Raw genomic sequence first — 72089 nt, forward strand, 5'->3', positions numbered from 1 at the left:
AAGATTTGTGATATAAATCACACAGAGTCACTTTATTCCCCTTTCTCTCCTTGTGTGAGTGTGTGTGCGTGATTGTATTTCACTTATTCCTACAAGGAGTAACCCTATAAATAATACATTTACATATGTAGCCCATGCTTGAAAGCGTCTTGAGCATTTCAAAGGTCATATGGTATATACTAGTGTTGAGACCCCGTCGTCTGAAAATCCTAGAACGGTCTAAGATCGACTTGATTTTCAGTGGAGCGAACTAATTCAGAAGTGTTGATCCATCATTATGTGAGGAAAATATGGATGGTATGTACTTTAAGGTATAATACGCCACACTCGTATACACATACAGGGGCACCCGAACAATTATATTTTGGGGCTTAATTTTTTGATTTTGGAAAATTATTTTTTTTGGAAAAAAATTACAAAAATTAAATTTTATATATTAAATTTTTTGGAAAATTTTTCAAAAATTAAATTTTAGATATATAATTTTTTGATTATTTTTTTTTCAAATATTCAATTGTTCAAAAAAAACTCTTCAAAATTACACATTTAATCACAAAAAAATACATTTTTTCCCATAAAAAATTTAAAATTCCACGGCTACTGACAAAAAAATTAATTTTTGATTTCTTTTCCCAAAAAAATTCCAAAACCAAGTCCCCCATATGATTTTTGGGTAGCCATAATAAAAAAAAAAATTATATATATAATATCCTACGGACACCCTTGTACATAAACATATGAATCGGATTATGATTACATTATTACTGATGCTGAAACAATGAATAACCGAATGCTCTTACCATTAGAATATCATTATTAGTTATTATAGGAATAATTGTAGTAATAACATTGGACACGTCGTTAACTTTTGTGCATCTCGCAACCTTTCTTCTGAAAAGAAAACAGAAAAAAGGTCCTAAATCTGCTGTTAATTATCGAATTATTCTAACTTTGGAGTTATTATTCGATAATTGTTGGGAATAGTTTCGAGCTTCATAGGAACTAACTCGTGTACAACTCATCAATCTTAGGAGCACAGATTAAAATGAAAGAAGAAGAATCATCAACAGTGGACAACCAAATACATGTGTATTTTAAAAGCATAGAAGGCATTACGACTAAAAATCTTTTTGAAACTAGTTATTCCGCGATTCTTTGTTACTTTATACATAAAACATTGATTTACACACTTTTTCTTTATTCAATTTCATTGAGTTTTGATAGATTTAGAGTGAAAGTATAATACATTGAACGTATTCTTAAAGATCACATCATCTTCCATCAAGTTAATAAACTTCGTATGTTATTCGTCATTATTATTCTGTTTTCCAATTCTTGTACAGGATATGTTGGGTATTTTTCGACTTGAGCCTCGCTGGTTGATGTGAGGAATCTTTGAATATATATATATAGAGGTGAATTTTAGTCTTTTATCTATTCAATGCCTAAATTCTATAATGTGGCAATAGTCCTCATTTCATGTCCAATATAAATTGTTTAGTATTAATGAGTACGTGTTGTTATATTTGTTTTGACGACGTTTTCATATTTGATACGCCATCTACTCTTCAAATAAACTAAAAAACAAATACCCATGACAAGTTTGACGATGGCTGTTGATAAAAAGCTTTAATTTTTTACCAAGAAAAATTGCAATTACTCCATTTATATCCAACAAGTTAAGGTAAGTTTGCCATCAATGCATTTGTCATCTAAAATTAAATGATAGTTATGATATATAAATACAAAATTATGCTTATAAAATATGGCGAACTTCTTTCCTGCCTCCATATGGACCTCCTACATCCCTGACCGCAAACCTTTTGACTTTGTGGGCTTAGGCATCTTGAAGAAGAATGTCTACTACACCTCTCATCCAAATTTGGATTTGCTCCAAGCTACCATCATGACAGTGGTGTGCAGTATGTATGCAGTATTCATCATCAGAGAGCTGCCGGACTCCCTATAACATCAGCAAGTCCAGTAAGGATTGCAATGGTCTAGTAAGGTGTTTAAAGCCAAGAAAAATACTCTATCAAATAAATGGCCGACTTTTGGACTCCTCAGTCAAAAATAATATTTTTAAATAATTATGGAAAACATGTCATTTAAAAACAGTTTATATAATTACCAAACCTTTTACGACCCAAAAAGGTGTGGTTCTCTTGTCTATGCCTCAGGTCTGGCTTATAGTAAACCCAATCATGAACTAATACGTATGATTAGTTCATAGTGCATCATTTGTTGATGAGGATTAAATTCTGTTTGCTACTACGGATTGCGGAACAAAAAACTTGCAATAGTATTTAATGTCAATTTTAATACTGTGATTTCATTACACAACCAAACGACACCTGAAATAAAAAGCTGCAGGTTTTTTTTATCTCATTTATCCCAGCTGACTTTTTTCTTGCTTCCATATGTCGCTCCTCCAGCTCTGATCTCGACCCTCTGGACTTTGCAGTTTGAAGTGTATTGGAGAAGAAAGCCTGTCACAATTCAAAAAAATCGAGGCACGATTTAAAAATGATTAAATTTCAATCTATGTACAGTCTAAGATCCCAGTCTGGACCAAAATAACGCTCTATAAAAATACTTTAAGACTGAATTGTGGGTAAAATTTGGTCGTGGACCGACACACACCCCTAGTAGGTAGCATAAATAAGAATTGATTCTCTCTCAGCTCTTTGGAAGAGGAAGAAAAAAGTATACATTGTCGCTTTGCTGCATGGCCTGTTATTATTATTTTAAATACCATGTACATATTTATGAAGAAAAAAATAGAATTTCTCACATTTATAACCCTAATTGCCAGACGAAAAATGTATATATATAGTACACCAATTACTTATCCAATTACATAAACACTCAACTACCATTAAAACATAATTTAATTTTCATAATTTAGCATATGTTACATTTTATGCTGCGTTCTATTAATTTTTTTCCTTTTATTCATCATATAATATGTTTAAATGTAATATACAGCTCACGATTTTTATTTAACTATCGTAGGTAGTATACAAGGTGGGGCAGGTAAACGTGGACTCAAGAGGTTCTGTGCCTTCATAACCTCTGTCAGAAGATGTTGTGGGATCTTTGTGTATTAAAAGAGTCCTTATTCGCTCTTCCCGGGCCTCTTTATGGTCCTAGGAGACACTGAATAGTCGTAGGTAAGGGGATTCATGGATTTAGTGAGCTTCTCCTTGATCTTCTTCTCCAAGTTGGGCAAGAACTCCGATCCCTTCTTCTCTAACCCACTTATTGCCTTCCTGGAGAGGTCTTCTTCATCATTTTTCATCTTGGTCACCTAAAAAATAGGCTCTTGGAGCGTATCAAAATATCCATAATCCTCGCCGCCTCAACTTCAACAAAGCGTTGCCTTTGGGCTCTTTTCTCACTCAACCTGATAAGGTCACATAATATTAATAATAGTTTCTTTATGCACAAAGGATGGCTGAACCAGAATTTCAAAGAATAATCACTAAACATTCCTATTTAAAGGTCAAATTAACATTAATTAACGGTCCATATTTTGCTACCCATTATTAGGGAAGACCGGGGGAGAATATATTTTTGTATATCGAAAAAGTAATAGCTACAAAATTCCCATTACCGGGTGTTGCATGGAAATTAGAACACTTTAAAAAATAAATTTTAATAACATATTTTTTATTACAAATAGAAAGTGCTATAATTACTTTTTTTTTAAACATTCTCTTTAATTTATTGATTCACCTATATTTTTGCCATTAAGTTGGACTTGGAGTCCTTTATTTTAGAATCCATAGGCTGTGATTAATTTAAAATAAATTAATTTAAGTTTATTTGAAGACTTGTTTGATTATTATAATACTTAAGGTTGCCCGGAGTAATTAGGCCTCTGCTAATAGACAATTTTTTTATTATAATAATATAGAATATACCTCCCCAAGAAATCCTCAGTGCAACACTCCGTTTTTTATAAGCATACTCACACCTGGTGACAGGAAGTTACTCCCTGTACAGTTTAGTACTGGGAAGGTCTGCCCTGTGGATGGTACTCCCTCAAATATATATTAAAGCATATTTCATATTATATTATAGCATATAGTTCCTTTACTTGAAGTCCTTTGTAATTAATTATGAAAATATGGCATTTTATATGTAGCAATTCATATGAAATAAATGTTGTTCCTTATTACAATGAATTACAACGCCTTATAAAGGAGTAGATTCGAACTCATTATAACAAGGTGCAACTTTCATGTTTGATATTTTATATTTTAAAATAGATTAAAATTGAAGTAAATGCTCTTATTTTACACTAATGAATGCAAAAATGCATTAACAAATGACTTCAAGGCGGGAGAGACTCATTTTGAGCCCTAAAATTATAAGTGGAACATACATTTATCCAACAATATATGTATAAAGGCGTAACTTCCGCAGGGCAGAACTTCCCAGGGCTAAACCGCCTAAGGCGTAACAACCTTGAACCCTCCCATCTAACTACTCAATACAATAATATTTATATCAATTCATATGTCGTGTTCCCTTCTCAAGAATGAAACAATAGATATGAATTATAATGGTTTTATATATATTTTTTTATATATCGGGATGACTAATGAAACATGTGGTCTCTAGAGCGCTCACCAACAAAAGCAAACAAAATCAATTTTAACGTAGCCACGTTTATATGTAGCTCAAATCTTAACATTTACACACGTGAACTATCATAAACATAAGAGATCAATAACAAAAAACAAACAACAAACTCCTGCAATATTTCGTTTATACGACTCCATTACTATGCAATTATTTTATTAAGGATATCAATATGACATACATCAGGGATCAGTATATAGAGTGCACCCTGATATACACGTTATATTGTGTGTGGAAATACGTGGAATTGTTCATTAATACGGCCACATTGTTATTTCGTAAATCAATATATATTTTCGATTTACATCACAAGGTATGTATGCATACGTAACACAAAATGTAACTTGCTCTCATATATTCCGACATTCATACAGACAAACCGTGGCTTATAAATTAGGTCATTAAATATTATTCAGAGTGATGTCTTTGTTTTTTTTAAATTTACCAACTATGCATACATTGGTACTTGTACATAACCATGGACGTCCACGGAATATATATATATATATTTTTTTTTTTTGGGGGGCTTGGTTTTGCCCCCTCCCCCAAAAAAGGGACATTAAATAGAGAAATAACGCAAATGACAGAAAGTGATTCAATGACGAAAGTTGAAGCTTATTGTTTTAAGTTTTTCTGGAGTAGGCATCGGAAAAAAAATGTTTAATGTGCGATACCGATTTTTTTAAATAATTATTCTAAGCTATAAAAAAAATAGCTCCACGAAATTAAGTAATCTTTGCTCATTACTAAAAAAATTAATATTAGAAATGATTGTCACAAAATTTAATATTTGAAATTTTTTTTCCAAAAAATTTAATTTTTTCTCTGAATAACTAAGTATTTTTGGATATTTTTTTTGGAATAGTTTAATATTGGATTGATTTTTCTACAAAGTTTTATATTGGATATTTAATTTTTGAATGTTTTTTCAAAAAAGAGCTGGAATTTTTTGAATTTTTCCTACAAAAATTAAATTTTTCAATTTTTTTATAAATAAATTATTATTTAATATTTTTTTCACATAATATGAAAAATATATATATAGATAATCATGTGATCTCCCAAATGGCCGGAATTTTTACTAAAATTTCATCGGCATCGGGTCCTTTTGGGAGTTCTCCCATTACTAGTTTTAAGTCTGCCCAATTCCGACTGATTGAGCCTTGAAACTGTCCTCGCTCTTAAACGCAAAATATATGTATAATTAACCAATGTGTTTGTATTAAAGAAGATGCTGGAAGAAGGGGGGAGCTTTGAAAGGGTATATGATATGTTGCAACATGTTTTGATTGAGTTATATGCTATAAAATACACTTTTATTAGAAGGATTGTAATCCCATTTCATTCAACTAGTAATTAGATATGATTATTCCCTTATCCATACTAATCCATATAAATAAAACGTCATTTATGACTAAGATTTGATATGTACAATCATATGAATGAGGCCAAGGAGCAAATCCATCTTCATTATAGGAAAATCAATTGGTACTAGTATATATATATGAGGGTTTATGTAACGTAGGAGGGATGTAGCAGGGTTCAACTCTCAAGCTGATCGTGTTTTATGTTTATTTTGAGTCTTTCTTTAAATCTGTATAGTAGATCCATGGATATGCCACAGGGGCGTACGCAGAGGGGAGTATGGAGGGCCCCCACCCCCAAAATAAAAATATAAAAGTAATTTTTCCTTCATACTAGAAAATTTATTTGATTAATTTTTCAATTTTGTTTTTCGAAGCAATTTAATTTTCTATATATTTATGAAATTATTCTCCAAAAAATTAATATTCAATTTTTTTTCTTTTTAAATTATATTTGAAATTTCATTTTTGAAATTTAAATATTTTTTTTAGTTTTTTCCTACAAAAATTTTTTGTCAAAAAAAAAAATTAATTTTCTGAAAATAACTATGAAATTTTTCTCCATAAATGTAATATTTGAAAATTTTTTCAAAAAAATTTATAATAGAAATATAATTTTTAATTTTTTTTTTTTAGAAAACTAAAATTTAAATTTTCTTCAAAAAATTTAATTTTTTGTTCACAGCTCTGAATAGTTTTTTTTTTTTAAGACATGCGGATTTTAGAATTATTTTTTCAAAAAGTTTAATTTTTGAAATTTTTTACGAATAAAATTTCCCAAATATGGACACCCCTGATATAGAGCCTAGGAAATAATCCTAGACAACGTTTTACATCGTCAAGAAGTTTCAGAATGGCATTAAGTCCGAGTTAACGGTCATTTATGAGAGGTTTAGAGTCTCAACAAGCCTTTGGTTCCAACTGTATAGCAAAAATATTAACAAAAACTATGGAAGGGATGCGAAGATCAACTATTGGGGAATGAGCTGGAGCAGGAAACGGCACCAGGGCTATCATTGACTCTACCGGATGCTTCAAGACAATTCTTGCGTCTGACAAGGTTACTGGACACAAACTACCAAGGGATCCTTCTACTCCGACACTAAAATTCCTCTCAGGGTATTTATAGTGAGAAAATCCTAATAATCAGATATGCTTCTCACACCCAAGTCACTAAACACAGGAGGGTTGAGTATTTTAAGCCGAGTCATCAGCGGGTCAAACAAGATTCAACAGTGTAGTTTTTGAATAAATCGAGAGTATGCTGTCAACCACCCATCGAATTCGCCCACTTTCCCTCTATATTTCTTTTTTTAGGAGCGACTGGGATTTGAACTCCCACAATCTGATTTAAAAAGACTTAAAACTTTTGCAGAGAACGTTGTCCACTAATCATTGCGTCTCTTCCCGTAACAAACAAAAAAAAACTTCGTTTTTTTTTTTTGATACAAATTACAGTTATAAACAGCTCTTATTAACCGATTTTTCCAATAGCCATCTGGCCGCATTGGACTTCCTCATTCCATACCTTTGACATGATAGATTACCTAGATTGTTCAGGCAGTTGTTTCGTATTCCATAAACCTATATAAAAATACACATATTTTTTTTAGCAATAGGGTAAAATACGCTCAAATAATAACATAGTAAATAGGTATAAAAACATACGGAAATTCGCAATCATCCATGGTTGGACAACAGCAAGAACCTAACAAAAAAACAAGAGAATTTATGTACGACCATGATAGTATAATAATATCTTCGCATCCTTCAATTACTCGATCATTTTTATAAATTATAGAGTGGGGGGGAAAAACATTTTCGTGGTCACTTTCATGTATTTCACTAATATGCCTAAGACTACATAATTTTTATTATCGTTATTTATTTATTATTATGAAGCAACATGTGTCATAATAGTGTTAGATGGAGTTTGAGCAATTAAATACTGCACATTGAGTTCAGTCGAGTTCAAGTAAAGGGCGGCTTTGGTCTCATTTCTTCAATTTACTTTTTTTATAATGTGTATGATGCTTCGAAATATTTTTTGGGGTTACAGGGGTTCCTTGGATGTATTGGGTAAAGTGGCGGTGGTATTTAGGAATCCCACACTACCGCTGGACGAATCCAAGGTCGAGGATATTCAACCACATTTTATGAGCCCCTAAGATAGTTATTTTTCCCCTCCTTATCAATCCTCTCGATCAATTTCTTAGAAGATTGTATTGAATTTAAAAAATTGCAAGGAAATTGTAATGCAATAATATTACTCACACTTGAAGGTACTCCCTATGGGGAATGGAACAAACAAGTATAGTTAGATATTTGTTATTAATAATGTTAAGTGAATATATAATATGGTCTTATTCATCATAAAGTTTGAACAAAATACAGGCAATTTTCCTCCATGGCAATTTATTCTGGAGCAGTTTTCCTAGTACCCCTACAAGTCAATCAAAACAATGACTAAAGTACATAAATTGAATTTCCAACTATTTCCGCTTCCTTCTTAATTTCCAGATTTGTCTCCCAGGTACTATTGACTTTTTGTAGACATTAAAAAATACTTGGAGATAAGATATCGCTGAAACTGAGGACCATTTTGAGGCAAAATAATAAGAGTCTTATAAAATATGGCATTGAAAGGTTAGAGCGGTACTGAAATGATTGTGTTGCTCTTGATGGTAAGTATATTGATGAATAAATCCAATTTCTTGGTTAGACCATGGACTTTTCATGCCCATGAGTTATATTTCATATATAACCCATTTCTCCTTAGACTCTTCTTAAATAAAAAACAAAAACGTTTTATACTATTTTAAGTTTATTAATTTAACTAAAAAAAGGTAATTAAATAAAAAAATATGTCTGCATTTACATGGTGAATAATGAGAGAAGAAAGGGACACTCTCAAAAAAATATAGTAAATTTTTTCAACATGAGAGGCCTGGAACCAAATTTATGAGCTTTTCCCACACGAAAAACAAATACTTGTTTAACGAAATTGTTGAAGATATTGTAGTGGGAAAAGTATAATGACGTCCCTACTCAGTACACATACTTCTTGAAGGTTGTAACAACGCTAATGACTAATAATCCAAGACGGAAAAGGATTTGCCATTTGCAAATATATATATGTATTGTACATACAATGAATTTCCATAAGGATCTTATTAAAAAATATCATTAATAGAGTAGATGTTACCGAGTGGTCCATTCAAATATGAAGACTTTGAATTTTAAGATTCAACAAGATGTACTTTATTCATTGTTACTATAAATATATGTTTGTAAAAACTCTCTCAATCATAAAAATAGCTGCTCTTAGCGGCAATGATGATTTCTAGCTTTGGCCTTGTCTAGAGAGCATTTCTTCCTCTCCAACGTTTCGGACTTACTAGCGGCGTAGGCGATAGTTCTGAGGACCCCCAACTGCTTGGATTGTGTGAATGGAAATTTGCTGAATACGTTGAATTGAGTTTTTCTGGACTTGTAGGTAAGCTATTGAGCACAAGTTGTTCCTGATTTACTCCTAAGGGTGTATGCTTTAATACATCGAAATATGAATTAATTTCAATATCACTCAACTTTAATCAATTATTGAATTAGTCAGTCTTCAGATTTCAATGAACCACCCGATATATGTAATTGTGACATAGGCAGAGGTGTAATATTCCATTCAAACAGCTCTGTTCATTTGGTATTGTTCCATATAAATGGTTTTGAAATTCAAATGAGTATATATATTTATTTTTTTTTTTGCCAAATTTGAATGCCTACGTAGCAATGCCATTGATAGTCTCTATCTCATAAAGAATATCAAATGAAGATTATTGTTATTATTGTTAAATTTTAATATGAATACAAAGTAATTAGATATTATATGAAAGGTAATGATGGAATTGTATGTATCTATACAATCACATATTATGGCCAGTAGGGTGAGGCGAATATCCCGACTATATCCAAAAAAACTTCGTTTTTGAATGAGCCTAACCATTTTTTTTTTTAAATTAGTGATCATAAGCTGATAGAAATGGTTCTATAAGTGGAACTCGACCTACACGCTAACCGTGGCTATTAAAAAAACCAGTGGGGGTAGTAAAAATTAGCCTGCATCCAGCCCGTTGACCTACGTAATACCCTACCTTAAATATTCAAATCATGTGTATTATGCTGTGACAACGTCTCAACCGTCGAATAGACATTCAAAACAAATACAGGCTTGCTTTCATCCAGTGGCACTCTTAATTTAAATTTTAATTAATCATGCATTTATTCCTCGATTGTCTTCAAACTCGGTGAAAGATAGGTTTCGTGACTCAAGATTCCTTATTTAAAGTTTCGACTGAATTAAAAGCAAAACCAACGAGAACGAGTAAAATAGAGTAACAAAGGAGTGAAATTTTGAGGCATCTCTTACGCGGCATCTCCCCCATAGTTATATCAAAGGAGCTTCGGGTTTTGGAGTGCCAATGTTTATCGTACCAGGGACTTATATTACAGTCTTCGCCATGGTCTTGAGGAGTGCCTCACACTTCTGTATAAGAAGTGGTGCCTTGGGCCAGGGAAAAGTTCGGGGACAACTTTATTTCATCTCAAGATAGAGCTCTGTTTCAGAGTGCTCCTAAGACCGAAGCCTTCCTCAGAGACAACTTTACAGACTTTTGAGACCTCAACATGTGACCACCCTCCTCTGTAGATGCGAACCCCTTGGACTACTCTATCTAAGAGCATCTGGAGAAGAGAGTGTCGGCAATTTCTCACAGGAGTTTCCAGGATCTAGTACCAAAAAAAGGAACGGCCATTTTGTTCAAAAATGAATAATTTTGTTAACCCAAGCCTCACCCTAAGGTACATATATGGGGGGGGAGGTTGTCTTCATGGTCTCCCCTGCTATTGAATTCCTTATTCTTTTGAAGAAGAAGGAATCATCATAAACAGAGCCAATCATAAGAAATTTCAAACTTGTTTCTCTTTCACTTCAAAATGACAAATATTTGTGGGTGGTTGTTTGTAACCAATAATATTCTTGTACTTTAATAGATGCGATGACTCATTGTATCAATACATTATAAAGTATTCCTGCCATTGTTATTAGTACAACATCAACAAATTGATGTAGGAAGAGACCAGAATTCACGTTCATTCTAATTAGTGTACTGCAAAACTTGTTGATAAAGTTATATTCTGTTTGCTACGACAGAGTGTAGACCCAAAACTTGCAGAGGCATTTAATCAATATTTTATTGCCGTTATTTTCAATATCTAGGTTTTATTGCACAACAAAACAAAGGCTGAAACTTATCAAACAAGTATTGTTTTTATGCCATGTCTGTAAATATAAAAATGTCGTCGTAACCCAATCTCTTCCGTGTTGGTGTCAGAACTGAGAAGGCTTGAAAGACCGTTAGAATCTCCATCCAGACTGCCTACAACATCAAGAAGTACATTAAAGCCCCCTTACAGGTAGGAAGAATAAAAAATTATGCAGCAAAAATATGGTTGACTTCTGGCCTGCCTCTATGTGGCCCTCCTCCACTCCTGACCTCAATCCTCTGGACTTTGCAGTTTGGGCTCTCTTGGAGAAGAATATCTACTGCACTTTCTACCCAAATTTTGATTCACTCTGAGCTGCCCTCATGACAGCGGGGTACACCATGGAAAATGCCTTCATCATCGAGAGTTGTCATTCTGATTGCCGGCGTGTCGAGCCTGTTATTCTTTGTGAAGGTGGACATATTGAATAAAAAATATAGCTAAATATTTATTGAAAAGTATCACCAATTGAGTTTGAGTTGTATTTTCTTGATTCCATACGTTTTTTTGAAAGGTAGTGGAGCTACTCCAAGTTTTTTAGTACCCGCTCTATAGCATAGTTGATAATTATTAGTGATGTAAGTAGAACGTATTTTTTAGCAGGCCCGTTTTATGGAATTGGTAATCTGATTTTGATATTATTGAACTGCTGACTTTCTACTACATTCAATTGTATTCAAAATCCGATTGAACATTCATGTGGGATCATAAAAGACGGAGATTAACCTTGAAGGATTTGTAGTAGAGTGATAATTGTATGTCATTGATGTACTCAGAATATAATTGTGGATTGATATCGGATCAATTCTAGCCAATGTCTTTTTATTTTCTTCCCCCTTGTTACAGCTGATTGACTTTGATCCAATGAAAATTCATGAAAGTTAAGCTGCTCTCCACCCAAACACTCTTCACATTGTCGTCAAGGTTATCATTTTGGTTTTTGGTATATTTTGTTAATATACCCAAAATACAAATGATTTTCAGCACTAATAATTACCTTGGACCTGGTAATAATTTTTACAATTCAGAATTAAGTTCTCATATAATTTTATAAGTCAACGAACAATTCCCTAACACGAATGTGGCTCCTAATATAATGATAATTATATGTCAATATTAGAAAAGTGAGTGAGGTTCCTTCTTCATGAAAACAAAATAATGATTCTAGACACTCTTTGAAAGAGGAAATTCATACTTATGAGGAAAGATTTTGCATGTTTACGTGTCTAGTTGATGTATTTATATATGGTGGAGAATTGGAGCACCCAAATACAGTAGAGTTGGTGTGCAAAGATACCTAATTATAGGTTTATTCTGAAAGGTTTAATTTGATTAAAAAAGATCTTACACTTTTTTATTAATAAGTTCCCTTCTCATTTCCTAAATAACTATTTGTTCTTTGCAAGGTCATAAGTTCGAAAAGGATTCCTTAGTTTAATAAAGGACGCTGAATTCACATCCTCGTATCAAGGGTGTCTGCAAGGGGTGGGCTGGAGGTGATGTAGCCCGCTAAATTAAGGAATGTTTCCTTTTTACTAGGAAATTTATTAATTGAATTTTTTTCCAGGAAAATTTACTATTTAAAATATTTTTCCAGAATACTTAATATTTTAAATTTTTTGCGAATAGCTGTGGGTTTTTGAAACTTTTTGTCAAAAAAATTTAATATTCGTAATTTAATGACTTAAATTTTTTGTGAAAACCTGGGGATTTGGATTTGTACTATTTCACTGAACACTCGTTCTATGGAAGGCCGTTCAACTTTGCGTTTCGTTCACAACCCTCCTTAAATGTTTCAACAATCATTTGACGAAATATAGTAAAACTGAAATAAACCTTCAATGTGAAATTGTACATCGAGAAATTGATGTAGAATTAAAATAGTGAGAAAATTAAGATCTCATTTCTATCGGAAAATTCAAATTACTCCAACGCTGTCGAACAAATGTAGGAAATATTGGCGTCACTCAAATAAGAAAAAAAGGATACATCATATAACGTTTCTTATTGCTTTCAAATCTATTTTTTGCAGTCCTTTAAAATACCTATGTACATATATAAGTACTTCAAAACATTCAAATTAGGCATAGTATTTTATTCGATACTGGTTAATAATATTGCTTAGTAATATATTTTATGAATATCATAGCTATACTTTAAGTATTTCTGTTAGATTTGCAAAATTTATTAATAGTTATAAAATAATGACCAAAATATATATCATATATACAACCAGGGATCTACAAGGAATTGTATTCCCATGCTTTAGGGGAAACAAAGCTGAAGTATAGCACAACAAACGTCATGTGACAAAGTAAGGCATTTGGCGGATCATAGCCTAAAAAAATACAAATTATATGTGAAAAAAAGAAGTTAAAAAGTCTAATTTAAAGTTTAAAAAAAACAGTTGTCTGATACAATAAAAATAATGATGTGATGAACGGGAGTGGTCTGAAAATATTCTGATCTAAACGTGAAGATGGCAACTCTCATAAATAAAATTTAGTCACATCTATCCAGCATCTATTGAGAGTTATTTAAAAAACTTTTTGGGGATTTTGGGGTCGCAGTTGTTATCTAACAGTCGTTAGCGGGAGTTAATGGCTGTGTTTTTGGGAAATTGAACAAAAAATGGAGTATCGAGCTGTTGATAAATATTTTTTTGTGAATGTGTAATCTTTTAATAGATTCAAACAACATCAGATATATAAAAGCTAGTTGAGTTCAAATTTGACACAACTGAGTCAATCCAACTCGGATTAATTGAGCCAAAAAACAAAATAAGTGTCTCGTGAACAATTACACCGATTAATATTTGTACGGGTTACAGAGATTGGGCCATCGCTGGGAGAAGTGTATAGAGTCCTAAGGAAGCTAAGATGACAAATAATAAAAAGAATATATACCTTCTATCTTTATAAGTTCGGAAAACTTTCAGAGCAGTCTCTACTGCTACTCTTCATTTGTTCAGGACTTATGTTTGTAGACTTTATATCCCTGTGAGAGACGTCCTAATATTGATGGCATTACGTAAAATCTCATATCGAATTCATTTTAAAACATGCGTTACCTATATACCGGATGATCCATTGAAATTTGAACACTGACTAATTCAATAATTAATTAATATTGAGTAAGTTAAAGTATAAGCAATTATTTAAAAAGAACAAAACAATTCTCAGATCTCTAGCTACCGTAGAAGTCGAGAAAATTGCATTTGAATCTGATGGACAAATTTCCATTCGCTTACTCCTAGCATTTGGGATTCTCTAGGTACACGGCCTTCGCTGTCAGCAAGACCAAAAACATTGAAAAGGAAGAAGGGATCTCTCAAAAAAGGCCAAACTGGATCTGGAAGAGTTAAGGAAAACAGACCAGGCCCATCCCCCAATCCCATGAGAACCCATGCAAGAGACATTGACGTTTAAAAACCAGACAGTCCAGAGAACTATCAAAAAAGTGGGTAGAAAGAGCCTTGAAATAGTTCAATCTCTTTTTGGAGGACTCTTATACGTTACTTTTAACTCTTTTTTTGACACTATTGCCCACCTACAACACTTATGCCAACATCCTCGACTACATCTTTTGTGCGCATTTCGAGTGAAAAGCCTGCAGTGCCCCTTCATCCCAAAACTGAGATCCTCAAAGCTACTGGTAACCAGCACTGGATCTCTATAACAGAGAACTGCCTCCGTAGTGGGTATTAGGCCTTCCGCCGCGTCCTGGAAGGCATTATTGACCCTTAGTACGGTACAAAAATGATTCAAAGGCCTCAGACACACATTAATAAATTATATCTTGTTGAAGTTTGCAATTCAAAGTATTCATATTTTAATGGATCACTCCGTAGTGTAACAATTTATCATAGACAATCCTCTTAATATTTTGGCACTGATTCCATATAATCCCCTACGTAGGGTTTTGCTACTAAGGAACAAACAGATACATCACTTTGAAATTAGGGAGTAGCATGTTGTGATACTATCAAGACAATAATTTTTAGAGACAGTTTGATTGAAATGTGAAAAAAAAAAATTATAATAATTGTTGTTTTTTCTTTCAAATGAATGTATTTACAAATTATATATGTGTATAAATATATCAGCAGTTGCGTGGAAATCAACTGAATATTCATGGTAAATAACTCTATGAGAAAATAATGAATGAATGATGATGATGATAGTACAACCTACCAAACAACCAACCAACGATAACAACAATAAATAAACAAATACCATCGAAGGAGAGAGAGAAAGAAGCATGATTATATCATATAAACATATTCAGAAGGAGATTTCATGTGGAGTATATTATAATTTGATAATGAGCCTTGCACAGAGTATTACTTTCTATTATAGTAAAATAGTTTGCTATATGTAAATTATAGTAGATTAAAACTAGTGATAGGAATCTTAATTTTTCTTGAGAACAGCTTGGGATTTTGAATTTTTTTTGACAAAAAAAAGTTATTTCTTGTGAATTGCTGTAGATTTTTGAAATTTAAAAAAATAAATTAATTTTTGTGAACAATTGTGGATTTTGGACATTTTTCTCATAAACAATATTTTTTTATGAATAACTGGAGATTGAAATTTTTTTCATCACCTGAGTATTTTGGAAATTTTTTAATACTAAATTGTATATTTGGATTTTTTTTCAGAAATTTAATAATTGACATTTTGTAATTTAAAATATTAATAAATCAAAATTGGCATTAGGAATTTTTACTAGAATCGACATTGGGATTTGTTTTGGAATTGTCCCATCATTAATTGAAATTATGACATGTCGGACTCTATTTGTACAATGGAGCATTTTCATTAATGTCATAAAAGGCATCATAAGGAAAGGAGTCGCCATTTTGGGGACTTTAAGTTGATATTTTTACTGCATAATATGGACAAATTCACAATGAATCCTATACTTAACTCCATCAAAAGGCTCTTTGAATAAAAAGAGACTTACTGACTGGCTTGAATACTACTTGATGTTGTTGATAAGCACGGATATTGAAAATAAATCAAAGTTCCATTTATTGGAAATCCCTAAAAAGCTCTAGAATTGTACAGCTTTTTACAATTTTGATCGATTAGTACATTTAGAGTAAAATACGACCTCAACGTGAGTATGGTAGCACTCGTAAATAATAGCTAGTCACATCTATCGAGTATCTGTTTGGCAGTTATTTATAAAAACTTTTCAGGCATTTTGGATGTGCAATTGTTATGTAACAGTTCATTGAGTGAGCTGATGTCAAGTGTTTATGTAAAAACGAAGAAAATCAAGTATCAATCTATTAAAAAATATATATATTTTTTTAAATGGTATCCCTTAAATAGATTCAAACAAATGCAGACATATATATTATCAAGTCTTGTTGTGTTAAAATTGTGTTCAAAGACGTGTAACAACGTGTAAGACATTCTCACATATATTTGTGACGTCTTTAATGTTGGATCAGTTCTAGATCTACACCACCACGACCCCCCTTTTCAGTCTTTCTTTTTATCAGTCCAATCTTTTTTACCATCAACAGTCCTCAGGACTGATACATTGGTCTTTCAGTCCTAGTATCCCAACTATCTTTTTTATTTTCTTCACTCCTAGCTGGAATGGAAGAATATAGGAACTAGGAAAATAATGAATCATGGCTAAAGTGTATAATAATAGGCTCTAGTCACACATCTTCTACAGGGATCTTGTCTCTTTGAAATAGATTATGGACCATAATGAAATCTGAGCCACACAAATGACGAAATTAGTAGTAATTACGTCATTTTAGTTGTTGTAGTTTCTACAAATATTGATAAGGACCGGTCCTAAGACTAACAAAGAAAAACTACAGTTTTTTAAGGTTTTTTGGATTGATCCAACACTAAAAGTCATGCAATCGAATCACGCAACCCTTTCCCATCTCAAATTAAACATATAATATACAAATAAAATTAAACTGTTTCTAGGAATTACATAGTTCTCCTCCAGATGTTTCACCCTTTTTCTTACGATCTTACATATAAATTGGTATGTAATACTAAATCTATTTCTTCATATTTCCCCTTCCTTATTTCCTCCTCTCTCTCTATCTTTCACTCCAAAGAAGGTGTGTACATTCTTAATAATATATACATTACACATTATATATGTATATATAGATGTTTATATATAACTATACATGGGTGTATAGAAAATACATAATCAATATTGTATCTCACGTATAAAACATAGACATTTAAAGGAAATTGAAAGCCTATAAATAATTTGTTGACCATTAAAAAGGAACATCTACAGCGTAGTTAGGTACTGAGCTCCTTTTGAGACTGGTTCTTACTCCATCTTTTCATTTTTTGTAAAAGATTTGGATTTTTTTCTAAAAATATAATCTTTGAAATGTTTTTCCAAAAAATTTTTTTTTTTTTTTTTTCAAAAAATGGATTTTTATTGTGTAAATAACTGTGGATTTTTGAAATATTTTTCCAAAATGTTTAATATTTGAAATATATTCATCGAAAAATTTTAATTTATGCAATTAAAACTTTTGAAATGTTTTTTAAAAAAGTCCTAAAGTCAAGCTGCTATGGTTTTTTTAATTTTTTTTCCAAAAAAATATTAATATTTGCAATTTCTTTGTAAATAACTATAGATTTTTGGTAATTTTTTTCCAAAAAAAAATTATATTGGAATTTTTTTTTTTCAAAATATTTTATATAAAAAAAAAATATTTTAAATTCCATTTTTGAATTTTTTTTTCCTTAAAAATTAATTTTACAATATTTTTGTACATAGCTTCCAAAAACTATACCTCCTCCTCCCCATTATAATCCTGTGGACGCCCTTACCTTCAAATACTTTCAATGTCTTTTATTTCTTTAAAAAAAAGGCAAATGTGTTTTTGATTTATATATAATAACAAGAGTTATAAATTAAAATGAATCATCTTGAATAATTATATAGTTGATAGGAACATTTTGTCACTAATTTTTTCTTCCTCTAAATTTCCCCTATCCCTCCATGTGTCTCCCCCCCCCAACATAAATCCTAGAATCAGAATGGAATGAGTCGTGTAAGTTATAATATTATCATTATTACAGAGTAATATAACATTGTATAATATAAACTAAATATCTCTCTAGCAGCATAATAATGCATCAAGTTTATGGAGTGAAAAATTAGATAAGTTGTTCACTTTTTCCATCTTGTATTTCTACCCCTCAGAATAGAAGAGAAAAAAAGAGGGGTAAAACGGAGAAGCTAAAAAGGACTCTTCTCTAGTGTACATATGATAGAATTTACATTAGACTGTTCCGTTTTTAGACTAATATTTATCTCTACATATCCACGTAACACTTTTCTGCTGAAGAGAATCAAAAAACTGACTTCTGACGTCAGAGGTGTTTACAAGGTGTGGGATAGAGGGGCTCTATTACCATCCCCCCCACACAAATTAAGGAATTTTTCCTTTCTACTAGAAAATTTAATATTTGAAATTTTATTTTTCGAATTTTGTACCAAAAAAATTTAATTTTTTGTTAAAAGCTATGGATTTTTTAAAAATTTTCTACCAAAAATATCAGAAGGTTTTTGAAATTTTTTTCCAAAAAATTAATATTTGAAGAATAATTTGTATAAATTTTTTCCAAAAAAATTATTTTGTCGTGAAAAGCTGTGGATTTTTGAAGTTCTTTTCAAAAAAGTGTAATGTTTTTTTTTTTTCCAAAAAAAATATAATTTTTTTGAATGCCTTAAGATTTTTGAAATTTTTTTGCAAGAAAATTAATTTTTTAAATTAAACTTTTTAATTTTTCCGATCAAAATTGTACTATATCCTATAAATAACCGTCTTTATCAAAGTTAAAGGGCTCTCAGACAATTTTAATTTGGAAAAATTGCACTTTCTTAGGCCTCATGTACCATTTTAAATATTATATGTCATATAAAAGGGGGAAAAAAACCCCCACTCAAGTTAAAGCATTCTCATACCCTTTTCCGCAAGTATGCGGGCATTTTAATTGGTTAAAATCGTATTGTTGAAAAAAATGAAATGAAATTTTAAATATTAATTTTCTAAGTAAAAATCCTTAATTTTGGGGAAGGGTAATTTTTTTCATTACTTAAAAAAGTAATAAATAGTTCAATACCAGTAATAAGTAATAATAATAAATTAAACATTATTTTCGTTATGCCGATCCCGATTAATCCTCCTCCTACTACTAAGAATCCAATTTTTCAAACTAAAATCGTCTGTACTACGTCAAAAATAGTCTGAGAGGCTTGTAAGCTTGCCAGAGTCAGTTTTTCGATTGTCCATCTCAGAAAAGATCCTTGTGCAGGATAAAAACATTATTAGCTCGAAAACGGGACAGTCTAATTTCTTGTACATTCTACAATATCCTGCTCTTTCTCCACCAAATAAAGTATATTGAGAAATAAATTGGGATTTAAAACGAGGGGAATTTTATTCTCATTGAGTGAATCAATGACTTTATATATATGTGTGTATGTGTAGAACGAGGCGGAGAGAATTTGTTTCTCTCTAATTACAAACAGCAAAGACTTTCTCCTTCTTGTTCGGTTATAAAAGTCTCCCTGCCCCTTGAAAATAAAACACGTGGAGTAGAAGAAAGAGACACATAGAGAAGGGACCTTTATAAAAAAGGAAGGCTACTCTTTTATAATAGACCAATAGCAGGTTATATAATAATCCAGGCTGTACAATCCTCCTTTTTTTTGTTCCGGACATGTGTTCTTTTTATATCCTGTACAAGGAGACCGGGATTAAATTAATTTTATCAAGATAGAACAATTATTTTCTATAAAAAAATACAGGAATAAACCCTTCAAAAGTATTATTTTTCCATGAGAGGCGTTCTGTTTTGTCAAAGTTACCAACATGACAGCGTGGTACGCCAATGATACTGTCTTCCTCGTGAAGAGCTTCCCATATGTTCGCCGGCATGTCCAGGTTGTTATTGCTCGTGAATGAGGACGTATTGAAAAAAATACATTATTCTAACTTATCCAAATTGGTTTGGAGTTGAAACTTATTTCATAGATGACCTTCTTGTACATTCCCATGACCTTTAAAATCTTACGCTTCACCATTTGGGTTTGAACAAGATGGATCACCCTTTTGTCTTTTAGACACTTTTATTGCAAAGTTACTTGTTATGATTTTGCAGCATGTATAAAAGTTTTGAAACGAAACCTTCTCTATCAGATTTCGAATCCAGAATAAGGACACCTTCAGTTAGCTTATAACCAAGGGTAAAGATTTTGGGTAGGCACACTTAACGCTCATGTTATAGATCTCTTTTTGAAGGAAGGATTACACGATACAAAAGTTAAAGATGACATCCCTGTTCCCATCCAATAAAAGTTCCTTTGGCTATAAGCCAACCAACCAGTGATATATCAAATATCTACATTCGCCTCCATGGATCAAGCTGATGTCTGCACTCTGCATTATCTAATCGTTTACAAAGACTTTTGTACCACCGCCATGTGTCTAGGAACCAAGGATTCCTATCTAATATACTATAATACACCCCTGCCCATGGGTTGTACAGGTAAACTGCTCGGCTGGAGGCAAGTTGAATTTCTCCACCGATGCTTACTTGAGGATCAAAAAAGTATCCCAACATTTCAAAATACATATTTGCTCACAGGTTGTACAGGTTAAGTTCTGGGACAAAATACAGTTTAATTTCTCCCGCTGTTGTGTTTCTAGGCACCAAGGAAATCTGACAATATTCTATAGTACATCTCAGTCCACGGTTAGTGTAAATTAAGTTAAATTTATCCACTGCCCTTCCTCAGCAACAAGGAACCTACTAGTATAGTAAAATACATTCCACTACGTCTCTCAGGTTGTGCAGATGAATTACTGGGCCACAAGGCAGTTTAAACTGCCCCGCCACATCATTTCTAAACACCAAATATCCCGGTTCTAATATACTAGAATACACCCATCACCCATGGGTTGTGGCTTCTGGTCCCTGAGGGAGGTTAAATTCTACCACTGTCACTTCTCTGAGCATCAAAGAACCCTTTTTATATCCAAAATATATTCCGGTCCTCAGGTTGTACTGGTCAAGTGTTAGAAAATAATATTTAAAGGTAGCCATGGCCTTGAAGACCAAAAAAGTGTTAACAGAAGGGTTTCTGGATACTTAAGAACTAAAATAAAAATATCAGGATGATCCATTGATTGGTTCGACTGTAATGATTAAAAAAACAATCATAGACCTGCACAGAGACATTCACATTTAATATACAAATATATTATAAGGATAAGATGAACAATATGACCGAAAACGAAGGAATGAGAAAATATGCACATCCATAATATATTCAAATTTCAAAATTATTAGCATAATAAAAAATTTATGTACCTATAATATGATAATTTAATTCAAATGAAATTTGAGATAATATACAGATACATGATAACTTCATAATAGATAGAAGCAACAGGATATCATGGAGTATCCCAGTAAAATATGAATATTTTTCTCTCGCTATGATTCGTTTCATATCCTATTATCTACTCATATCAATACCCTACACTCAATCAAGTATATCGCAGTCAGAAGTTCTTGAGCCCGCCTGCCATTCAACATCCTGGAATACAAGACCGGATGGGTAAATATTCGCATTGTATTGATCAAGTAACAAAACATACACAAACGAAATTTCAGAGCCCATAATAAAACCAAGATCCCGTGTTTCTGCACCAACTATTGTCTCACTACAGAAAAACTAGCTGGATTGAAGAAATGTCCACACCCCTTACAATTCGTTTTCAAGCAATCCCTGGAGCAGGGTGTAATGATTTGTCCATTCTGTGCCGAAATGGATAACAGTGTACGACTATGCTCCGAAAATGCTCCCTGCTTCCAAGAAGAGATCTGTGTATTTTCGCCAGATTTGAGTAAATCCGGAAGAATGGTTCTGGGCCAATGCTTTCCCAAATTCAACTCTGAGAAAATCATATGTTGGGAACAGAGCTCAGAGTACCCACTCCTTCGATCCACTCTTAATCAAAGAAACTGCATTACAGGGATTCATCAAACTCCAGCACGGATGTTGAGTCTGAGCTATGATGATCTATTCAATTACTGCAAGAGTTTTGAAGTAACAGCCGTATCTAATGATGCCCAAGCCAGAAAGAGTGATCCGACCACTTCTAACTGTGCTATCCATAGCCTAATAAATGTCAGCTCAGGAAGTGAATCCGTATGTCTGGCGAATGGGATTCAGTGTAAGGATAATCCTTGTTGTAAATTAGACGAAAATGAAAGAAGTTATACATGTGGGAATGTATGAGGGACGATTAACAAGAGAAATAGGAGGACTTTATATCTTTCTGTTAAAAAATATAGAAGGAATTATTGCTAAATAAAAATATAGCATCATTGCAACACAATCATTTTTTGACTCGACTTTGTTTGTACCTCTAAACTTCACTCAATGTTAGGGTCGTCTTGTCCCTAAGGGATTTTCTAATCAATCAAAATCTTAACTATTTATAGGCACAAATTATATCTTATATATTTTTCACAAGGAATTATATGACATTTTCTAGCAATTTTTAGGATTCCCATTAGGCCTATCACGATGCTAATATCTTTCCACTTGTTTGTTACCAATATGAAGGGTCGCTTGTGTAAATCCGGACCAATTTAAACTGAATCCTGATCAATAAGGGAGGCATGTAGAGATTTAATATTAAATTTACTAGTTCTAATAGTACAAAATAATAAATTCATTCAATTTGTTCGGCATCTTTCCAATCATTGGCTTGATACGAGGCCTAAAGTATATGCAGACCTTTGCCACGTCCCCGATGTCTACTTTTTTTCTTCAGTACTCGTGGATAGAGGCCTTCAAGTAGTAGATACTTTTGGTTGAATTGTCAGAGAATTTCCTCTCTAACTCCTCCTAAAAGAAGTAACACATGAGATTTATATAGGTGGAGCTAAAGATCAAGGTCTGGGAATCCCAAAATGGCATACGTCTTGTTGAAAGAGGAACTCGATATCATTGGCCTCAGCTTTCATCCAAGGTATCACTGGGTCAGATAGGAGTTTACTGTACCTGTAGGCAACTACCAGTATAATTTTGGCTCAAATAAGATGTGGGGTTGGGGCATGAAACTACCGTTTCTACCAATAACCTCAAGGATCATGATGCTGTAAGGAAACTTGGTTTTAAATACGTGGAGGGCATTGACAACCTCTGAGACAAACCATCCGTCGTTCTGGATGTAGCAGAATCTATCGCCTGTCCTTTGTTTCTACCCCGTATAAATGATGATTTGGTTACCATGGGACTTCCAATCGTTCAGCAATTTTCTTTCATGGGCGGCCTGGGTTACCTTTATTTTGTATGCAAGTATATGTCTTTTGTAGAGGAGGTATGACTTCATCATCAAGTCAGTGATTATTGTCCTGGAGATTTTGGATATCTGAGCATCTTCTTGATGTAGGGTTAGCTGTCTCCCATGCAAGCCAACTGGATGATGGGCGTTCCTCCGGGTCTATAAATATAAATAAATACATGTTTTTGATTAAAAGGTGTGTAACAAACTTAAAGCTAACACTCAACTTCTCATTTCAAAATTGAAAAAACGAGTGCAATGCTTTTCTTATTGTTCAAGATGTAGTTAAAGATGGTCCAGATTTACCTGAACGACCCTGTATTTTGGTACTTTTTTGACAAAAAATTAATAAATAAAAAATATTAAATAGCTATGGACATAGGCGTACGCATAATTTGGGTTTGGGGTGTGAGATGATGATTTTTTTTTCGTCAGTAATTTGTTTATTCTAGTTTTTGGTTTACGTGATTGGCGTGTTAATTTTTTTAACATCACAGTGAATTTAAAAGTACCTGCGTCAATATCAGTTTAGTATAGTACCCATTTAAATGCGTGAGTTATTATAGTACCAGGCTACCGAACAGCACCAATTCTAACTGATAGAAGTGGAAGCTACAGGGAGTTATGATCAAATCAGTGCTTGCGTGTGCCGGCAATTTTGTTATAATTAATCTGTCAGATGGAGTCTTTTTTTTTTTTTTTTTTTTTTTTTTGCCAGATACATTCCTACATCAAAACCAATTAATGAACTTTTGGGCATCATGGCAACAGCTGCTCCAGATATAAAGAAGATTGAACTTACAGAGGATGAACGGCGTTGACCCGTGACGATAATTTTTTCCACAACAAAATTGGGAGGTCTCAAATGTGATGCTGGAGACCGAACTAGGGTCTGGCAACAAAGCCTCATCAATATAACGGTTTTATTTTCAACTTTTTTTTTTAATTTCGTTTACGGTAGTCTGGAAAAGTTTGACCTATGGAATAAAATGATAAGGAACTTTGGTCTGGCAACAAAGTCTCAGCATTAAAGCAGTTTGATTTTCCACTTTTTTAGAATTTCGATTACGGGTAGGGCGGCAAAGTTGTCCTATAGTATGAAAATTACCTATGCAAAGTTCCTTTTTCTTCGAGGTAATTTTTAGGTAGACCAACTTGTTTAAAATTTGAAGGGAGATGATATTTTCTCTTTTTCTCTAATAAGGATTCAAATATAGCATTAATCATTTTTTTGCATTTATTAATTATGATAAACATTATTCTTTCTAACCTATAAGTTACACATACAAAGTTTTTTCTAAAGCTACCCTATGGAGCAAAAAAGATAACAAAATAAAAGTATGCGCACTATACGGGAATCTTCCAATTTTTCTAAATTGAAAATCTAACCACTCTACTGTGCACCTTGTAAAGTATAAGATAGGTCGATCAAGTGCCTGAGTAAGCACTGCTTTAACTTCATTGAGAAGGAAATATGGACCCCCCAGTAGTCCGGATCTTAATCTGATTGATTATTTTATTTAGGGCCATGTTCAATCCTAAAAAAAATTGGGCATCTTATACCATCAAGGACTGTCTAATTGCATATATCAAGAAGACAATCCCCAACATGCCAAGGAACTACATTGTCACCGCCTGTTCCTCCTTCCAGGCCTGGATCCATAATATGATTGATGCTAGAAGCGGACACATCAAATGACCTCTTTCTCAACATTCATATCTACAATTCCAGCCATGTTTTAAAGTGAATCCACCAAAAAATGTAGCCTCAGTGACAATGGTAGATTTTAAAAAAATGCCTGATTTGATCTTAACACCCTTTATTATAAGATGCTTAAAAATTTTCGTGATTCCATCACTCTTTAAAACATGCTTAATCATTGAGCACTGTTATTTATCATTCAACTTTTTCTCTGAAACAAAAAACAACAGAAAAAAGGGGCCAAATTAGTAAGCAGTTAGCTAAATTCTACCCCACTGTGGAAATATTATTCTCTAATATTTTGGAGGCTTTTTCAATTAAAAGCTAATTCTAATGGAACCAATCGGCGTCCAGAACACTGATGAGAGGAAATAAAGTGGACACATCGACAGGCTTAAACAGTAATTCAAGATGGGACAGTGAGTGTTAGTTGCTACGAGTGTTGAGACTAGCTCTCGGACTAATTTTTCCCGGTTTAGTCTTGACCAAATTTCTGGACAATTATTTTAGTCCAGTCCGATATCTAAGAACGTTTTGTCAAATTTAATAGTTTTCAAATGATGAACCGATTTATTAATTCTCAATCTATGTACTGATTTTATAACAGCCCCTGCCTCCTGATTTATGATTTGTACAAATATGATTTATGAAGCGCATTTAAATTCATATGACGTCATTTTATGTTGATGTGTATGGATTTAATCAACACAAGTATTGAGATTCGGTCCAACAGCGAGTTTTTTTTTTCAATTCGGTCTTAAATGATTTATTTTAGACCGAGATGGACCGATATTTCGGTCCGACCGTAAACAGAAATTTAATCGTTTTCAAATAAATGAGTGATTATTTCCGTTGCATGTACCGATTTTCACTCCCAACTGATTTATGGCCTGTACAAATTAAGAATAGGAGGGAGTATCTACTTTTCTCGGATTCAAGTTGGGTCAGATTTTTAGACGTAAATATACGAGTAAACTTCGGGCACCCAAACTTTCAGATCTGGATTCACAAAGTTTATGAGCATCTACGCCAAAGTTAATAAAATTGGACATGTTTCTTGTATCTTGCAACCTATCATTCTAAAAGAAAACGAAAAAAAAGCCCAAAATCAGTTGGTAGTTAGCCAATTCTTTCAAATATGGAATTATTGTTCAAAAATATAGTTGATAATAGTTCAAAAACTTAAAAATAACTAATTATAATCAACTAATCAACGTTCAGAACGCTAAGTAAGAGAAAAGAAGAAAAAAATTCACAATTGACTACTAAATACACGATATAGTTTTGTGTTAGTTAGGTAACACCATGTGAAATAACCACGGGCTGCAACTGTTAATGTCGACGTAACTTCAAGCACTACTCAAGATAAATAGAGATGCTTAAATTCGATATAGATCATATTAAATATCTATTTTTTAACTAAGATTTAGTATTTAGAAATACTATCAGTTTTTAAGATCCGGAAAATCCCTCCGGGATGTTTTTTATGAACCGGTATTGTATAATACAAGTTAACTTATACAGTGGTCGGATACATACTTTGGATTCAGATGCAAGACTCGTTCTATCTCTAGTAAAAATATAATCTATACAACACTTTTGGGTATCCTGTACAAAGTTGAAATTCAATCCTCGCAGCCTTTTAATAGCAAGGAAACTACTTGGGCACGTCAAGCAAAGGGACGTAAAGTCAAGCAAAGAATATATTTAACCAAGGAAGATGAGAAGGATCTGGAATTTTTCTAGTTATTCGGTTAATTAGCAATTCGAAGGATCACAAAAGTAGATGAACGGTTTCATTGTGTGGAAGGATATAATAAAAGAAAGGAAAAAATGTTTTTTAAAATAAATTAAAAACATTTAATAAGTAACAAATTGAACAGTTAACAAAAAATATAGGAATTATAAAAATTAAGTAATATTTAAAAATGCTACAACATGTAACGAAATAAAATTAGAAATGAATAAATAAGACTAAAATTTATAAAAAACAATAGATAAAATCATATATAAAGCAGTCCAAATTTTCAATTAATTGGCTCAATTTGCAATCCTTCCAAAAGATAATATTTTGATCTAAATCTATCCAACATTTTAATTTAGGAATGATATTTCAGATATACTTCTTATTCTTTTTCTTGGATGAAAGTAATTTTGAGGAGCATCCAAATCCACTGAGTCATGAAACCGAAGAAAGAAAATTGATTTCCGTTTTGTAAAACGAACTTCTAGGATTCCAAGACCACGATTTCAATGTCATTCCATGACCGTATCCTTGTCGTAAACAATGTTATTCTCCAACGTACACGATGTACCTGTAGATGCAAGCTATTATGAAGCTAAACATGGGGAAATTTATTTAAATTCTCCTATTAATATATCATTGGGGATTTCGTCAACTGTGTTGCATTTTATCATTTTGTTAGTTATTTTTCTATTTTCTTTGACTCAGATTCGCAGGTATCATATTTAAGGTGCAATAAATACTTATGTCGCAAAATATGTTTGATTTGTTTTAAAATAATAACCCGCACCATTGCTCCAGTTTATTTAGATTTGTATGTTACGTGTAATTATACAACAAATTAAGAATTGATAAATTAATCTTAAAATATCAAAATGTTTAATATAGATCACCGAGGGTAAAAAAGTACCAAACCGCGGTGCAACACCGTACCGTATCAGTTCTAGTCTTTATTCATTGACATATATGATCAACTTACATTTAAAAAAAACCAAAAAATCAGCTATATAATCGGCCTAGACCGAATTATCCATTAAAATTTTTTTTAACAGCCCAGTTTCGAACAAACTTCTTTATAGGATCGAATTAGTTCAGTCCACTAAAATCATTAATATCAAATCTGTTTAGGATTGGATTTTGAGACTATATCTTTTTCCCTTTTTTGTAATTTATCCGTTCGACCCGATTCGACAAAACCCTAATCGAAATTCCCAAGATAGGTAATATTTCACTCAGACGTCATCAAATCATTTTTGTAATTCCTGTTTTTTATGTATACATTCCACAAACTCTTTTTGTCCCTATATCAAAATAGACAATAATTGTGATTGACAGCCCTAAGGATTATTATTATACTATAATTTATTAGACACCCTCCTAGCTCCGGTTTTTTATGCGTTTAAGAATAATCAATCAAACATCTTTCAAAATTCTTCTTTTTAAGGGGATTATATCAATTAAAATATAGGGAAGTCAAATATCAAATATATATATTTATAATAATCGTAAAGGAACTTGAAAATGTAATAGTGGTTGTTTTTAGGGATATTTCTTCAATTGTCTAAGGAAAATTATATATATTATATGTGACAAGTCAACATAAAAACAATATTTAAGAAAAATGAAGATAAAGAGACGGGAAAATACAGAAAATAAAAGTGGCCACCCTGATAATTTGAATAATGTTTTGGAGGAGACCAGCTCAGCTGCCATAATGTTTTACTACATTCAAGCAACTCTTAGAGAAAGACAATGAACACAAAACTTTCAAAAATCAGCAGCACGGAGGCGAAATGGGAAAGGGTGTCTGTCTGTTTTTCTCCACATCCAAGCGAGCCCTGAAGAGATCATGAAGGACGTAGGGTGCTCTTAAAGTATTGTTTACAAGATTAAAAGCATGGTGTCTTCAGTAGAAGTCTTGTGAGGTCCCCTGGCAGCGGTAAACGTCTGTAAATCGGAATAATGGTGGACGTGGACACCGTGATTACCAGAGGTTCGACCAAGTAAATGAGGCAACATACCAAGGCTATTAATGCCAGTAATTAGACTGTGAGTAGTTATGTGAAGGATTTGGAGAAGGCATCTTATTTTTGGGGATATCGGCTACTGCTTTCAACAGCTACCAAGGTCAACGAGGTCAAGAGAAGCCATAAATTGTTGACTTCGTTAAATCATATTGGGTAAACAGGCAACCCTCTTCCCCAACTGTTCCCCTTTCGACTAAGCCAATTGGGCGTAGTTGAAAAGAGAACATTTGCTACTCCTAAACCAAATTTGGATGACCTTAATGCAACCGTTGAGCAATTGTGGGTGGCCATATACAAGGCTTTTATCAAGAACTACTGCAGCGCCTTAAGGGTGAGATTAGAATCCATGGTAGCACCCAAAGGAAATCATTTTGAAAAATAGAAAGAGGTTAAGTAAAAAGTTCTCAGGGTTTTTCTGCATAATTTTGACACTAAAATTAACATAGTTAGGATTATTTTATTAAAATGGTTTGAAACAGTTTCCAACTAATCTTCAGTTCCTGGCCAATAGAATAAGTGATCACATGACGGTCCGACTCGACGATTTCCATTGTTTTACGGACATTTTCGGCGTCCATATTAACAGAACGGAATCGTTGGGCCCATCGCTTTGCTATTGCATTCCTTACTGTATTCTGTCCGTAAAAAGCACAGTTTGTTTTGGTCGCCTGATCTGCCTTTTCACCTTGGTCGTAGTGATACTGAAGAATGCATCGATTCTTCACTTTTTTCACTTTCATTTTGGAACGCTGTAACACACAACTGTCTTCCCCTAACACCCAAATTGTAAATGGCTATACAGCATAATTTAAGCTTCTTTTTTTTTTAAATGCAATTCAGCAATCGTGAGAAAAGGCATCTAACGGAAAACCTTCAGAACTTTTTAATCAATCTAATATCAGTAAAGAAGTATGTGTAAGGCCTTAATGTTGTACTCATAATCATTCTTGCAAAAGTTGTCCTATTTGTTAGTTATCAAAAAGCCCACGATGGTTACCTCACACACTCTATATATTTTTACTTAAATTGAGTTTAAGATGTACTTTGAATAGGAGTAACATTCTTGTTGAAACCAAGGTTATTCAAATTTGATTATTTATACATTATTCCATAGAGTTCCGCTCTATTTTGACAAGAATCATTTTTCGGTTGTATAGAAGGAGTCAATCCACAAGTAGTGAAGCTGCCCCACCTATCTACTCTCCCCTCCTCCCCTTTGCGTCTCAGATCATCATCTCCTTTATTCAATTTCACAACTGATGTGTACATAATCCGATTAACAATTGTCAACTCTCTACCTGATCGGTGGCGGCGGTGATGTCTTGTGTGGTGTTAGTCATGATGTATTTGAGTCTAGCTCCAAAGTGTCAATCAAAATATTTATGGTTATGAATAATGACAGTAAGGGGCTTTTGATATCAACTTCTGAAAAAGAAATGGAAAAGAGGAGACACCGATCCAATCCTCACCCGTTTGACAAATTCTTCATCATCAACACGTCGTTACCTTTATTCTATCTACCAAAAACCTTTCTTCCAAAAAGGGACAGGGGGAAAAGAGACCAAATCAGTTGATATATACATAGTTTGTAGTCTTAGGTTTCGGTCCGGATATCCTAGACCAATCTGAGAGCGTTGTGATTTCTGTTGGACCGTTTAAAATACTTGTGAATTTTCTTGCAATACCAACGCAGTGCATCTGCGTCTGGGTCGTGCTAGACACTCAACAGTCCCTTTTAATTAGATGTACAGGGTGAGGATTCAAAAATTAGAAAACTTTAAACGTCGTTTAGACTTTTATGGCATACTTTTTTGGCCAAAGTTGGAAATTCAACAGTTTACTACATTTTTTATTCAATCTGTCCCCCTCCATTATCAAATATGACCTCAATATGGGGAGGAAAAGAAGCACAGTTGGCCTTGAAGAAGTCCAAAAACAAGTTATTTAACTCCTCTGTCATCACGGCCTTCTTGGCATAGACATTCGCGTGAGAAGTCTTCTTCGTTTTGACCTCCAAGAGGCACCGAAGAGCAAAGTCCAGGGGTTCATGTCAGGTGAGGACAAAGTCAAGTAGTCTACCGGACAAACAGCAGCCATGTTGGAACAAATACGTCACCTTTTTTGGACGTGTGTGCCAGACCACCGTCTTGGATAAACACATAGTTGCCCCTGGAGAACGTGATCTTTAACCATTTCAAAACATGGTAACTGAGGACCTTGTAGTAGACGTCAGTGTTGTCTTTATAGTTGGCCTTCATGAAGTAGGGAGGCATCTTGAGGCTGTTGGACGCCACGATGCCGAGTACATGACTTGAGCTGGATATTTGTCCTGAAGGTTCCCTTTATCTGAACTCTTGATTCAGCCAAGAAGCTATCATTTCTCCTGTTCAGAACAAATCTTTAGGATCGACTTGGGCGCAGAGGAGATCGCACATCCTCAGCCATTTTGCTTGCTCCTCAAAATTTGATCGCACAAAAACAAAGAAACATCAAATTGTGCCTTTTTATCAGTGCTTTTTACATTGGTGCAAAGTCAACATTTGGCCTACTGTTAGAACTAAGGCTACACGGCCTCGAAGAGAATTCTAACTTGTGAGTCCTCATCCTTTAGTCATGGAGGTTGTGTAGTTATTCTATTTACATAGATCTTCAAACGAGAGTTGCTGATGGCGTATCCCACACTATGTAGTGTGTGTGTTCTTTAGCTATTTAGAACTACATCAAATGAGTTGGATCTTTATGACGTGATTACCTATATGACAACAACTTGTTGTTGTTGTTGTTGAATCTACCTATTAATACTCTTCAACAACATATAGTTAGCCTGATCCATCTCGTCCCTTTTTAAAAAAAAAAAAGCTTTACAACCCAAGTGATTTCAACAGTCGCTTTTTCAGATATGCTTGTTGTTTTTACAAGCTCACTTACATCGTCATAAATGTGAGGGCTTTGTTGTAATGATCAACTTGTCATAAAGATATCGTGTTGTATTTTTTGTTTTTTTTGGAAAAGACTAAAAATGAGTTGAAAAAATATAAGATTTCGGCGTGTTCCTTTAAGTCATTCAACAACATAAAACAATACCTTTACTACTAATAAGAATGAATGTATTATGTATTAAAATAATATTTTGCTTTCCTCTTAAAATGGTTTGAATATACTGGGTGCAAACTAGGAATTACTCACACGTACAATTAAAAGTTCTGAGGTTGTAAGTGACTGATTGATTTTTTTTTTTTTTTTTTTTTTGGTATTACAATGTAGTATCTATGATTTATTAGATGCCACACCCCTACTTTTAAAAACTATGGTGAAGATACTGATTTTCTTGATTATTCTTTCTAGTTGCATATTGAAATGAAGGCAAATACAAGAGTTGTTTTAAACGAGGTTATGTTTAGTTAGTAGCATCTCTTTCAGTCAGATAGGTATATTTATTTCCGTTCGGCATTGGCTTGAATCGATAAATCGGTGAGAGAGATTATGGCGACCGTCTTTTGGATTCGCAAGGAATAATCCGTACTGAATATCTGGAAAAGGCTACAGGCGCATATTATTTATCGTTATTGGACTGTTTGAAACCCGAACTGCAAGAAAAACGCACACAATTGGACCACAAACAAAGTCCTTCTCCATCACGCTCAGGTGTACCAGCTCACCACCAGCATAACAAGGATTGTATCAATGATTTCTGATGTAGTAACTTCAACAGAGCGTCCAGTTCGAATGCACTTGTGCCTATATAGCCACTCCGAAATTTTTTGAAACCACATATAAACTATTCTAATCGAAGGCACAGAGTCCCCATAATGTTTATCAAGCTTATTTTTTGTCTATTGAGGCGTTTTGTCTTTCATAAAGTAATATTTAATTAACACCCAAAATTATTTTTCGCCAATTTTTTGAAAATCACTCCACTTTCCAGATTCAAACGATTTCCAAGCAGAAAGAACTATACCAATCTTGCGGAAAGTTGATAATTGTCCTTCCAAGAATAATACAACACAAAAATATCAAAGGAATGGTTGAGCTACAACATTCTCATCCGGTTCAAATATATTTGGTCCCATACCTCTCTGATGACAACCCCTCCTTGACTACACCTTTTGGTACATGTTGAGGAGAATTCCTCAAGTGCTCGTCATCTAAACACCCAAAAACTCAAAGCCACTGTTAACCGGCACTTGGACACCACTACAGAGGACTACATTTGCAGTGGGTGCCAGACCTTCCACCGTCTCCTGGAAGCCATCATTGCCACTAAGACCGGCTTCATTAATGATTAAGGGTGCTTAAACACACATCTGTTTATGGTATTAATTTTGTTGAAATTATAATGTTATATTTAAAATTCAAAGTGTTCAGATTTCAATGGAACACTTGGTTTATGAAAGCACATCGAATTGGATGGTTCTTTCTTTCTTTTTTCCTTTTAACTACGAGTTTCAACAATCATATAATTTACAAGAATAAGAAATGTATATATATTTTTTGTTTAAAATACACCTTACTCATTAGGAAATTAAATTTCTTTGTATCTTACATAGACGGTGGTCGGCAACTGTTAAATAGTTGTAAAACTAATGACCAAAACACAAGATACGAATTAGATAAGGATCACATTTACAATTCAAAACGCTCATAATCCTTCTTAAACACTTAACGATAAACATTGACACTGAATGCAAATATGACCACGACTAGGGGTGCAGGAGAAGCGGAGATTTTCCCCTCCAGGTTGTATGAAATCACAATATATCCACCCTCCCACAAAAAAATATGTCTAGGTGGAAGGATCAGGAAGCTTGGGCCTCTTTTAAGTCCAGATTTAACTTTTCAAATAAGTAATATAAGTAATATTTAACTTTTCAAGGCCAGAGAATAGAGATGATGTTTTCAAGATATTTGTAACATTTTTAGTAGATATTAAAGTTTGAAATGGAGTACCAATACAAATCAAAGTCAAGTCATCTGAATAACATAAGGATTTTAAACAAGAAGTTGAAGAATTAAAACCAATATTTGTTTTATTTTGGTGGAAATCTTGTATTAAAAGGTTGATGCATAAAATTAAAAGTATTGCAGAAGCAGGGTCTCCTTGGTGCACGCCTCTTTTGTTGTGAAAGATGTGTTTTTTTGTTCCATATAGGATAATGCCAACCAATCGAATAGTATAGTCTCCAAAAAACCCTTCCTGTAAAGGCTCTGGGTTATATATTTGTGAGATAGATTATCAAAAGCTTTAGCGAAATAAATCATATTCTAATAGAGTTGGTATGGTAGAAGGCACATTGTCCATTATTTTGCCTTTAACGAATCCAAACTGGGAGGTAAGCACTATTTTTATTTAAATTATACAAAACCTATTAGCAAAAACTTAGGAGAAGATTTTAAATATTGCATTTTGCATAGCTAAAGGACGCAGATTGTCTAAATATCAAGATTTTTTCTAGGGCTTTGGAGTTAGAAAAATATATCCGTCAGATGCAAAACTTGGAAAATATCCAGTTGACATAACCTTTTCATAAAAAGAAAAAGAAAAATTGGAGACAATTGGTTTGAATATTTTGTATAGAATACAAAAGTAAATTCAGAGTGGTCATGTGCTTTATTTAACTTGGCGTTATTGGCAATACCTGTTTTTATTTCTTCAACACACATATGACGTTCAATGACATTGTTGTCCTTTTCAAACACATTGAGTGAGCTAATCATTTCACTAATATGGCCATAGCAAAAGTCTGCATATTTAACTTCACATTTAGAACATTTACCCATTTTTCCACATTCAAACCAACCATATAGTATCATGGGATATAATTTTCGGATTATCAGAAGTTTCACAATCCATTTTGAATATCGATATTTTTTTAGGAGTTTTTTTATTTTGTTGTTGAACAACTTGGTATTTTGAGTGTGACAAGTCCTCAATGCTCTTCAGTTTTAGCCTTACTATGTATAATAAATCCAAAATAATTTGGGCTGATACTCTAGGGGCGTTCACAGGTTTATATTAAAGGGTAGGGATTTTTCTAAAAAAAATCCAAAAATTAAAATTGGAAAAAATTTGAAAAAAGAAATTTTTGAAAAACATTTCAAAAACGAAACTTCAACACATAAAATTTTTGAATTTTTTTGAAAAATCCACAGTTGTTGACAAAAAAAATTTAAAAGTTGATTTTTTTGGAAAAAAAATTCGAATACTAAATTTTTCGATAAAATTTTCAAAAATCTATAGCTATTCACAGAAAATTTCATTTGTCGGAAAAAAATTTGAAAAATTAAATTTTTTGGGAAAAAATTTTGAAAATTAAAATTTTTAGGAAAAAATTTGAAAATTAAATTTTTAGGAAAAAATTTGAAAAATTAAATTTTTTGGAAAAAATTTGAAAAATTAAAATTTTATTTCAAGAAATAAAATTTCCCAGTAATAAGAAAAAAATCCTTAACATGGAGAGGGACTATAGTCAATCCAGCTCACCCCCTGCGGACGTCCCTGGACCACCAGGTTTGGAACCAATGCTCCAAAGATTACCAAGTACCGCTATATAGAAATGAGCAAAGAAGGAAACTCCCATTAAAAACACAACATACTTTTAAGAACTCCTCCTCCCGTCAACCCCATCACACAAATCTAGGTTACTCAAATCCTCATAATATTGACAAGTTGTCTATTCAAAAATAATAACAATTTAAATAATAGGTATTCATCATAAATTCGGCTCCTACTGAAATCCGAGGATAAAAAGTTGAATTTATTTATTTATAATAAGACAAATGATATAAGGAGCGTTCCGCCCTTTTTCTTCAAAAATCCTCACCTCTCTTTTTTGTAAGAAATGAGGACTCTTGTTGTGACATACGTCACGAGATTTGTCACAAAAATAAATATACGTTTTATAATTCTTATTATTTACCAGAACTAATATCTTTTCTCCCCATCTTCCTCTTATGTTGAGAAGGCAGAAGAGACTCCAGTCAATGGGATTATCCATCCACTTTGACTCGTAAAAATAACCATAATTACACATCTTATATTCATACAAAAGTAATAACCAAAAAAAAGTTTTGAGTTGTTTTGCCAAGTAAAATACAACTTTTTACAATGGAAGGTTAAATGAATGAAGAAGGAAAAGTAAAAAGACACGCATTCGGGGGAGATTAAAAGTTAAGAGAGAGGAAAAGCAAGAAATTAGTGTGTGAGTTGTGGTAGGGAGGACTGGGAACATTTGTAAGAATCTTGAAGGGGCGTTCACAGTATTATATTTTGAAAAGGGGCTTGGTTTTTCAAATTGCTTTTATTTTTATTTTAAAAAGCCAGTGCTATTCTCAAAAAATGTAATTTTTTGGAAAAAGTAAGTCAAATTTCAAAAAAGAACAACCGTTAAGTAACAATGAAATTTCTTTTTCCAACTTCAATAAATGTATTTTTCTCTACACAAATCCCTCTAGAGACAAAAGACGACCAATATGTTATGAGAAAAACGATAGCTGACAAAAATACAGGATAGTAGTTGTTGATGATTTGTGGGATATCATTTGTGTTTTTGTCATATTATATTTTAATTTATAGAGAATCTTTCCGGTAAATAATCCGTACCACATTTAACTGAATCCTGATCATCAATAAGGGAAGCAAACTCAGAGGTTTGAAGTTTTATTTACAAGTTCTAATGATACAAAAGGAAAAAGTCATTCAATGTGTCCGCCATCTTCGCCAATCATTCGCTCCATACGAGGGCTGAAGGATTTTCTAACCTCGATCATATCCTCGGGGGAGACTTTATTCCAATACTTGATGAGGGAGGCCTTCAAGAAGTCGATGTTGTGCTGTGAATTACCAGAGATTTTCCTTTCAAACTCCCCCTGAAAGGAGTAATCCAATGGACTCATATCGGAGGAGTTAGAGGGGGGGTCTGGGGGTCTCAAAATGGCACTTTTTCTTCTTCCAACTAGTTTTGTGTCTTGTGGACCTTTTGAGAGGGGCCCGAGTCTTGTTGACACAAGAGCTCGACTTTATTGGCCTCAGCTTTCATCGAAGATATCACTTAGTTAGACAGGAGTTCACAGTACCTCTCCGCAAACACCCTCTCTTTTGGCTAAATATATGCCATCAAAACAGAAGCTAGAAAGATTTATTTATCACAATTGAATGTGGATTACTTTTGTATTCTTGTACAACGAATTATCGTTCATCATATCTGCCGAGAATTTATTCTTATTAAGCCTTTGAATGTGCTTCAAATTGCACTTGGAGTTACCAAAATTGTTTGTTAAAATAAAAGAATGAGAAATTGATAGATTGTACCAGATAGGGGCCTTATCGAGACCAATATAAGACTTAAATCAAATTTAGATTATATACAATAGCTAAAACTCTTTGATATCTCTACTCTTCCCTGAAAATTCCGAATACAGAGCCTAGAATTCACTCAAATATGGCTATGCAATATTGGCCAGTATATTTATATGGTACATATATGAAGTAAAACAGCGGTACTAGCATATTGGTCTCGTAACATCACTATATAGATTGGTTTTAAGACAATTTGCCGTATTACCAGTTTGCGAAAGGACCACTTTGCAGGGAAAAATAAAAAATATATGTTGGAATATACTGCTATACTATGTTGAATAGACGATGAAGAGTGTCGATTACCACCAGCTACTGCTCCCTCATTCAATCCATATTAATTATCTTCTAGACTATTCCAATGACAAACACCATTTTTAATCATTAATTGGGCTTTTGTCAGGATTTTTGTGTCAACTGTTTTAGATAGAAAACCTCATTATAATGGAATACTTCTCCCCAAAAAGTACTAGAATGCTCCCTAAAACACAATTTTCGCATTCATCCATTAAAATTTATTTGATCATTGTAATCTCCATTGTGCCTCTATCCAACGTGATTTTTCTAGACTGACAATTAATTTTTTTTTTGAAATTTTTGGCTCCTTCCCTTGTGTAATTTAATCATTAATTGGGCTTTTGTTGTAGAGCTAAATTTTTGTGATCATGGTATTTATTACTGTTTTATTGCCAACTGTTAAAACCTCATTATAATGGAATACATTCTGTCAAAAATGACGTAATCTAGTTTCGAATTGTAAAATAAAACACCATTTTCGCATTAATCCTTAAAACTTTATTTGATCAAAAGGGATTCAAAAAAGTAATCTCCATTGGAATGCAATACAACATATGGCAAAGGGATTTTGTTCATTGTAAAAATGGTGGAGCACTAGTGAGGTAAACTGACTTATCCAGCTGTTGCAAGCAAACTGGTCTATAGATACAGCTCAAACATGGCATTGTAATAAAAGATAGTGCTTCCAAACTTTATAAAAAAATGTTTTTAAATCCCTTCAGTGCTAGCAATTTAAATTAATAATTCCTGATACTTTTTTGACAAAGTGTAAATCAATTATTAATGTACCAACACTTAATCGTTGGTTGCAATTTGTGGACAATAACCAAGCATTTTGTCATTTAAAAAATGGAGTGACATGTATGGCAATCATAACAACATAGTGGCTTTGGGTTACTAAGGTTTTCTGCAAAGTGTTTGCGCATAATATACGTTACATAATGGATTAGTAATATTAATGTAGTTTTTTTATGCTCAAGAACAATGGGCCATTTCCACATTCTGTATCAAGATTGTACTTAGTCTTCCCTACTAGAGATATAAGAAGGTACATACATGGATTGAAATGAGGTAGGTAGGTTTTAAATGGGTATAGAAAGATTTAGTTCTTTTTTTCCCTCCTAAAAAAGGTAATTACTTTGTTTGAATAAAACTTGACTTTTAAATACATAGATTAATCCATATTTAGTGGCTTCACAGATTATATTACGTTTTAAATATACAATATTATACATACATGGATTGCGTGGATTGACTATAAATTAAGGAAATGGAAATTGCAGTCCATCTAAAACAGACTTGATGTACATATTTAAATATATTATAGTGCTGAACGAACAGCGCCACCTTATGCGTTTACCTTCTCTCATAACAGTGAGAAGAACACAATAATGGCGTTTTAATGTAACACTACATCCCATTTAAGATATGATAATCTCATAATGGAAAGTATATAAAGGAATATCTAATTACACCTTTTTTCCCCCCCCATTAGTCTTGTCACGCATGTATTGTCCTCAATATAAGGGCTTAAAAATGATACCTTCCTTGTTAACAGTCTTGGAAAATGAACCAAATTTAAAGGAGTACTCAATAGCGTAGTCCAATGCCAAAATTGTTATTAGTATTTCAATATTTTTTCTTACTTTTTCTACTTATAATATTTCTAAAAAGAATGTCCTGTAGGTAAATTTCATATTAATCTTCATAGGATATTTTTAATATATATTTGATCACTTTAAAAAAAACACAATATATTTGTAGGGTGTTATGTTATCGATGGTCCAACATTTTAATGATAAAATACCACCAAAAGTACTGGATCCAATACTAATTTAGTATACTGTAGCGATTTAAATGGTTAGTACAAGAGCTGTGAAATTTCAGGACTCAGAATCCCTGAAATTTCCATAAGCTTGTTCCGATTGAAAAAATTTGTCCAACCTATTATCTATTAAAACTAAACTTTTTTGGAAAAAAAATTGCTTACGAGTAATAAAAATTTACAAATACTATATAAGGGAAAACAATATATCTGAGTTTACTCTCACTGGATTTTATGGAGTATGATTTCAAAGTCTTGAAAAAATTCAAAGAAACCACAAATGATATCATTGGGAAGGGTTTCATTCTTCAAAACTAAACATTTTTACTTCGCCCTTACAAATACTGAAAAACAATCAGTTTACTTAAAATGAACATTTTCATTCAGCAAAAAATGAACATCAAACATCACAATCTTTTGATACTCATTTGTGACAATAGCATTGACATGAATGTGTACACAAGGGCACGAACGTGCTTTGTCATAGGTTTTTTTTTTCGAAGTCGAGGTGGTCAATTCTCGTAAGGTTAAGAATCACTGTTTTAGAATAAAGTTCTTTGTAAATATTGTACATACAAAGTACAATATGATAACTTTGTTTTTCTTAAAGTTGTATTTTGGTATAAAGACGACAGTTCACATTAAAAGTTTTGGTTTACGCAGTTTTATAGATCATATCAGATAGTCCATTTTCTAATCACTGAATAAACCGAAATTCGGTATTTTAATACTCGATTATTTTTTCACTTCTCATTAAATAACTTTTCATTAAGATATTTTAGAGGTATTCTTATTTTATTCTAAAAAAAAAATGCAAAATGTGTTATTTTATAGTTGTGGATGACTAATTGATAATGTGCAACTTTTAGCTCTTTTATCTGTGAAGTTACCTACGTTCAAAGAATTTTGCAAATTTCAAACTACGAAAATGAATTGAAAAAATAGTTTTTTGTATTATCAAAATTGAAAGAATGAACTAATACTACCCTTAATAAAAAAATTAAAAGCGAAATTGCAATTAGTTTAATTTTACCAAACATTCTATCAAACCATTTTTTTGCCAATATTTCTTTTGGACTACAAATCACCGTTCCTCAGTACTCCCAGTAGTGCACCGCGGTCCTGCATAGTCAATTCCCATAAAGTCCGGTCCAGTCACACTGGCTCTAGGTCCTTAAATAATGTAAAATCGATCCCAAGTGACGTCATTGGGGGTATTTTTCCTGTTTTTCAATTTTTCCATTATATAAGATAAGAAATTATATAACTAAGAAACAATATCTGCAATAATATTCATACTAATCCTATACATCTTATTTGCAGTAATAAACCATTGATATTTTTATTAAAAATGCCAAGGACCGACAGTTAAGAACTGGTTGCAAAGACCGGTCACAAGGACCGGTCCCAATGATTGAAAGTCATTGGGGCCGATAGGACCGGTCGTAAGAATGAACTGGACTGACTAAATAAGCACCAACACAACACTTGATAGCCACTGACTGTATTTCCAAGAAAACTTTAGAATCTCGCTCATAGAAGGAAACTCCGCCCACTCTGCTACTATGCCTACAGCCTGTTTGCGCCGCATTAGAAAAAAGGAACTTATGCTGTTGCACCCTGTATTAAATGACAAGCAACAATCCCGTGTGATAACATTTTTTTCTTTGCTAGACGTATTATTTATATCGTTACACTTTACAATAAAAAATTCCCTCAACTGGTTGACGGAAAAACGGTTCTTATTATTACATTATGTTATATGATTATAATATCCCTATTTGATTTGCTTTCCCAAATTGAAAGGACTGATTGAGAGGAAGTGTCCTCCAATCCATCAATGTCTTTTCCCTCCCTTATAAATACCATATTGTCAACCTCCTTCCCCCACCCCACCTCTCAAAGGATCCATCCATCCATTCAATGAGTAGAGAATCAGTGGTGGTAACCCATTCAAACAGTGATTTGCTTACACAATGCAATTTCCTACCAGTTTTTGTTTAAAGAAGTGAGGAAGGGAAGGGGAGGTTTGTTTATTATGTAAAAATTACATTCGAATCTCCCGTTTGGGGCGTCAAATCCGCCCCCCCTTGCTTGTACAAAAGTCATTCTGGTGAAGGCAATACAAAAAACAGACTTTGGAAAAGTTTAAGCACTCTCAGGCGAGTTTTAGCGTAATCCAAGCTACTTTAATTTTGTTAAAGGACTTTTAACTACATACTTGTACGTTTTTCTCCCTCTCAAATATAAGAAAAATATTGCCCGCCTTTTTTAATCCACAAAGGACCTACTAAGATGTACTCCTGCTCAAATATAAACGAATGTATTTTTTTATTTAACAGTAGTCGTAATATCCGGCATTGCCCAGAGATATTAGGCGTCGACGAACAGACACATTTTTCAATAATAATGTAGAAGATAGCTCCCCAGAAAATCCTTGTTGTTACTCTCTGTCTTTCATGAGCACATTCACAGATAGCTACTCACTCTATCCTTCAAACATTATCTTCCCATTGTTAAAAGTAATAATAACAGCAAGATGAGAAAAAAAGTTAATATGATTTGATGAGAGCCTGCTACTATTTATGTCGTTGTTTAACCTCATCTGAAGAAACATTCATTTTCTTTCAATTTTATATAAAGTACTTCCTTTTTTTTCTTTTTTTTTTAAATATCTGTTGAACAAAACAGCTCCTAGATTTAATTCATTGATACAGTGCTCCCTCTATATTTCCTTATTTATTTATATTGTATCGGTGTATGATATATATCAGAGAGCAATGTACCTCGGGAATACTTTTCATAAATATGTACATAAACCTTGCTGTATTAATCAATATAACATTTCAGCTCCTTTTTGTTAAACACTTATCACTTCAACTAATAGGATTTTGCAATAGGTGTACTAATATATGCTCAATGATAAGGTAGTTATCCTCTTTTATCATGCATAGCATATCAAAATTCAAGGCTTTTAGTTGATGTGAGGAAGGAACATTATCTTGACTTATAATTGATAAAATAAGGAAAAAGACCACATTAGGTCAGGCCTTAAATGATTGAAAACAAGGTGGTCAAGGTATTTCACGGATAAATCAAATACTAATAAATAGTTATAAAAAGTATAATTTTAGAGTACAATTGTAAAAAAAAAGGCCAACTTCAAACGGACAACCCATATTTTTTAATAAAACAACTTGTACCAGGCTACAAATGGTCTGAAAGACCTCATACTTTGTCAAATGCAGTTTTTTGATACTTCTCAACATAAAATATGTTGGAGCAGGTGACAAAAAATACTAACCTGATTTTGGGACAGCCTAACATACATACATATTATGTAGACACTAATTAGCAATTTGTATTTTTACTTCGTTATATTCTATTTAAGTAACTTTCCGTTTGAGGTTTATCAAGGATGATAATCTTTGAACAAATAACCAGGGCGCAACAATAACAAATTTGTTCCTCAGTCTAACTGATATGGATATATGATGAACTTCAAAAATCTTTAGTCTAATCTGATTGTTTATTGTTATTTTTTGTATGTTGTTTGTGTGTTATATGGACATTGTTCCTTCTTAAAAATGAGTAGTCTAGAGTGTTGCAATTTATCGTATTTTTATTATATAATGTGACGAATTAACACAAAAGCAAGCTAGAATTACTTTTCTCAAAATGGAGTGTTGATTGTATTTAGCACGAAATTATTGTCAATTTCTATCAACAAGGATGATTCATATTAACCCTTGTGGTGTGTCCCAAATATCATTGAAAGTAGCCGAATTGATCGTTATAATAAAAAAACAGAGATAATGACTGATTTTATTAGAAATGTATTTGAATTTATTAGATTTCCGGCATCGCTTTAGGTGTTTTGTCATCGAACAGACCTACTTTGATTTAACCATTTACATGATAACTCCCTAAGTAATCCTAAGTGTTACTGTACGTTTATCAAAGCACACAGTCACTTAATACTTGTATGTTCTCTCCTCAAGAATGAAAAAAGAACAATAAAAGTTAGAAAAAATAAATTTAATATGATTTGATGCACCAGGGACATCTTTAACTCTTGGCTAAAGTCACATTCATTTTTTTTATTGACTAGTGGTAGGATCCCGCATTGCCTTGAGTAATTAGGTGTCCCCTACAAAAAACAAAAAATTGCTTAACTCCCCCAGAAATCCTTAGTGATACTTTTCTTTATTCATGAGCTCACTCACACCTAAATACTCGATTTATCCATTCATATGAAATGTTCTGTCCTTAAAAATAAGTTTTTTGTGGATAAAAAAATGATGGGATTCCTCTTTAGCCTCTTGAGCGCTCACCAACAAAAATAAACAACCCAATGTTCCCGTATGCTACATACGCTTATATTTCATTTCAATCTGAACATATACTGTAAATGCAAATGAATTATGATATACATCAGAGAGCAATAACAAAACAAAGGGAAACAGTGCTAAATATTCGATGCTACAAGCGAACGCCCACAATATTTCATTAATACGACTAATTTATTGTATCTTAGATAAAATATTTGTATATGATATATGTCAGGGATCACTATATACATGCTGGATACTAAACACACACACACCTACAAAGGCTCATTAACACGACTACATTATTATTTCTTATATCAAAAATATTAATATGATTTACTTCATGGAACACTATAAACAGTGGACCCAGTATACACGCTCCATGCTATATCCACACGCCTGCCATAGTTCATTAATACGACAACATTATATTTTATTAGCTCAAAATATGTTTATGATATACATCAGGGGGCATTCTAAATAGTACATTGCTTTATTAGTTTAGACGAGTTAACACAAAACCAAGGCAGAATGATTTTTTTCAAAATTGAGTGTGAATTACATTTTCATTTTTCAACAAATTATTTTACAGTTCTATGGAAATGGAAGGATCTGTCTGAAAGTTGGTGTGTGGTCTTCCTAGAGATTCTACTAATTAAACATAACCTCGATACACGCCAGTAGTCCCATCTCTAGGACTTTGTAAGGAACTTTTTTTTAGATGATAACTAAACCAAATCCCATTTTTCTTCTGAACAAATATAAATTTTCAAAACTTTAGAGCCGTTCAGCTACCTCTAAATATACTTCAATATGGTTCATAACTAGTCAATAACATATATAGACTACAAGATACCTTTTGATCCCCTAAGGGCCTCATATTGCGAACATTTAACAAATAAGCTACACCCCTAATAGGGACTTACAGAGGCATTTGTAGGGGTATTTTATGGGTGCTTAGGAGGTGCTAGATTTACACTTTTCCTGTACGGTCATTAAAATAAAATTCCATCCGTTAATTTCTTTCAATTCATTCTTTCCATTATTTTGAATGATTCTTTGGCAACAAATAATTTGTTCATTGTATGTGACGTCACTTAATCATTTAAGGTATAAAATTTTTATTTCCTTCTCAGAATTCACATTATTAATTCAATTAAAAGGGGTAAATTTATGGAGTTTGCATATAACTAGTTATAGAGGGATTCAAGATAGTCAAAGTGCACCTAGCAGACAAGAAATGTTTATCATAGCCAACAAAAGTTTGATAAAAAGGGATCACTGTTTTTGTCCTTTGTAAAATGGATTTATATTTCTTCTTAAAGTAAACAAGAAGAAATGAACACTGTTTGAAGATTTTTCCGTCAATCATTTGATTTTGCCGGCTTAGGTGTTCAAAAATGAAGGAAAAGCATCAACGATGCTGATTTTTCGATCAATAAACAATAATTTGCACACGTAATTTTGTAGAGTAATATTTTATGTGTGCTTACATTTGAGTATAGTATTGGGTTGACCAATTTATTCGACCCAGTCTACTCTTAGGATTGTTAGTCCTAGATAACTTTCCTTAACTAAGATCCCTTGGACCCTTTCATGAAATTGTCGATGGTTACATAATTTATTCTACAATTTTGCATAATATTTTTTTTTTTTAAAGGGGAAAAACAGCACTCAATGACGTCACAAGGAATCGATTTTACTTTCTTTAAAACTGACTAATAGGACTGGACTGTACTATTGTCCTCCTTCCTAAATAATGACTGGCACAAACCTACTCCGGCATCAATTTATTGTTGGTATTCGAAATAACACTAGATTTGATACAAAAAAACTCAAAGAAAGAGTCGTGATCGTCGCAATTCAAACATTTCAACTATGTACAAAGATTTAAAAAATTATAAATTGATTTTTTGTCAGTTAACTTGTGTAATTATCTTTTAAATATCTTTTAAAGAGTACAAACGAGGAAATCTTTTTGTGTTTAAATTAGTTTTTCTTTTTTTTGTTATGTGCTCCTTATAGGATCTGGAATTGAATTAAGTTGCAAAGAATAGGTACAAAGTATTGTAATTGTACCCCTCATTAAACTCAAATGAATAAGACCTACACCGTGCGTCAGCAAATCGTAGAAATATCTTTAAAGCCAATTTTCTATAAAATAAAGTAAATTTTCAAAGTTATTTAGAACATAAATGATCATTTTTTGTTGAAATCAGACAACTACAAGTGTTTGAAATGGAAGCAAAAAGTTACTGACTTGTTCTGCCCCGGAATACCAAAGCCCTCCATTTGTGAAATTGTCACTTGCAGAAATACACTTGTGTATAAGGCAAAGAAGAAGATCAAAGACGGGAAAAGTAAAAAAGAGGAAGCTGAGGAGGGGAGGTCAACAAAAAGTTAGGACTGATGAGTTTCTGAAGGAATAGGGGTACACACTCGAGGACAACCCATCAAGGTCAATGCGAAAACTTTCAAGGGAGTTGAGTGTCCAAGGGGCCAATGTAGGATAACTTGGTATAATTTCATATGTCAGAAGAAAACGTCAGCTACTTACTGAATCGGCCAAAATTAGCAGACTCGAAAGAAGAAAACGGGTCATACAACTTTTGGGGCCGCCATCTCTTTATTGAGCTCCCCTAGATTATGGAATCTCGGGCTATGCAAAAAGTAAAGCTTGTGCCAAACCCCACTCTTTTTGTTTGGGGGAGGCCTTGGTTTTTGAAATATTTTGAAAAAAAAAATTACAATTTCTTGGAAAAATATTGAAAAATTAAATTTTTCTAAAAAGAAATTGAAAATCTACAGCTATTCACGAAAAGTTAAATTTTTGGAAAAAAATTTAAAAAAAATTAATAGTTATTCTAATTTTTTTTTTTACATAATCCAAGGCTGAAATTGAGAATCTATAGCTATTCACAAAAAATTTCAAAAATTCATAGCTATTTTCAAAAAATTAATTTTTTTTCCCAAAATCCAAAGTTGTTCTCAAAAAATTTAATCTTTTTAGAAAAGATTAAATTTTTGGAAAAAATTTTAAAAATCCAAAGCTGATAAAAAAAATAATCCCACTAAATTTGAAATATAAAGTTTTTTGAAAAAATATTTCAAAAATCCGTAACTATTCAAAAACGATGGAATTTTTGAAGAAAAAATTTGAAAAATTTATATAAATCAAAATTTTCTTAATTATTATTTTTTTTTTTTTGAGGGGGTACTCAGCCCCTCCCCCTGTGAACACCACTACCCCTAGTCTGTCAAGTCTCTTAAAGCTATTGTAGATTAACAATGGGCATCCCATGCCGGACGACTATTTTGTGAGTATCTGTACTTCAGGGGAATAATTGAGGCCATGGTTTAGGCAGACTGTGGACACTTTGAGCACAATGAAAGTTGAGCATGTAAATAATCAAATGCATTAACAAATATTTTGTTCATCACTACTCCCGCAGTCTCCACGAGGACTGGGCTAAGTTTTCTTTTCTGCAATTCGCTGACGCACACTGTATTAGTAAAATATTCTAAGCAGAACAGTACTCACATCAGCTCCCATTCTCATTTGATTGTCAAATCCTCCATTAATAAATATAATTAGAAAAGAGTGAAATTGAGCCATTTAAAACAAAACAGAATTAGACTCAATTACAATTCCCATGTTATGTTTTCTATTGTTTTGTTTTGGGCCATTAAAGAGACTTTTTTTTTTTTTTTTTTCATTTCTGTTGATACGGAATGACTTTTTGTAAACTATTGCGCCGCTACTGCGTCTAGAAATACTCATGATGCGGAAATAATAAGAAAGTATTAATATATTATACGTAGGATCTAGCAATTCGCCAAGGGGAATTCCTTCATCATTAATTCATATTATACATATATTTGAGCGTGATTCGAGGTAATCTCGAACTGGAAAAATACTCGACATATGTACAGCTTGACAAATGCATCTTTTGAAAAACTAGGCCAGGTTTAAACTCGAATCAAAGAGAATCGAAATAACTATATGAGCCTGTTTTATTTTTTATATCAAAGAATATCTAATTATTCCTGCGAAATACAAATTCAAAAATAAATATTCAAAATAAAAGGATACTGCCGAATTAATAAATTCTTTTCGATGTAATTAGTCCTAACAAAGGATAAAAGTAAGACGCTTCCCTAGAAATCATAACGATTATATGAGTTAAAACTACTTTAAAGGTCCACAACTCTCTTACAGTGTATAACAGATAGTTTTAACTGCACAAGCCAAGGGCCACGGAATATGTTTATTTTATAAAAGTTATGCAAAATTTAAGAATCAATATTTATAATTGACCTGCATCGACTTTTCGATTTGCTATTTATCAATAACTGCAGCTTCAGTTCCTAGTGAGAGGGTGTTCTTGCCTACAGGGGGAAAAGCTTATAAAAAGAGGCATAGGATTAAGAACAATGTAGCAACCATGATCATTACTCTTCATGGAAACCTCAATCAATATAGTATTAAAGTCTAGAGAATTCAAAACTATCTGAACAGAGGCATCAACTTTTTGAAATAACTTACTTTGTGTGTGACTAAACCTGAGCCACTTGTAGTCAATGAAATGCACATTTATATCCAACTAATAAATAACCTAACCTCTCTTATTTAGGTCATGTCTTGATAGGAAACTCGAAACCGACTTTAGAAACTCAAAGTAAATATAAGTATCCTCCCCTTACTCGAACTCGAATCCCCTTCAGTCATCGAAATCTTAAACTATCGCAGACTCAAGAATTTGAAGTCAAATCCAACTCGATTATATATTTCTATAATATATATACTAAGGTAAGTTATACACTGATTGGGATAACGTGCAGAAAATCCTTGGGACTCAAATTGCATTTAAAAAACGACAAAGACATTCATGCCCTATAAAAACAGTGCTCACAAATCAGGAGGATTTACATAAAGGTTTTTACAAACAATATTGCTAAATAAAATTTTAATTTGAGGAATGTGTGTACTTGTAGAAGAGAAAAAACCAAGTCCCAAACCATTGTCAAACACCGGCAGTGTTCTCATAAACAATTTGGATCAAACCATCACATCATCGACCTTTTCCAATCCAACCACCAAATCATTGTTCCACCGAATGTAAAAGGAACATATTTCGATATTTTATTATTAATATGTTCATGTACTCACAAGATATTATTTTAAATCCTCCAAGTTATAAATTTTAAAGGTATTTTTATTTTTTTGTGAAAGTTTGAAAATTTAAGAATATTGTATTATTATAATTTATCAGGAGGACTATAATTTCTCAGGAGGTCTCCAATGGAGACGATTAACTGTTACTGATTCTCTAAACATCTATGTTTGATTGTGTTGTTTGAGTCAAGTCCGTCTTGTTTAAAGTTGAAGAATGATGTTTATAAATATTTAATATTCGGTTCTGATTCATCAAATGATGTAATTATAGATTTTTCGAGTGAATGGGCAGCTGTTCAAAGAGTAATATGCAGCAAAGTACTTTTGTTTGACTTTAATAGTACGGTAGACATTATTCGTCAATACTCAAAAAGGGAAACCTGATTCTTAAGAATTTGTGAGGTCCTGTAGAGTTGGAAAATATCCTCATTCGGGTTAACTTCCTGAGCTTCATAATATTCATAGTCTTCAATACGAGAAGATTTATCTTCCGCCTTTCAATGATCGCCGAACTTACACCCTCCTCTTCTGCTGTGATGTCTAAAAATCTGACGTTATGATTTATGAATTGTTGGATGTGAATTAAACATCCAAGAAGTAAGATAAGATTGTATGTAAGATAATTTATCTATGGACCTTTTTATAAGTATGAATGAGGGTGAAAAGCTTAGAGTCCAGTTTCTGAAATATACAAGGGGTTATGAAATTCATACAGCCATGCAAAGACTATGATCGAATATTCAATGACGTTATACAAGCCTTTTTTTAACTTTCCAATTGAATATGATCGATTAGTGCGATGATATGCTTCAATAAGGAGACCGTTAGATCAAGTTTGATTATTTTTTTTGTAAGAGTCTTAATTTCATGGATAAGTTTTTCACAATAATTTCTATAAACAAAACAAAACCAAAAAAAAACAGTACCTAAAATAATTATAATTACAATTTAGTCCTTTACAAAATCTTGTCAGAGTACCCTTAAACGTTTAAGTCGATATAATGTACAAAGCAAATATTGTAAGATCTATGTTCCTATAATGTATACACATTGTGTCTTAAAATTAAAGCAGTTTAACTTCCACAGAGGGAGGGTGTCTCTTTTGATTATAGACTCAACCACGAGGTCATTTTCTTGTCTTTTTTTTTAGAAATGAATGAAAAAGGACTTGTGTCGTTTTTTTTTGTATGCGTGCTTTATTTTTTTTTTTTTTTTGCTTGTTATTTTCCATTCCAAGTAGCAAAATTGTTTGGGGATTTTGGCTCCCACTGTGTGACTCTCAATACTTATTTTTACTTGTATATTGTAACTAAATATATATTGTTGTGTTGTTTTTTTTAAAGAAAATAAAAAATGAAATTCTTCAAGGATATTATTATTTTGCAAACAATTGAAATTGAGCCACAAGATCTTCTTTTTTTTTTTTCATTCTTAAAAAAGCACATACCTTTTTGATTGTTCTTTTGGGGTCCTTGCTATGTATATATTAATGCAACTTCTAAAATATATATTAATCATTTAGATTCTTGTCTCTACTCTACCTATTTGCAAGCATCTGCATTTGAAGCATCCGCTTCCAAGTACATAGGTAGGTGAAGAAGAATCCCAACTGCGGTATTGAAACTTTTTTTATGAGGAGTGTGGACACAAAATGTGCAGCATCATTTAATTGAGATAAATCTCTATCATTTTTAGTAGTAAGGTTTAGTTACGAAACCAAATGACAGCTGAAATAAAATAAACAAATTTTGTTGCATCCAATGTGTGAAAATGCATAAGAAGCAACAAAAACGGCCATTTGGACAGGCTACACCATCAAGAAATCCATTATAGCTGCATATAGCCTAGAAAAACCAAAACATGTTGGCAGCAAAAATACGGCTGCCATCTAGCCCACCTACAAATGGCCCTCTTCCACCTATGAACTCACCCCTAGGACTTTTCAGTTTGAGGTGTGTCTTGTAGAAGTAGGCCTGTCATATCTATCATCCAAACTGATCCTGAAGTATCTGCACCATTATGTCAAAAAAATTACTCGAGTCCCTGAAATTCATTTTCATCCAATATTTCGAAGAAAATCTGACGTAAATGATTTTTTTGCTAAAATAATCACCAGCAGAGATTCTCAACAGTTTTTGTGTGTTAGCCAAAATTAGATTAGAAGATCATCTTGCAGCCCAATCTAATGAAAACATTTTTATAATTATTGGACAGTGAAGAATAGAAACATGGTCATTGACGTTGATATAAATTATTTTTGCAATTTATCACTCTAATGACCATAACTTGCTCATGAATTCGAAGATATCGTTTTAAAGTTCGCATCTCGAGTGTTTCTAGCAATCCTCATTTTATGATCCAAGTACTCATGAGAGAGTTTAGTAGGATTTTTATTTTTCCTCACATTCATCTCTGAGAAAAATAGACTCGCACAACCTATTTGAAAGTTGCCCTCATTTTCCAATAACTAAATTTTAAATGAGCAATGCCAAAGAGCAGAGTTCCCTGGTACACCCTTCACAATATTTCTAAATATCTGTATTGTTCATCTCTGATTTTACTACACTTGACACTATTTTGGAAGAAACAATAATTTTATGGTCCGTATGAAATGCACTCAGGAGTTGGACATGTCCTGCCTAGAATTTCTGATCTACAATATGTTATCTATTTACAATGTATATTTTTGGTGTTAAAAAAAGGGAAACTTGCAGCTATGCCAAATCTCCCATCCTTTACTATAATATTAGTGCCATTGATGGTATAGAGGACCTATGTTGTTGGATAGGTGTAGGATTGTTGACTTTGACTCGTGTACCTGACGGGTTTGCTATATTTTCTTAGGATTCGTCTATATTTAATTAGAGGCCTTCCTTTTGTTTCGTATTATTCATGCCAGTGTATTAATCCCACATAAGCCAGGCACAAGGGAATTCGACAATAATTTATCCTAGCTCATGTTTAAATAGAAGAAAAGGAAGATCCCTTCTCAGGAGTTGAATAATAATGACAATAAGAAAATTAAAAAAAATATAAAATTAGATTACCAATTCCAAAAAATGGACGAGCTATCAAATATACCGGATTTTCGTGACAGCATATGACTATAGCGTGTCTAATGATTCTCCCTTTCAATTTATATAATACAAGTGTATTGTTCATTAAGTCAATAGTATCCTCGGCTTTACTCAGACACATACAAAATTACACAGTATTACCCCATGGAGAAGGCCTGAAGTTACCCATATTGATGCTGCAGACAAACTCTGTTCTTTTCTGGACTGTAGAGGACTTATTGATGTTGTAGACAGTCCGGATGGAGATGCCAAGGGCTTGGAAGAGATCGCACAGTCAATGGATTTATTGTTGTTACCCCCTAGGTACAAATGTACCCCCAATCATCGATTTCTAAGGTTACTATGAATCATCATCGTCCTAGTCTACTACTCACCCTTCAAAACACTCACATTACAAGTATTTTACGCAATGTAGGGTATTACGCTGTTTTTAATAGTTGATGGGAAATCAATAAATATCTCAGCATACTTGGTCAAATGAGGTAATAATAATTACCCTCACCCAAACCCTCATTCAGTCCTTTTGTAAAAGTGTTAATAATAAAATAAAGGTTTGTCGACACAGTTTAAAGCCAATTTTACTAACTGCATAATATGTGGAGATATATACTATTACAAAGTAATAGAAATAATGTGAAATCCAAGATTAATGATCAATATTTTTGAGACGCCTTGCAATCAAAGAGATATAATACCTACCTCCAATCCTGAGAGACCCATGCACATTCCTCCTTCTATACCCCTTATTTTTAACGTCACAATGAAGTTAAAGGAATTTTATTCTATAAAAAACCGCAAACGCCCTCATAATTATTTCCAAATTAAAATGTTATGATGGTTAGCCGTACTAAGAGCGTCGTGAACGTGGAGGTACCTTCAGTTTAGAGAGAGTGAAATGGGTAATTATATAGGGAGAGGGGGGAGTCGAATAATACATGGGTCAAAAGGAGGATTGAAGCCTGGGTGTTACGATATGAATGTTTGGTAGATTTCTCCCGTTGATCCTTTCCTCTTTGAAATAATCAGTATTGTATATATCCAGATTATGTTCAACAAAATCATTACGACAAAGCACCTGCGTTCTACTCTAAAAATGTAGCAGGCTTCAAAATCTTCTGTTTGTTTACTCCATGGCGGTGTTTTGGGGTCTTAGTGGGAACGTTTATATGTATATTTTACGAGAAAAACAGCATTGCGCAGTTTCTTCTTCAAATATATTGGAATAATCCGGAAATCTGGTCCCCATATTTTGTTGTTAAAGTATATATATTGATACCAGGGTAATGACTCATTTGATATTGTACTTTATTATTAGTAGAACCGTCACCAACAGTCCCATGACGTCATAAAAATATTCGCCTGTTGATTATTTAAAAAAAAAGAAGATAAGAATGAAAGTTCTACTTTACAAATCAATTCAATACATTTCTAAGGTAGGCCAGCTCAGATAAGTACATGATAATTGATATTTGCGGCAATTATTTGATTTATATATTCACCTAAAAGAGTATCGAAATATCGCTAATCATTTTAGTTTTAGAACCAGTGGGTTGAATAATCTTTATTTTCTACTACATACATCATATCATTTAATTATACAAAACCGGATGGAACATTTGTGTGAGCTCTTAAAAGACGAAAATCAACTCAGAGGATTTGTTGCGGAGATATAATTGAACATTCCTGTTGTACTCAGAGTAAAATTGGGGATCAACATCCGAGTATTACTATCAAATTTCCATGTTTATATCCTTTTTAACCTTCCTCTCTTGTCACAGCTGATTGTAGCTGATTAATGAAACGCAATTACAGCTAAGCTAATTTTCTCCAAAACCATCTTCAATTTGTACGGGGTAATAATATATTGGAAAAGAGCTTATTTTTGCTCAAACTGCGCGTTGAAAATATATATCTAGATCCGATCCGAGACATGAGTACATCACTAATACTAGTATTACCCTGACCCATCCCTATTTTGCAATATTTTATATACCTAGCATGTTTGTTCAATGTACAATGCGCTTAGATATATAAATTATAATTCTCCTGCGGTTTGATCTTTTGATTCTCTGCGGTTGTTTTTTTTTTTTTTCAATTTGACTTAAAGTATGAATGTACATATATATACATATATATATAAGATAAATTATGACTTGATTGCATTAAATATGCCAATAAAATCATAGGGGAAAATATCAAATGTACAAAGTTATAAATCTGTCTGTTGTTTTGATGTGTAGTTTTGTATCTAGTGAATAATGCACTGTCAAATGGATTTATAGAGTATCAAAAGAAATGACTCTCTTCTAATTTCTCTAATGCTTCAAAAAAAAAAAAATGCATCAAACAATTAAAGAAATTAAGCCTCGCTTTGCTTACTCATAATATCGAGTAATTTCTCTGCTATCATTCTTTATAATAGCATTGAGCATTATGTGAGTAAATTGCAAACTGTTCCTTCCAATGTGTATAATGTATAACATCTAGACTATCCCCTTTTGGAGCTAATATTCCCAACACCCTGCACAAAAACCTTTTCCACTCAGAACAAACGAAAAACTGGGAAAATAGAATCCATTTCAAGGCTTGAAATTTAGCCAGAAACTAAAAAGGCTTATGTTGTTTTTCCTGCATGTAACTCGTATGGTCAAAAAGAAGCCTCAAAACAGATGTTCAAATCAGTACCTATGCGTTTCTCCGGGCAAGTATAATTCCCGTGGATGTTTCTTACCAGCTCAAAGGGCTCAGAAACACAGTCTACTTCGTTCAGCAGCGTTTTCCACACAGTGAGAATAAAGAGACAAATATCAGATGCAAAACCAGGAGTGAGAGTCTGGAAAAAGTTGACGTGAGAGCCATGTAGGAGGATATCCAGTCCATGGAAGTCAATGAGAGCAAATGCAAATAACATGGGCCTCTTGAAAATGTCATTTCTCCTTTTCAATCAAAAATAATAGTCCATCATTTTTTCAACAAACCTCTATTTAAAGTAATTGTAGAACCATCTGCCGGATTCTATTTTTTTAATTATGTTATGCACGTTAAAGTCTTCTACTGCCACTTCCCGGAGCATTAAAGAACGCTAATAATATCCAAAATATACCCTGGGCCTCAGGTTGTACAGGTAAAGTGCTAAAATATGCTATTTAAAGGCCGCTGTTGCCCCAAAGACAAAACAAATTGTCAGACACACACATAAACATACATTTACAGATTTATAATTTACAATTTATAAATATATTTTTTTAAATATATAGCTCAAATGGATCGTTGTAATAAAAAAATGAGAAATTGATGGATTTTATATGAAAGATAATATCGGGAGTTAATATACCTTCCTGTAAATTAAACACAGGTTCTAAGCCTAAGCTATAGCTAAGAGTCTTGAGTATCGTAACTTATGCCACAAATTTGAATAATAAGCCCATAATATTGGGCTCTATGTACATATATATATAATATTTCTGTTCAAGCTTGTTTTTATGTTGATGTTTTAGATACATTCAACCACATGTTTATTTCTTATTAATATAATATCTCGTTGGCTCTTAAGAGCATCAAGTCTCCAAGGATCCTGATTAGGAACATCAACCATCTTAGACAAAGACACAATACGAACCATTCAGTTTTTGAATGACAAGCTCCACTTCTCATGATATACAAGATTCCTTTAATAAACCAATAATCATGGCTAATTACTTGTTAACAACATTTTTAAAGAGATTCTATATATATATAGAACATGGCCTACTCAGTTTTATGAGCTCTCATAAAAAAACTACAGAAAATAAACCAAATTGTAAAAATGGTAACAAAAAATACCATTATAAATAGGTAAATATATTGATCTTTCAACAATCATTTCGGAATATGGAGAGATCTATTAGATATACAATGATATATTACTAAATTTCATTGTGTTTCTGTCTTCCTAAATAATGGCATAGTTTTTATACTTGCTATATAATAAGCAGACCCATAATATGTGTTGTAATTACGTACCTACTATTCGTTCTGTTTGAGTAGACCGATCAACAAATGAGGTCATACTTTCTTTCAACTTCTATGTTGTCGAAGCCGTTACTATATACAGAGTGGTCCATTGAAATCTAACCAATTTCTTATACAATAATCCATGAAGGTTGAAATTAATTCCTATTTCGATAAATTAAAGCAGGAACAATTAGTTACAAAACAAATCTAAGCTCTCTAGCTTGCCTACAAGGCGAGAAAATGAGACTTGAACGTGATTGACAAACTTCCACTAACGCAGTCCAAGCAGTTGGGCCTCTCCAGGGCCCCGTTGACGCCGGAGAGGAAGAAGGACTCTATAAAAAAGGCCAAACTGAGCCCGGAGGATTTAAAGAAAACAGCCAGGTAAATCATCTTAAGTCCATGAGTACCCATGCCATAGATCTCCTGGTTTCATACCTTACTGTCCGGAGTCATATAAAAAAAGGGGTTTTTAGAAGCCCCTTTTGCCATCAGCAATGAAGGAACCCCCCTCTCCCCCGTTGCAAGACTCTTTTGAATTAGTATTTTGAGTTCTTTTGAACTCTTTTTGGACACTTTTGCCCCCTCCCCTACAACCATGATGCCAACCCCATCGAATACAAACTTGGGTTCATGTCGAGAGGAAAGGCTCCAGTGTCCCTCATCTAAATAAACAAGTTCTTTTTAACCTCTGCCAACGAAGTTCACGGGAGGTTTTTTTTCAAATGTTTGTCTGTTAATCTCTAGGATTAGGGCAAAAATTAGGGGCCGAATGAAACTGTGCACAAAGCTTATTCATAGTCGCAGTAACAGGCTATTAAGTTTTGAAAGTTCAAGGGCACACAAAACATCAACTAATCTACCATAACTTTATAAAATAATAGGATACATAACTCAATTTTGTTTTAAGAAAAGATTTTGCACTCTACCGAGTGCCCATTAGTTTTTTACATCAAATCTTGTCTTTGTCGTCGTGATTATATTTAAGGGCCAATGGAAACAATATATATCGACGTAGAATTCAAGTAATTAGAGTAGAATGGGACGTAAATGAATTCATAGGTTATAATCAAACTAACAATTAAACATCAATACCCCCAAGATGTCGCCGATGTACAAAGTATTCGTAATAAATAGAATACGTAGGACGTCAAATAGTGCCTGTTACGGACAAAAAAAAAATCAAAGACATATCGTGCATGAATATTTGGACTTGTGAAATCTGTGTGCCTCACACAAGCTCATAATCGATAAAAAGCATTGACGTTTTCAATGATTCAGAGCAATTTTTAGTGAAATAAAACTGTAATAAATACGATTTGTTTAGACGATATGTGACTATGGATGAAGCATGGCTGTATCATATCGTAGATCGCATTGATTGAGCGCCTGGAGGATGGAATCAAGAAAAAACAGAACCATTTGAAAGAATAAAAAAATGATGTTGCATCAATACCATGAACTGTGTCACAAATAACTGAAAAAGATTGCAAAATTGCATGGATTACCTTATGAATTGCTGCTCAATCCACCATTTTCATCAGATTTAGGACCAGTTGACTTTTTCTTGTTTGTACACCTTACAAGAATGGTCCCTGCAGAACAAAAAATCAGAGGGAATAAACAGGTAATTGTCGACACTGAGGCCGATTTTGAGACTAACGAGAAAACGTAATGCAATGGCATCGTAATATTGCATGACCTCTATAATCATTGAGTTTCCATTCAAAGGTAATTACATCGAACACATAAATTTGACACATAAGGACAATCATAAGTCGCCCTTAACGGTCCTCCAGAACATACTAGCAGCTACGTAGAAGTCGTTGGCGAGGTGGTTTAACAATTTGGCGGGGTCCTCCTGGATCTTTTTCGCTTAATGAGAGGTCTTCCCCATCATTCATCATCTTGGGTGCATTGAAAACCAGGCTTCTTGAGAACTTAATGTCTATAATCCTTGCCCCCTCAACTTCATAATCCAGGAGATCTGAGATGCGATGTCTTTTGGCTTCTTGCTCACTCTTGATGAAGAGATGACGAAATGTTTATTTTAGTTTGTTTATGCACAAACAATGGCTGAACCATTAAGTCAAAAAATAATCACTAAACCTTCCTAAATTAATCAGAAAATTATCATTAATTAACAGTCCACTTTTTGCTTGCCAAACCCTTTAATAATTTATCTTTCTATCTCAAAATTGGAGACAGCGACAACAGAAAAGCGTTCAATTATTCAAACCAAAAGAAGTGATGCCCAATCTAAATTATTGGAGGAGGAGAATAGGGCCTAGGAGTCGATCCATGGACTGGGCATGAGTGCAGAGGAGATCACATTTGATCATGTAAAGTACTACAACTATTTCTACGATGTGAAATTCTATGAAGAGAGAAACTTATAACCCTCTCTAAATAATGAGACCTTCTGTCTACTTTTGTGATCCTCCAAAGTGCTAATTGTCCGAATATCTCGAAAAAGTATCTTTTACCATTTCCTTCGTATTTGAAGGTTATGCAAAATTAAAAAACCATGCTCATTTTTTGCTTTATAAATAAATGTTATATGTATAGTTAGTCAACATAAGAACAATCTTGAAAAAAAAATTCTAGTAATATATGGGTACATTGTATAAGTTTGCCCAGACGTCATACTTTCCGTTGTCATACTCTCCAATTTTGAGATGGAAAGAGAAAATATGACGTCAGTGCAAACTTATACAATATACCCATATATTTCTTGATTTTTTTTTTCAAGATTGTTTTTATGTTGACGAACTATATATCAACTTTATTTATTAAATCTCCGGGTGAATTCGTCGACGTTACGTCCTTTAGCTCTCTATTATTTTTACTTTTCTTTAGCATTATCCTAAATATTATAATATATATATATTTTTTTTTCTTTTTGTGCATAATTATCTACCATTGCTAAAATATTCTTATTATGATGAGTTTAAATAATAAGAATATAATGGTAGCATTAATGATGAGAGTAATAGTTGAAGCTAGTGTCTATCTCCTATCCTCTAATTTTAATAGAACAAAGAGTTGGAAACTTTTTATTTTAACTTATTTTTTTGTCTTTCAAAAAAATTATTAATTCATTTTGAAACGCAACTCATCTGAATAATTTGATTATAATCTTCCGTTCTCTTTCATTTTTTGGAATAAAATAAAATTCCACATTGTGTCTAATATGTATTATTATTATAATGTATATTTCTTGATCTCAATTATACGTTAGGGTGGGCGGGATTGTAGCAAAGTTGAGACAAATAACGATTAGCACTTCTTTAGCACTGTCTATTAACCTAATGGTAATAATATTGTGTAGGTCCTTATTTAGAACTGAAGACATCAGTCTCGGTCCAGCCCTTCAGTCCTTACACCATTTAAAGTTTGCTCAATGATGACGTCACTCAACTTTATTTTCTTCTTTGTTTCATTTTATGGATAGTCCTAAGAACCGGTCCAAAAGACCTCCTATTGAACACGTATTTAGTATTGACATACCAATTTTTTCCCCATGCTCGGTTTCTTTTCAGACGGATTTGGCGAGGTATTTTGGTCGAAACTGCGATCTCAGACCAAGACCGCAATCTAATTGGGTCCAAATCATGGACGTATATGTTGGGTCTCAATACTGGGCGTTAAGATTGTACAAACAAAGTCAAATTGTAAGAAAGGCCACATTTTTCGACGTACATTATACATAAAAATAATGTAGAAAAGGATCTCATTTGATGTATTCTCCTTCAGCGTCCATCACAAGATGGATATGAGCCGTTAGTAAAGTAGTTCCTACGTAAGGTGTTTATTGTGGGGAAAGTCAGATAGTCCTCTTGATAGAGGATTGAGATGTTTGATCTGTTTTGTCTTAAATTTTGAAAAAATAATGCTTAGTCTTTCTTTGTTACTGTCTTCCGACCTAATGAATAGTGCTGTGTTATTTACGACTGAAGAGATCAGTTTGGTCTCGGTCTGGCCCAGTTTAGTCCTAAAACTTCGTAAGGTTGCTCCTCGATTACGTTACTAAACTTTTCCTCCCTTATTTAAAGTCTTAAGACTAGATCGAATATATGAAGACGGATACAACACTCTTAATAAACACAATGTAGAGTTTAGACTCGGTCACACACATAATTTTACTTCCGTTTTGTTGTTAAATAATTTTTCCCTATACCGATTTGGAGTAATATTTCTATCCAGACTTCAACCAAATTTTATCATATTAATAACATGTACTGATCTTTTCGGCTTCAATATAGGGAGTTGTGATATGCACTTCCAAGCAGCACTGATTGTGTTATAATGCAACTGTCGGATGGAGTTTGTTTGTTGTTGTTTTTTTTTTTTGTATGTGGCAGAAATCATGTTCCATCAATAAACTTTTGTGAAGTTTTGGGCATCATGAGCGACAGCTGCTCCAGATATAAAGAAGATTGTATTTACAGATAAGGAACGACGTTACAGTTTCAATATGATTTTTGTCTAAAACAACATGGAAATTGTGCTCCTTTGAATCCAGCAAATCGCTGTATATTGGTCTTGGGTCTTGGAACAAGACTGAGCATCTTTTCATATCTCAGGCTGGTTGCTGAAGTGGCTGAGTGAGCACTGCTAAGACTTCATTGGAAAGGAAATTTGGCTCTCAGGAGTATGGATATTAATCCGATGGATTATTTTGTCTCGACTTTCTTTGGATCTAAAACAAATCGAACATTTCATGCATTCAAGAACTCTCTGTTTGCCTTCATGAAAGAGACTATGTTCAACATAAGGAACCTTGGTATGTTCTCCTTGGAACTGCCTTCTCCTCCTTCCGGGGCTGTATCCATAATTTACCCTGGAGGTGGAAGCATCAAATGAGTTCAGTCTCTACATTTATTTGTACAATACGTTTCAATTCAAGCTACTTTTCAAGTAAATCCACCGAAAAATGTGGTTTCAGTAACAATTTAAATATTGGTGAAAAATACACCTCTATGATTATAAAACCCTGGACACATAAACCATTTTTTGTATATCCCAATATATGGACCGATCCCCCCCCCCCAATCACCCTGATTTATGAGTTGTACAAATATGCATATACATTTAAGCTCAATCTTCACAATTTTGAACCATAGCTGACGTCATTAACTATTCATTTATACAATCCGTTTAGACCGGATTTTAAATGAAAACTTATTTAAAAGACCAAATCCGTTTAATCCACTAAAAGTCAAAACTGGACTCAAGATTTTTGAAGCGATTTTTCTGGCCAAAATGAGCAAAAAAAACACAACCCTAAATTGTTTGAAAAATGAGTACTTACAATATCAAAAGTGAGCAATTTGTATTTAAAGAAAGTAACAGCTTTGTAAGGTTTATTTAAATTAATTAGTGCTGGTTTAAATGTATCATAATTTATTACAGAATTATGCAATATAACATCGACATTCAATTAGATTTGGTAGTTTTAAACGTATTAAAAGACCCTTCAACATAACACATATTTTCGTTTTCTCAAAAGCCAATAACAAAAGCTTTACTTTTGTTTCACAATAATAGTACACAATTAGAGTTTTGTTTTACATAGTTCTTTTAAATAATATTGCATAGGTAATGCTCACCATTATCTATGAGCTGAATAAACCATACTTTGGTATTTGAACACCCAGTTTATTTTTTTCAATTGTTTGCTACTATTTAAAAAAAACTTTTCATTGAGAGATTTTAAAGGGATCATTTTTTTATTCAAAAAGATGAAAAAAAATAATTAGCAACATAGTTTTCTTTATAATTGTGATTAATTGATTATATAGTTAGTTATGTACTATTCTGCAAAAGTCTCAAAACTGTTGGTGTATCTAGAATAAATCCAATTTTAATTACCTGATTTTAAAAAACTGCAACAAATTTAGAACTCTTGTACGGCAGCATATCGGATAGCAACAATATCAGCATTCTAGCATTATGATCTGTGAAGTGATTTCTGTTCAAATGATTTTACGAATTTCAAATTATAAAATAATAATTGAAAAAATCGTTTGTTATATTTTATCAATGAAAGTAATTAACTGTTTTTCATAAATTCTACCCATAAAATCAGGAGCTAAATTTCAAATTAGTTTAATTTCGTCATAAATTCTGTCAACCATTTTTTTACGATATTTATTTTCGGCTGGACAACAACCATTGCTTACTACTCTACTGCAGAAAATTAACTGACGCAATTTCCAAGAAAACTTTGGAATTTTGCCTCTAGAGTGAAACAAAGCCTTGCCACTTTTACAGTCTGATTGTTACACATTATAAAAGAGGAAGTTAAGTTGTTGTACCCTTGAGGTCGAAGTTGATGAAATTTTGGAAAAATAGACAAAAATTAAACAATGTCACCTTTTTGGGGTTTTTTCCAACATGTTTATTTTATATTAATGTACAAGAGTTGGAAAATATTAATACTATTTTTTTGAAAAATACACACTTACGATCAAAAACTGGAAGAGAGTTTCGAACATTGTCAATACGTTCTGTTTTTTTTTTTCCAACTTTGTATAAGCACTTTTTTCGGTGTGGATTACAATTTTTTAATCGTTTCTCATACCTCATGTAGCCTATTAACAATTATTTGCTACATTTAAAAATGCTGGATTTTTTATTGATGGAAGTAAATATTCAAATAGGGTGCATTTCAATGAAATTGCACAAATTCATTCAGTTCATACGCAGTATCAAAAAAAGCTTCAGGCTTGCTTGGACAAAGTTGAGAATTTTTCCTCACCCTAAAATACGCCTCTACATAATGTTACAAAAATATATATTCCTTATCAATGTTGTATATAGGACTTGCGTCATTTAATTGGTTGAGTCAAAGGAAAGAGGCGGGGGATCATTTCAAGAAGGAGTCTTTGCATAGCTTGGATCTTTCTCTTCAAATATATAGAAACGAAGGGTTTACACATTATTATAATTAACGATATAGGTTTGAAAAATGGTGTTAGAAACAACTTGTACCTTCCCAAAACACTCGAGAGTCGAGAGACGGAAGGTTTTTGAAAAGAGTCAATCTTGAACAAAAATTAAGTTAAGGAGAAATGTCTTATAGAGCAGAGTTCTTAACCGTTTTCGGTTGCTAGTCAGAATGAAATGAAGAGATCATCTTGGAGATTAAAATAAAGAAACATTAGCTTTAATTGACCATTAAATAATATGAACAAAATAAAAGCAAACTCTCATTTATTCCATTCTGACTAACGTTTCACTTCTATATACCAATTTTCAGGAATTAAAATGAAATAAATCATCCCCATTATTGAAGTTTTGACATCTTTCATCCAATTTGATGATCTCTTAAGTATATTTTTGTCTTTTTAGTTTACTTACATATTTTATTATCGTCATTAAATAGTTTTCGCGGGCGGACATGGTCCGTAGGCCACCTCTTGAACTCTCTGCTAACTATCATAATGGTCATTATGGCTGGTTTTACTGAGAGTGGGTCATCAGGCTATATATTTATTTTATAGTTGTCCAAAGCAGAGTCCCCTATTTTTATGTTAAAGTGTGGGGCCTAGAGGAAGTGCCCCTCTAAAAACGGCACTGGTTGTGAGTCCCCTCCTATTCCAATTAATAATGCATCGATGTGACAGTTGGCGGTGAGGTTATTTGAAATTGAATAGAAACAATTGCCAAATATTTAAGAGGTGAGCTTATTTAACAAATTATTATAGTACGAGTATTTATTGATAAATATCTAATGGATTTATTTGACTCTTGGAATCTCCACCCAAAAAAACAAAAGTCCAAGAAGTTGCCAAGAAACAACTCTTTTGTTATTTTTAATCCCATCGTTTAGGTGGAATTATTACCAATCGCGTAAATAAAAACATACATGTTGTAGTTGATGGATAACCCGGCACTATAGATGAACCGGGAGGATAATGACAACTTAAAAATGGGACTCTATTAAATTGTGATTATTGAAACTAGTACTTGCAGTTAGAAGCAATTTTCTTTAGGGGAGGGATACAGTGTTTTTTAACAAATCTTTGACAATTTGGATAAAAATGATATACAATTTTATAAATGCCAAATATCACAATTCAAAGTGGAGAACGTTCCCTTTACTTGAAGCATCTTGTGCCTTAAATGCACTTCTATTTGCTGTATTTAACGAAGGGCAATCCTTCGTTTCCGAGAAAGGGTCTGGAAGTTCTGAGAGACCTGTAGGGCTTGCAACAAAATCTTCTAGCTACAATGGATTTTTAAAGACTAATGTGGTTGCACAAAAAAAAACAGAGTTGTAAACTACCTTGTTAACGATATCTCATTAAGGAGCCAGGTTAGAAAAAACAAATTGAACAAAAAAAAACGTCTGGATAGGATAAAATTGGTGTTAAATCGTGTCTCCGCTCCTCAAGCATGCATAACCTACGTAAATGATTCCCTGACACCATCTGAAAAATGGTTTTCCTATCGAGTTATAACAGGAATCATGGAGGTATCAGTAAATCTCTCAGATAATCCTAATAGTTATTTATGCACTTTGGAAAGAGAGGCAGTTTGACACCTTCAATCCTAGTTTTAAAATTTGTTTACTCCTATCTTCCAGATCTGGCAAAGGAATGCTTCGGAGACTCAGTGAACAGAAAGGACTTATTCACACTAGCTTCCAATGACAAAATAGGTCATCACGCAGTGATCGTGAAAATTCAATTCGGTATCTACGTGATGAAGGCATCACGCTCCAAGTTTGGGAGGGGGTGATTAATATTTTATAAAAAATATATTGGCATTGTATATACAAATAGCTGAGGCATGAAATATTTTATTAATATTTGTTTATGATCATAGTGTAATAATATCTTTACAGTATTTCAAAAAGTTTCAAATAAATTTTAGTAATAAATAAAATAAGCAAATGCAACAAATAACTTTTTCGAACAAATTTTCAGGATAACCTCTTACTTAGAAAAAACAATTAGACAAAAACTTTTTTAAAGGAAATACAATATTTTAAAGTTAAAGTATTTCCACAGCAAGATTTTAATCGTAGTCACGAGCCTGCTTACAGATGCATTGCATCTTTAAAAAAGGTCAACGTCAAGGTATGACAAAATTTAATTAATCAGACAATACATTTGGAACATATTGAAGTAGAGAGCTTCAATTGGTGTCCTATGTAGGTTGAACAAAGATGCTTCATACAGCACTAAAATATAATTTAGAAAAAATGACTCTAGGCGGCGGTTTGCACTCTACTTAATCCCCTTTTTTGTTGATTTAGTTTTGTGTTGCCTATACCTTTGATCTTGACCTCTCAAAATATAATGGCCTCTAACTGTGACCATATATAATCTTCGTAGCACTCATTTAAATGTCAGCCTCCTCACTGTGTCTGTTAATATCAATTTAAGCTCCCTTGCATAATTATCTATGAAGATATTTGCATCGTTTGGCATGCCACCGGTACGGAGGCACAAAATAATGGGGGCACGGGGTTCGTATTCTACAGAATTTGTATTTTTAACTATGCAGTTTTGTTAGTTGAATCTGATGTGGACACTTTGATTAACATAGATCTGAGGGTTACCAAGATATTGAGGTACAAACTTGTTCCGGAATCTTTGCACAAAGGTAGATCAATCTGCAACGCTTGCTGTAATCCTGTTAACAAACTTTCTAACAGAGGCACACACATAATTTTGTAAATACCCATAACCATTTTGATATTGGAGCCGGTAATAAAATACTGGTTTCGCAAAACACTACTAATATTTTATTACAATAAAAACCCTCCTAAAAATACAATCCATTAAAAAAATATTTCAATTAACTCCAGTCAACTTTATAGCCCTTTTCAATCCTCCATAGGTGTGATGAGGATTTAATTATGTGCTACTACTGATTCGTAATGACAGTCTTTATTAGAGTGGATTAGTAGTAAGATATATATAGTGGGTCATAAAGGTCGGAAGATAATTAACTGATCCGTTGTTCCTTTTCTTGAAAAAACAAAAATAAGGTAAATTTGAATCCCTTATTCTCCTGATGATCCTTTAATCAATGCATTTAATTTATCCAAGAGTGTCTTTCGTACGTAATATTATATTATGTCCAGTTTTTGGAATAATACTTTTCTCCTGTGGACAAAAAAAACTGAGGCCTCTCAAGCCATTTTTAACCTTAGTTAGAAAATAATGAATTTTTGAAGTAGAAATGGGCTATTTTATAGGTCTTTTGTAAAATATAGACCAAAAAGTTCGGAGCTTAACAAAGAGAACACTTTTTTTTTGTTCAAAATTGGCTTTTTTTAAAGTTATTTCTTATTTGCTTTAAGGAAGGGAGTCCCTCTAACACTTTTCAAGGGCTTCCTTAGCTTAAAAGGTATTTTTGTCCATCAAAAGGAGTCTAAAATTAAAATACTAAATTTTTTTGGAAAAAAACAAAAGTAACGTCATCACACTTAGACCAATAACGCACATATTTGTATACACTTTTGACAGATGTATTCTGAAGGTAAGCACTAGTAGGCTCAACACATTGCCGAACAGATTGGCAGCTTTTGAGGATGAAGGCTGTGTCTAGGGCATGGCAAGCTATCATGATGGCAGCTCGAAGGAAATCCAAATTTGTATGAGAGGTAGATATTTTCTCCAAGACGGCCCAAACTGTACAGTCCAGAGGGTTTAGGTGGGAGCCGTAGGTGGACCACATTGAGGGAGGCCAGAAGTCAGGCATATTGATTCTTTTTATGAGCTCTATGTGGCTGTAATGCACTTCTTGATCCAACGTTTTTTACACTTAGTGACATGAGATAAAAAAAAACTTGTTTAATTTCTATTTTAGTTGTCGTTTGCTTGAGTAATGAAGCTTCGTCATTAAATCCTAATGTATATTAATGGTGTGTCTGAGATGCTGATATTCGGTTGACCTTTTTGTTTAATAACCCTCACTGCATCTAATAGGGCTGAATGGAATAAACAACAGAGAATCTGCAAATCCCATTTCCTTTTCAAATTCAAATTTAAGTAAATGTATATCAAAGGTTTTGATATTTAGTTAATTCAGTCTTGGGTTAAAGTTCCAATTATCCAGATGGAGTTGAATCTTTTATTGAATTTTGAAAATGAATCATCCCTTGACAAATAGAGTCTTATTACAACCTTTTGATAAGATATGGAACTTACTGATAGCTGAATTTTATATGAAAAAGTATTTGCAGATTAAAAATGTATATATATATCCTGTATGATTCAAGGCGCTCCACATGGAATTTAAATCATCAGTTAACTAATCAAGACAAATGAATAACTGTGCATTTTCCTCACGACAGTCCTCGCAAGAAAATATACTTACAATTAAACTTTGTAGGCATTTTGGTTGTATAATTATTTGTCTTGGTCAGTTTTGTTACGAAATAACACTGAGTTAATTAGAGTTTAACCTTTTATTCGACTTTGAATTTTAACAATCAGTTAACAAATAAAGGATATAAAAATGGTTCAAATACACCTTGATGTTGGATCCACACTGTATTTGACATTTGATTATATTTTTCATTAAAGAACTCCTTAGTTTTCATAGAATTATAAGATGATTCCATACATTATTTGGAGGAAATAATTTTTCGGGGTTTATTAGTTTGTTTGATTGAATGATCGTCACGAGGATCATGGGAAAAGTTATGGACCGATTTAAATAAACTTGATAAGAATATTAAATTTTTTGGAAAAAAATTTAAAAAATTCTTAGCTATTCGGAGCAAATTAATTATTTTTCCAAAAAGGTTATAAAATTAAATCTCAAATATAATTACTTTGGAAAAAAAATTAAAAAATCATTAGCTTTTCACAAAAATTTAAATTTTTGTGAAAAGAATTTGAAAATAAAATTTTTTTTGGAAAATTTTTCCGGAAATTAACTTTCAAAAAACTTTAAAATATATTTGTTTTTGCAAAAATATATATAAATTATTTTGAAAATGTGTACTAATAGCCTCAACATGTCGGCGAACGGATTAGCAGCTCGTGACGATGAAGCAATTATATTTATTATATTGCTAGTTCAAGTGTGCCACACGATTTGTGACAGCCATACATTAATTGCAATAGCTTAGAAAGAAATTAAAATAGATGTGACCAGAAGGCTTTTTTTTTTTTTTAAATCTGAAAAAATGAATTTTTTGAAAGAAAAAAAATGAAAGACTAAATTAACTTTAAAATATTAAAATTTTTGAAAAAAAAAATAGAGTATTATATTTTCTAGTCAACAGCAAAAATTCCGTAATTTGAGGGGGTTATGTATCAAATTATTTTATTTCCATGGCTTCAATCTACTCAAATATTGAAGAAATCCTGTATTTGATTAAATTTTTAATTGCAACTGCAACTTTGGAGCAGCCTAACCTACGTTCGAATAGTGGTAGTCCCATGATTTGACGATCTACGGTGAACACGTTGCAGTAAGTTGTTTTTGTTATTGTAATAAATGGAGGGGTTGGAGGGTGAACAAGATATAATGTTTGATATAGATAAAATCTCATTACTGTATATAACATATTCTATACATATATTTACAAGGAGAGTCACTTATTTATATCTCCTTTCTTCCAAAAGGGGCCAGAAAGTATGTATACATATCTGGGTACATGATAGAGTTGATATATATAGGTATTAGTGTTGGCGTTGGGTCTGGAAATGGTATACCCGTCTGAGACCGATATCATTTTTGTAAGAACAAACTAATTTGATCAAATTAAAAAAAAATTGATCTGGTTACGTCACATCAATGACGTCACTACGAAGAGGGCACTAAAGACGTACGCAGGATATTTACCCACCCCTCTACCCCCCACCAAATCAAGGAATATTTCCTGGATAAAAAACAAAATATATCTTTTAAAACGGGGTAAATTTTTTTTAAAGAATTTTTATGGAAAAAAAACAACAAATATCATGAAATTCAGGGAGTAGGAAAAGCTTTAATTACTTAAATTTTTCAAAAAAAAAAAAATAAGGGTACAAAAAGTTTGGGAACCGCTGTCTTAGGGAACAAATAATTACAAGGTTTCGAGCACTATCACCCAGTTAAGCCTGATAATTAGCTTGAGCAATGGTGTCTACGTTTTTTTAACTTAACTTTACCTGAGATTTTGAGAACTTTTATCAAAATATAAGAAAATCTTATTTTAGTTGGGAAAAGTAATTGTAACAAGACTTAATTATAAATCTTCCAAGGATATCTCCATACAGGAAGGTCATGACAGTGTCTACGAAGGAATAGATATCTAAGTCTTCTTAGAGTGAGTAGTCAAATGAGAGGCAAACTAGTCTACCTAAACATTAGAGTGTTACACATACAGCATGGAAAAAAGGATTCCAGCTTATATTGAGACATATCTTCAACAGTTTCTTCATGAAATCTTTAAAATTATTCTTTATCTTTTGGATGTTTTCTCATAAGAAGGTAGAAAAAAAAGAAAAGTAAAACAAATTAACATAAATTTGAGCGATTTTATGTCTTTTCTAAAATGATGAGCGGGCTCACGCTCAGAAATTTTGAGCGGCGCTCAACTGAGTGTGCTTTACTCCTTGATAGCGTGACTCAACTTTACTAGCAGTTTGAAGGTCTGTAACATTGAACTGATAGGACCGATCCTAAGACTGGACTCTACCAAATAAATTAGGACTCACACAACACTATTCACCATTACAGACATGAACAACTATGTGAACAAAAAAACAAAACAAAAAAACAGCAATGAAACCCCGAGAAAGGGACTCACGTTACTCACAAACTCATTTTGTAATGTACATATTCCATATATATATATATATGTAAATGGACAGAGTGGAACATTTTTTTATAGTATGGGGCTATGATAAACGATGAGAAAGTTCATACGTCGTTGTATTGTTTAGTATTTGCATCTATAACGATCCTAGATAGAAAAGGAAGGAACCCCTATAATCGTATAAATTAGCGATTGAAATATACATGTATTCATAAATATCCTTGCAAGTTAATTATTAGTCTGTCAAAATCCTATTTGTAACGTTTCATATTCAATTAGAACACCCCTTTAATATGATTATTAAATTGCATTTTGATATTGATTATCAATGATTTAATTATGATAAAGTGCATGAGGTTGAAAAGGATATTTAATTGCTATTGAAAGGGGGTCTGCAATTCCGAAGGGTTCAATCAAAATCCGAGCACTTCTGCTTTTAAACTTAAACAAGATATTATAATTTTAATAGCATGAATACTATAGATAGATATCTCCCATGGCTCTCTTATTCATTAGCGGCAATTATGGCTTTTAGACGACGGTGGTAGGTATGGCAACCCGTTGTGGATGTAGTCCTCTATCATGAGGTCTTAGTACTGGCTGACAGTGGCTTTGAGGAGGGTCTAGATGTTTGGATGATGGATACTGCAGGTCTTCAGCTCGAAATGCCCCCAAAAGGTGTATGTGGGGGGATTAGGGCTTTAAGGGGGGCAAAAGTGCCAATATGGGTTCAAAAGAATTAGAAAAAAGTTTTGCAACGAAGGAGATTGATTTCTTTCATTACTGGTGTCGAAAGGGTCTCTGCAACCTCACAAGGTTTTTTCCACCCACTGATTCGATAGCTCTCTGGACAGCAGTGGAATGGGCCCTCGTGGACTTGAGGGGATTGGCCTGGGCTAGTTTTTTTTTTCTTTTTTCCCCGGCATTTTTTATAGAGACCTTCTTCCTCTCAAACGTTTCGTATTCTATGACACGGTAGATGGTGGTCCTCCAACTGCTTGGAGTGCGTGAATGGAAATTCATTGATCACGTTAAGTGCCAATTTCTAGATTTTATACGTAAGCTAGAGTTCTCAAGTTTGTTTTGTTTTGTAACTTTGAGGATTGGTTGCAGAGTCGTTATTCTGAGTTCTTGTCGTACTTGAGTAGAATTGAGGATTGCCATTAGAGCCATTATTGTCATTGTCCTTGCTTATTTCCTTCTCTCCTTCCTCCTAATCACAGCTGCTTGTAGCTGATATAATGAAACGTCATGACAGCTAGACGCCTCTCCTCTAATTTGCCCAAAAAAAAACAAGCTTTTCATCAATTTTCTAGAACTGTTCACAAATTTGAAATTCTTTTTTAAAGAAATACACTCCAATTTCCCTACATACTTTTATGCTATAATGTTTTTTGATATGATTTTACTTCTGGACCACCTTGTAGAGAGTAGGTATTATTACTCATTCGATTCGGAGGGGGAATGGTAGTTGTACACTTAGAGTATCATGAGGAGGATTGCATCCAACCACAATCATATTTAACATGTAAAACATGTCTATTGTCTATACCTAATATAGAACACTTAACATAAATATCGTATCATATAAAAACATACTTGAGGGAAATACATTACTACGTGTGATTAGTGTTAGATTCAAGTCAAACTCGAAGCATCAAAAGTCAAAATATTCGAATATATGTAAATTAATATAATCTAAAGGAAGGGATATAATGACTAGGGATCCTGCAGTTGAAACGTTAACAACTAAACATGACAGATTATATTAATTTAATAAGTGGTCGTCAACATTAAAGCAAGCTAGAATGATTTTTCTCATAATTAAATCTGGAATACATTTTTATTCGTCGACGAATAATTGTCCATTTCCATCAACTAAAGATAGTTATTAAGCCTTTGTGTGTGCCGCAAATAGTACTTATACTCGATCTTACCTTTCTTGTATCACGCAACATTTCCAAGATCAGAAATACAACTTGTTTACAGCTTCGAAATAGCTAATTCTAATTCAACCAATCAACGCTCAGAACAACGGTTAGGAGAAAATAAGTAGAAATATCCACAGCTAACAACAA

The 72089-nt window shown here is 32.9% G+C and overlaps 1 long non-coding RNA gene across 1 annotated transcript; it reads left to right on the forward strand.

Annotated features, from left to right (window-relative positions):
* Positions 1–21765: 21765 nt before the first annotated feature.
* LOC121130238 (uncharacterized) lies at positions 21766–22758 on the forward strand. The gene is made up of 2 exons (XR_011783835.1): positions 21766–21971; positions 22028–22758. It is a non-coding gene; the product is annotated as an uncharacterized lncRNA (long non-coding RNA).
* Positions 22759–72089: the final 49331 nt, after the last annotated feature.

Source organism: Lepeophtheirus salmonis, chromosome Z, assembly GCF_016086655.4.
Source record: "Lepeophtheirus salmonis chromosome Z, UVic_Lsal_1.4, whole genome shotgun sequence".
NCBI lineage: Eukaryota > Metazoa > Arthropoda > Copepoda > Siphonostomatoida > Caligidae > Lepeophtheirus > Lepeophtheirus salmonis.